The sequence below is a fragment of the Ictidomys tridecemlineatus genome, chromosome 1, assembly GCF_052094955.1.
Source record: "Ictidomys tridecemlineatus isolate mIctTri1 chromosome 1, mIctTri1.hap1, whole genome shotgun sequence".
Classification (NCBI taxonomy): Eukaryota; Metazoa; Chordata; class Mammalia; order Rodentia; family Sciuridae; genus Ictidomys; species Ictidomys tridecemlineatus.
This window is the reverse complement of record NC_135477.1, coordinates 151,197,047-151,257,994: the sequence shown is the minus strand read 5'-3', so window position 1 is coordinate 151,257,994 and position 60,948 is coordinate 151,197,047. Positions and strand designations below refer to the sequence as shown.

Genomic DNA, 60,948 nt, shown 5'->3' with positions numbered 1-60,948 from the left:
AGGGCTGGATCTTGTTCCCAGGTCCTCTGAGCTGGGGGTCTTCCAGGTCCTTCCCCCTTGCTCCTCCAGTCTGAACTCTTGTCCCAGGATCACTGTGAGCCCTGGAACTGTCCTTCCTCCTTCCCGGCCCCCAGCTGTGGTCAGTGCCTCCCGAGGAGTCAGCCCCATCCCGGGAGGTGTGGTCTCTGGCAGGGTTAATGATTGCTCAGAAGAGTCAGAGATGGTGCCAAAGTCTGCAGGGCGTGCTGCTGCCAGGCCTAGACAGTGCCTATCTGCGCTTGCTGGTGATCATCTCCGCCTCTGTGGCCCCTTCCGGGGCGCAGGTAGGGAACACACGACTCAGTTGCAGCAGTGGGCTCTGGGATTTTCTGGCTGGGGGTAAGGTAGGGTCCTTGGAGATGAGGCAAGCTTGGGGGTCTTTAAAGATCCTGCCTGCAGCTGGGTGGGAATGCCTGGCAGATGGAGCTTGCTGTGGTGCTGGGCTGGACACACCTGGAGTTGAGTCCCAACCAGCTGCGAGGTCTCCATTTCTTCTGGAATATGGGGACAATGCCTACTTCCTGCTCTTCCAAGTCCTTGGGTAATTTGGCCTACCGAAGAGTCTTTGGATGGAAGGGAGGCAGGGTCTCCCAGGGAAATTAATTAACCCACCTGGGCTCCTTTCATAGGAGACTGGAAAGGATGAGGACAAGGTAAGTGAGCCTTGGGAGCCCTAGAGGTTTAGGAGAAAAAGCTAGGCTCTGACCCTGACTGCTTGGTTTAGATCTAAGCTCTGGGCTGCATAACTCTTGTGGGCCTCAGTTTTCCTCATCTGTAGGGTGGGGATGCTAGTACAGCCAAGAAGCTGGACACCCTGAGGCAGGCAGGGTTGGGTGCTTGTATACTCTCTCCAGACTCAGTGACCAAGTCCAGTGCTACTTCAGCCAGGATGAGGAGGTGTCAGGTGGGGACTAATGGCCCCCAAACCTGGCTCATTCCAGGCCCTACTACATCACCTTTCCGTGGTCTATATGGTAGAGACTCAGTTGCCACCCGGGGCCTGGACTCATTCCTAAGGCAGGGACTGGCTTACTGGGTTAGCACAAGCCCAAGGTAGGGTCTCAGTGAGCATGAGAGTCTTTTGATCAAAACAGGCCAGGCAGGCTGGGGATGTGGCTCAGTGGTACAGCACTTGCCTGGCAAGAGTTAGGGTTTGAGTATGATCCCCAGCATCACAAAAATAAAACAAAACAGGCCATGATCTTATCCTAGTCCCACTTCTCAGTATGGGAAACAGAGGCCCAGGGAGGGGGGGGTCGGAATTGGCCTGGGGCTGCATGAGTAGGTGAAATGTTGGAATCCATCTGACTCCATATCTGTCTCTCAGATGCAGCACACTGTGGGAGAGGCACTATAGGGGTGGTGAGTCCCGTATCCTCACCCTGGTACACCCTAGCTGAGTTGGTGTCTGCCCTCTGGGTGCAGATATAGCCCCCATGGAATGACTGAGTGGAGCCCAAACCAGACCTTGGCCAGGGTCTTCTGAGTTTAAAGCTACTCTGGGTCTAATTCTCTGCCCCTTGCTTTTGGGCATCCTTCTCTGAACATCTCTAAGCCTCAGTTTTCTCAGAATGATGTGATCTGAATGATATTCCTGTGGGAAAGCAACAAGAGAAAGCAGAAATGAAAGTGTGGTAAGTGGCGGGTGGAGTGGCTGGGCCCTTGGATAAGGTGGGCAGGCCTCCTTTCTCATCCTCCTGGAGGCTCTGAATCCCAGTGGATCTGAATTCTAGAAAGTCTAGAACATCCCTGGACTGTTCTGAGCTGTCTGAAGCCTCCTCCAAATGAGCTTGATGAGCTGGTGTTTCCAGGGCCCAGCAGGGCCGAGAGGACACCCAGGGACTATCTGCATTCTCCGAGGTGTGGTCCAGAATCTCATTTGCCTCTGATCTTTCCTCAAACACTTTTTTTTCCCCTGGTACCAGAGATTGAACTCAAGGGCACTTGACCACTGAGCCACCTCTCCAGCCCTATTTTGTATATATTTTTAAATATATATTTTTGTAGTTGTAAATGAACAGAATGCCTTTATTTTATTTGTTTATTTTATTTTATTTTTTAAAATTTTTTTTGAGAGAGAGAGTTTTAATATTTATTTTTTTAGTTTTTTCGGCGGACACAGCATCTTTGTGTGTATGTGGTGCTGAGGATCTAACCCAGGCCGCACGCATGCCAGGTGAGCACGCTACTGCTTGAGCCACATCCCCAGCCCTTATTTGTTTATTTTTATGTGATGCTGAAGATCAAACCCAGTGCCTCAAACCTAGGAAAGTGCTCTGCCACTGAGCTACAGCCCCAGCCCCATATTTTGTATTTTTTTTAATTTTTTAGTTGTTAATGGACCATCTATTTTTATTTACTTATATGCAGTGCTGAGATTCGAACCCAGTGCCTCACATATGCTAGGCAAGTTCTCTAAAACTAAGCCACAACCCCAGCCTCATATTTTATATTTTATTTAGAGACAAGTTCTCACTGAGTTGCTTAGTGCCTTGCTTTTGCTGAAGCTGGCTTTGAACTTTCAGTCCTCCTGCCTCAGCCTCCAGAGTCACTGAGATTACAGATGTTCATCATCATGCCCAGCCCCAAACACTTTTTAAAAGTAGGAATAGATCCCAGCAGCGCTGGAGGCTGAGATAGGAGGATCACAAGTTCAAAGCTAGCCTCAGCAAAAGCGAGGTGCTAAGCAACTCAGTGAGACCCTGTCTCTAAATAAAATACAAAACAGGGCTGGGGATGTGGCTCAGTGGTCAAGTGCCCCTGAGTTCCCAGTACCATTCCCCGCCCGGCCTCCCACCCTCCCCCTGCCCCCCTCTGCCCTGCAAGAAAAAAAAAAAAAAGAGTGGGAAAGAATAAGAGTGGGACCAGAGCTTGGGGGCAAGGAAGCAGACTTTTCAGAAAGTAGAGTCTCCAACTCTTAGTGAAACAAAGCAAAAGAAAGGAGGCCCCATCCAGTTGTGCATGGCGATGGCTGGGGCTAGAATCAGACTGTGCCTTGCTTCAGAACCAAGCTTGGCCTGAGGCTGCGCCTGCTGAGAGAAGGGGGGTACCCGGAGAAAGCTGCCCATGGGCAAGTCCACCCACTTTCTTTTCATTGGTACCTTGCTGGAGTACCAGAAATTTAGGGGCCCACAGGGGGAAACACCAATTGCTGGAACATGGCTCCACCCCTGACCTAGGCCTTAAAGGATGGGAGAATTTGCACACGTGCCAAAGACATGGGAAGGACTTTTGGGCAGAGGGGAGGACAGATGCGAATGCAGGAAGGAGAGAAAATGCAGGGTGTGGACCAAGAACAGGGGCTTTCCGTGTCCTTGGACCACAGCAGGGGAGAGAATGGCTTGTATGGACACTGAGACCCGGGCCCTGTGAGGACTTTGCCTGCCAGGGGGAAGGGCAGGAAGGGTGTCCTGCGGCCAGGGGAAGCCGTGGGGGAGTCTGAGTTTGGAAGCGAGGGAGCCCAGCCGGATGGGAAGGCTCTCAGAGAGGGCAGCCTGCCCTGGTGCCTTCCCCGGCTCCCACAGGACATTTTTTTCCTTAAGTAACCAAATGCAGGGAGTGATGTTGAACTTTGGCCTCTTTACGATCAAATGAGTATGTTTATGAAAAGTTGCTGTGACGTGTGACAAAGAGGAAGCAAGACGGAATGAAACCCAGGGCCTACCCAGCTGAACCGGAGGGAGGAGAGACAAGAGGACAGAAGTCAGGAGGGCGCCATCCCAGCTCCCCCTCTGGCTGGCGGACTCTGTTGGGCAGGAGCCTTTGCTTCCCTGAGACTCTGGGTCCCCATGGGAAATGGAGGTTGGGGGGTGCTGAGGAGCCTTCTCTTCCTTCCAGGGGGTGTTGAGGACCAGATGCAGGGAGGCTTTGTATGTGCTTATGCAGATGAAGGGTCCCATCCTTGTTGAGTAAGGACAGTAGACTTGTTGACCCCCCCCACACCGTGGGAGTGGGACGGGAATGGGACAAATTGAACCAGCAACGAGTACAGAGGAAGGGTGCTGTGAGGGGAGGCCTCAGGGATGGTGGGGAATGAGGGTCCTGGTTCAGGCTGATCTCCCTCAACCTCATCTACCTGAGGGGGGATCTTGGCAGGTCAGGAAGGAAACACCAGAAGGCCGGAAAAGACAGCACAGATTACCTGGCTTTGGATCTGACCCCCATTACTGACTGGTCCCTGTCTCTCCCCCACCTCGTATGCTCAGTGATAAAAGGTACAAAGTGCCATTCACAGCACATGGCCCTTCTTGTCAGCTCCATTTTTTTCTTGAGGACTGGGTAGAGGGATCTGGAGGACAGTAATCTCCCATCTTGGGAGAGGGACTGAGATGGACTTTGTAATGGAGATAAATATACCTTTTACTCCTGCTGGCTCTGCACCTAATGACTGTTTTTGCAACTGTTGACTCACTTCTGAAGGAGGAGAGAGGAGAGAACAGAAGAGATGAGAGATTAAGTGGACGATTATAGCCCCTCAGGGATGCCAGGTCCTGACATGTCCACCCAGCATGAAAGCCCCTGAGTTTTCCTCACAGAGTGGACATCAGCGATGTACCCCATCACTCATGCTCAGCTGCATCTCCACCCACCACCATCATCTCCATCCCACAACTATTGCCTCCAAGAACTCTATCTGTACCTCCATTTCCAGTCCACCACCATCTCCACCCGGAAATCACCAGCTCCACCTGGATCTCCCTCTTAACCATCATACACATTATCAGGGCACCATTGTCACTTCCATCCCCACTGCCATCCCTTCCGCCTCGTGAACACTGCCTTATCCCTGTCAGCCCCTCCAGGATCAGCTCCAACAGCATCCCAGACCCTGCCCTTGGCCCTAACTCCATCACACCCACACTCTGACAGCATGGTGTATGCACAGCATTCTCACCATCTCACTGAGGGCTGAGCATGGCTCAGCACTGCCAAGGATTGTGAGGACCGTGGATGATTATTAATTCCTCCTGAGCGGGTTCGTCTGCATTTCCCAATACAACTGAGCATGCGTTATGATCAAATGAGTATGTTGATGAAAAGTGGCCGTGACATTGACAAAGAGCTTTCCTTTGGATCATCCCTACAACCCTGCTCACCCTCATAGGGTTTCCATTCCTGTTCTACAGAGGAGGAAACAGGCTTGGAGAAGAGCACGTGTATCACCCAGAGGGATCTTTATTTCTCTGAACTTTAACTAGTTAAAGTGGGTATAATAGTACCTACCTTAAAAGGTTTTTGTGGCTCTTAAATAGTGCCCATCTCAGTGTCTGGCACACAGTAGGTGTTCATTGTGTGGCAGCTATTGCTGCTCATCACCAGAGTGTTTAATGGCTGCCAAACATTCCACCCAGTACTTGGTCTCCTCTTCTTTACCCACTCCCTGTGCGCCATGTTTAGGTTACTTCCAACTGGCCAGGGTTGGAATCTTCACTTGTGATGGACAACATTCTGAAAAAAGAGCTTCCTTGTTTTAGGTTAGTTGGATGACTGGTTCCAAAAGGATAAACATTTGGAGGTTTGGGGTCCACATTAAACTGTGCTTTTTTTTTTCTTTCCTGTTGGGTCCAAGGGAAAGGCCAGGGCTGTACCCTTCCCTGTGGGTCAAGCACAGAACAGGGTCTTGGGCTTGAGAAACTGGGAGTGAATCCCACTCACTTCCAATTCATTCATTCAGCACATCACTTAGTGCCTCAGTTTTCTCATCTGTAACAGGTTGCTATTAAAAAAATTCTGTGAATTCTAAACATTCTGCTTCCAAACTACAGCTTTACTTTTGCCTCTTCAACTCTACTGCCACAGTTCAGTTTGCCAACACACAAGAGCTAGAAAGGTCTTTTAGAAGAGCAAAATGCCTGCTACTCAAAATCCCTGCTTAAGACTCTAAAGTCTTATTCAATTTTTCTTAGAATAAAAAGCCATCTTTATTGTGCTTGTGGGCCCTTGCATGATCTGGCCCCTGCTTTGCCAGTCAACTTTCCACTACTATAACACATACCTGAGATAATCAACATAAAAAGAGAAAAGGTTTATTTTGGCCCATAATTTGGAGATTTCAGCCCATGATCAGTTGGCCCTGTTGGTTTTGGGCCTGTGGCAGGGCAGCAGCACATTGTGGAAGGAGCACTTGAGGGATGGAGCAAAACTGTTCCCTCATGGCTGGGAAGTGGTGGGGGGAAAGGAGGAGAAGATACCGAAGTTCCATAACCTCTTTTGAAGGCCCATAATCTCCTTCAGAGGCACCTTGTCAATGACCTAGGACCTCTTGCTCCTTAGACATTAAAGATTCCACCACCTCTCAACAGTGCCACAGGCTAGGACCAAGCCTTTAACTCCTGGGCCTTTGTGGACACTCTAGATCCCAACTGTACTCCCCTCCCTCCCCCTTCACCCTTCTCCCCTTCTCCTTGTGTTCCAGCCACACAGACCCTCTTTCAATTCCTGGAACACACTGGGTTCTTACCTGACCCAAGGTCATCTCTTACAGTGTCTATGATATCTGGAATACCCCTCACCCACATAACAATGCTCATCTGATCAAAGCCATGTGGGTGTTTAACTTAAACCACTCTCTGCTTTAGTCTTTTTAGCTGTTTCTTCCATTTGTCAGGATGTTTCTAAATATGTTTATATGGTCATTTCTGATTTTTTTTTCACTTTAGACATTTTCTGTTACTTTCCTAAAGTGAAAGTTGAGGATTTTACTCTCTCCCCACTCTTCACCCCATCCCCCTCCCTCTCTCTCCTCATCATTATTATTTTCTTTAAGGTACTGAGAATTGAACCCAAGGGCCTCATGTGTGCAAGCACTTCACCACTGAGCGACAGGTCCAGCTGGAGGATTTTATTCTTTTGTACCTCAGTGCACTCCCCTAATGCTCACAATAAGTTTACAGCCCACTGACTATGGAAACATTCTCATCCAAGCCCCTCAGTGTGTTATGTTCCTGTGCCCTTTCCAGAAAAGATTTCCCACCCACCTCCTTTGCTGTTTCTGCTTAGTTTCCTGTATAGGATCACTCTTCACTCTAGCTGGAGGTGTAAATCTCCTCTAAAATGTTGAAATCATCAGCTCTGTTTCCATTTTCTTAGAGACAGTCCTCTGGAGACCCATTGCTCTCTCAGCTCCCTTTCCCCACTTTCTGTGTTGGCACCCTCTATTTCCTGGATTCCTTCTTTTTCTTTTCCTAACTTACTCCCTTGATAAATATAATGGATTAAGTTCCTGACTTGCTTCCTGATGGAAAAAAAATGTATAAGAGGTAAACTTTTGGACTTTGTGTGTCTAAGAATGTTTTTATTTTGTTTGCACATGAAATTGATAGTTTTGGTAGGTATAAAATTCTAGGTTGAAAAGTAATTTGTCTTCAGCATTTTGCAGGCATAGCATTCTGGTTATTTACTTCTACATAACAAAATACCACCAAACTTAAGTTACTTAAATAATGATTTGTTAGTATATTTTATGATTCTCTAGGTCATGAATTTGGACAGGGCATATAAGGAATTGCTTAATTCTGCTCCATAGTGTCTGGGACTTTACAAAGGATTTTGTGAAAGGCTGAGGGCCAGAGCAGTGGGTGTTGCTGAGTATCCTGCTCTCTTTAGGTCTCTCAATGTGGTTAGCTTGAGCTTCCTTATAACATGGCTTCCTGATAGTACAGTAGTTGGACTTCTCATAAGGCACCTTGGAGTTCCAAGAGCAAATGTCTCATGAGGCCTAGGTGTAAGTTGAAAGCCTTCTTCTGAAGTTCCAGAATGTACTTCTGTCACACTCTGTTGGTAAAGCAAGTCATGAAGGCCAGCTCAGATTTAAGAGCATGGGATTAGATTTCACCTCTTTTTTTTTTTTCTTTTTTAATGTGGTGCTGGGGGCGGGGGGGGGGGGGAATCAAACCCAGTGCCTCACAAGTATAAGGCAAGCACTGTACCATTGAGCCACAACTGCTTATTGTTCTCTTTTACTTCCTAGGATTGTTCTTGAAAAGTTCCATGGTCTTCTGATTCTATAACTTGTATTTTCTTTTCAAATTTCATGGTCTTTTGATCCCTAGTATTCCAAAAATCCTTTGTTATAGCCCCCCCACATTTTGTTGGGAAGCCTTTCAATCTGGAAATTTGTTATTCATTTATGAGAAACTATTTTTATACTTCTCTGATAGATTCCACTTTCAAGAACTTCAGTTAATCTGACATAGGACCCACTGGGTCCTCTAATTTTTTATGTTTTTTTCACATATTTTACATTTTCAACTTTATATTTTTATCTGTCTATTAAAATTTATTCCTGTTATTATTTCTTAAATTTATGCCAGGCATGGTGGCACACACTTGTAATTCTAGCTTCTGGTAATATGAAGGCAGGAGGATGGATGCAGAAGGATCACAAGTTTGAGGCTAGCCTGGGCAACTTGTGAGACCCTCTCACAAAGTTAAAATTAAAGAGCTTGGGATGTATTTTAGTGGTGGGGTGCTTGCTTAGCATATGTGAGGTCTTGAGCTCTATCCCCAGTACTATAATTTTTTCTTTTTCTTTTTTTGTAACACTATTTCTCCATGAGGGATGAATTTAGCCCCCAGAGTCTACCATTTTTGACTATCTTAACTTGGGAGTTACTAATGGCATTTAGTAGGTAGAAGCCAGAGTTCTTACATCTTACAATGCATAGGGCAGCCTCCACAACAAAGAATTAACTGACCTAAAATGTCAATAGTGCTAAGGTTGAGAAATCTTGATTTATAAGAACTCTTTTTGTTTTTTGTATTTTAAAATATCTATATTATCTTCTCTATTCATGTTAATGAATCTAGTATTTTCTCTTATGGCTCTGAGAATTCTAATTATGATTTTCTTCAGTTTCTTCCATTGCCTTGTTCCTTCTGAAGTGCTTTTGAGTTGGTTTGGATTTCTCAGTGTCTATCCATTGGTGTGCAGGTTCATGGATGAGAGAAAAAATCCTCATTGTTTTTTGTTTTTTTTTTCTTTCTTTCTTTTTCTTGCTTTGTTTTTTCTTTTTCTTTTCTTTTTTTTTTTTTTTTTGTGTGTGTGTGTGTGTGTGTGTGTGTGTGCTGATGCTGGAGCCCAGGGCCTCATGCATACAGATAAGTGCTCTATCATTGACCATGGAGCCATATCCCCAGTCCCTGTGTTTGCCCAATTTCTCTAGTGTAAATACTTCCACTGTGGCTGATCTTGAGCTATCTACATGATGATATCAACCAGCATGCAGAATTCCTGAAAATTTGGCAAATGTGAGGAGCATCTGCAGCATGCTATTTTCTCCACCTTACCTTCAATTTCCTGTCTGTGTGTTCATAAAAAATGAGGTTCTAGACCTGGGCATGTAGCTAGTGGTAGGGCACTTGTTTAGCATGTGAGTCCCTGAGTTTAATTTCCAGCTATGGGGGAAGCAGAGACAGAGATGGATGCTCTAAAAACTGATTGGTAGCCCCGAGTTGTGGGTGGGACTTACCTCCTGGAGGCTTCTCCTTAAATGATCCAATGGAGGACACCCCCATACACACATTCCAGAAGCTGTGGGTTTTTTTTTTGTTGTTGTTGTTTGTTTGTTTTTGTTTGTTTGTTTTGTTTTGTTTTTGTTTTAGACAGATTCATTTTCTTAATTTTTTTATTTCTGGTTGTTGATGTTGTATCATCTGACAGCCAATTCTCTTGGAATTAAGTGGGGAAGGGGGTTAAGAAGGGCACCATTTAGTGTGCAGTCTTTCACTTAATCCATTTTGTTATGGTATCCCCATCTCCTCTATGCTAGTGTTCCCATGTCCAGAACTCTCTGATTCAACTTCCCCTGGAAATAACCTCCCCATTCTCTGGTGCAGAGGGTGGAGTGGGGCAGCCACCTCATTGCATGTGGGGAAATGGCATCTGGATGTCTGATTGCTTCTCTTAGAAACTTCCAACCAGTTTGCCTTCTCTCAGGCCACCTCACATCTCTGCTTTCAGAAGGTTCTAGAACCTTCAATCTTTCAGCCTACCTGGGGCTTGGGGTCTGCTTCCTGTGTGTATATCCTACTCAATTATCATTAGCTTGGTAAGTTGTTAATCTCTCATTAGTTCTTTCCAGCTTCCTCACCATCATTTAGTGGGGTTTCAAGAGGGAGGAGGTGAAGCTCAACATAGAATCATCCATCCATAATAGGAGGCTTCCTTCCCCACTCACGAGTTTCTCTTCTTATTCTTCAGATCTCTGTTGAAACTTTGCCTCCTCAGAGACCCCATCCTATCTATTCCTGTTATCAACTGCTGCATGAAAAACTACCCCCAGACTTACTGCCAAATAATTTCTGCCTTCATTTATTATCTTTAGAAATCTACAATTTGGGCAAGGCTCAGCATGGATGGTTCATCAGGAGGTAGAGGATTCATTTCAGGGTGATTTTCCTCACATGAATGGCAAGTAGGTTTTGACTATCAAATCAAAGCTTGACTGGGCCAGGGCCTTGGTTCCTTTCCACATGAACCCCTTCAGGGGCCTGCTTGGGATTCCTTGCAGCATGGCTGCTGAGTTCCAAGGGTGAGTATTCCAAGAGACAGAAAGGGGAAGCTGCCAGTATCTGTGGCCTGGGCCCAGAAAGCCTCTCTGGTGCCATGTTCTATCAGTCAGTCACAGAGTTTTGCCAGATATGTTCATTGTACCCACAGGATGTTAAGTTCACAGAGGTCACTGAGTAACAACACAGAGGAGCTGATGGTATTGAAAGGAAATTGGAATACTCAAAGTCCCAAGTAGAGGGGACATGCTGTACTGTACAGGACTATACAGGGAAAGCCCAGAGTAGGTCAGGAGGCAGAAGGAGGGAGGAGGAAGCATGAGTCAGAGTCTTTATGGTGTATTCATGGGAAGGAAGGTAGGAAGGAACAGTTAAGCAGCTGAACAGGATTAGGATTGGCTGGATTCTCAATGGGCTCTGGGTTACAGTAGGTTACAGACCCTGAGTTGTCCAGTACTTGGCCCTGGGGTGGGGAAATATTGATTGGGTGTGTGGGACCTAGATAAAGGGAGTGGTTGAGAATGTGGCCTTTGGGTTGGTTGGTTTATATATGAATGGCATCTCTGAAGGCAAGTGGTTAACCATCTCTAGGAATTAGCTAGCCCTGGAGGGATGGCCTTTCCCCAGACAGCAAGGCCCCAAAGATGTCAAACCTTTATAAAACACAGAACATTTTTTTTTAAAGCATGATTAATACACCAGATTCAGGGGAGTGGACATAGTGCCCATCCTTTGCATGGAGAGATGGAAAAACAGTTGTAACCTTTTTTTGTCTTCTATACCACCAAAATAGTTTCTCTTTATAGTCTTGTAATAACGTCTCTTCCTTCATAGCACTAATGCAGCTGACTATTATTTGTTGCTTTATTTACTTGTTTAGAGTCTGCTTGTCCCTTAAGTCATGTGCTCAGTGAGGGCAGCACCCAGACTGTTTTGCTCACAGTTGTATCTCCAGCTCTGGGAACAAGGGCTGGAGCACAGTGGATCATGGAGACCCATAGATATTTATTAAGGGAATGAATTGTCAATCAGGGTACTCAGCACATAGCAGGCACTTGGGAAATATCAGCAGATATTTAAAATTACCAGTTCTCGTAATTCCCAAATGTTTCCAATCAGACATGATAAATGTGAATTAAAAGTAAGAAGAAGCCTTTTTTCTGGGCTTTGTGGCAGATGGGGCAACCTAGGATGTAGAAGGTCCAATAGAACCAAGGTCTGTCTGAGTGTCTAGGGGACACTGAGAGGGAGTCTGTGAAATGACCAAAGCTGGCCACGGCAGAATTTGGGGAAAAGAGAGACCAGGAATGAGACCCCAACAAGGAGCAGGATGAGAGGTGGACCTTTCTTTTCCCATAATGGTAGTTGTTAACATGTAATATATATATATATTCTCTGTGAGCTAGGCATTGCTAGAGCCTCACCATAAATCCCAGAATAATTACAGAGCAGCAGCATACAAAAAGTCTCTCTCTCTTTTTTTTGATAATGGGAATTGGAATTGAATCCAGGTCACTTAAGCACTGAGCCACATTTTCAGACCCTTTTAAAAAAAAAACATTTTCATTAGTTATTGATGGACATTTATTTACTTGTTTGTTTATATGTGGTGCTAAGACTCGAACCCAGTGCCTCACACATGCTAGGGAAGTGCTCTACCACTGAGCCTCAACCTCAGCACCCCCCAGACCTTTTTGATATTTATTTAGAGACAGGGTCTTGCTGAATTGCTTAGGGCCTTGTTTAGTTGCTGAGGCTGGCTTTGAATTCAAGATCCTCCTGCCTCAGGCTCCTGAGCTGCTGGGATTCTAGGTGTGCACCATCACACTTGGCTCAAAAAATTTTTTTTTACAGAAAACAAAACATTTAAGGATCCTGTCCTGCTCCCTCCTTCTTTAGTGTAATAAGCCAATTTTTTCCTTTGGCATGAAGGAGACTTGGAGTTTTAGATCTTTGAATAACAGGAAAACAATGTTCTCCTTTTCCTGGTTGAAAGACGGCTTGTAAATTCAGATGACCAAGAAGATTGAGTTATCCAAGGGTGCTTGTGTAGCTGTCAATCAATAAGAGGAGTGCATATACACCCTTTACCAAAATGATGTGACTTGGGAACCCTTCTACTGCAAAGAATCTTACAGGGTTGGCTTCCATGGAACACACTTTGAGAAAAGCTGACAAGGCAGCTATTAAATGTGTCAGCAAGTGGGACAAAGGACCCTGCCTACCCATAATGTCGCCGATGGTCTTGAACAATCAAGGCCCCTGAGTTTGAAGGATGCTATTAATGTGAACAAACAGGCAGGGTAGCATAGTGGTTAAGGTGTGCATTGTACCATCCAAAAGGCCTGTCTGTGTTCAGCGCTTGGTCTTATCATTGACCCTCTGTGTGCCTTCAGGCTAACCCTTCTTCCCTCAGCCTTAAGTTCTTAACTGCCAAAGAATAATGTAAATTTCCACCTCAGACGCTTGGAGCAAGGTCTGGGATAGAGTGGGTGCTGACCTCTAGGGTCAAGTTCAGGTTCAGCCATCCTGCCCTGGCTGCCTGGCTCTCCCTGTGCTCACCCCCAACCTGGAGCATCTGGAAAGTAGACGGAGGGTGAGAGGGCCCCGAAGGAAAAGCACTGAGTGAAGGTGGTGGGTGGGCTCAGGGTCAGAGCCAGGCAGATGGGCTTTGCTGGAGGGAGGGAGGGAGGGAGGGAGGCCTGGGTTGAGATGCCATTCCCTGACACCTTTCCTCCTAGGTCCCTCGTGATGGCCCGGCCTTGGCTGCCCTGCTTCCTGCTTTCTGCCCTGATGGTGTCTGGTGGGTGCCTCCTTTCTCCAACAAGAACAGCAATAAGCGGGGGCCTTCAGCAGGACCTGTCACAGTAGAGGGGCTGTCCCTCATTAGCGAACCCTCAGGTCCCGTTGCCCAGCGCTGTGCGAGGCTGGCTGCCTGGGGAGCCTGGGGAGGAAGCCAGTCCTCTCTGGATGAGTTGGGCTGGAGGTTGGCCATAGGACAGGGTGGGGGGTCAGGATCTTCAGGGGTGTCCAGGTGACTCAGTGCTCTGTGTCCCTCCAGTGGCAGCCAACTTGCCCCCAAAGTTTGGAGACAACATGACGCTTGTGCAACTGCCTGAGGACTTGCCATTGGGTGAGTAACGGTCCCAAGCCTTTAGCCACCAAAGTCCTAGGGGTGCAGGAGACCTGAAGGGAGTTTGTTTGATTTTAGAAGTTTGTTTTCTCTGCAGCTTTTGAGTGGAGAACAGTGTCCCCTTGGGTGTGATCTGCTCCTCCAGGGACCCTCACATGATGCCGGATAAACAGAACTCGTTTCCATTTCCCATCTCTTTCAATCTTTCTGATCACTCCAAGGAGACGACTTCAGGCTCAGGGACTTACCTAGACATGTGGTGCTGTGCTTTTATTGTCTTTCTTTGTAGAGTTACACTCTCTCTATGGCAAGAAGCGGGGAGGTTCCATTTATGGCAGTGATCTAAAGTTTGCTTTCAAACTACATGTATTTATATGAAATAGCAAGTTAGTGAAAAGGTTAATAAAGGTGGCCTGGTGGTGGCTGCAGTCCCAGCTACTCAGGAGGCTGAGGTGAGAGGATCATTTGAGCCCAGGAGTTTGAGAACAGCTTGGGGAACATAGTGAGACCCCATCTTAAAAAAACAAAAGAAGAAGTAGAAGAATCATAACTAATGATCCATGGATATGGAGAAGGTCATGGCAGTGAAACAGGAAGGAATAAGGGTTGAGAAACATCATTTTGTAAGAAGCCAGGGGAACTGGATACCAGATTCCCAGAAGGCAGGATGTGGACCAGGGAGGCAGACACAATAGTTGAGGGCATTCATTGGGACCCGGATGTATTATCAAGGTGGGGGCTTATTGTCTTCTCCTTGGCCAGCCAGAGCTGTTGAGGAGGCCACTCCTTCGTCCTGTCTCCCCCTTCTGCCTCAATGCTCTGCCTTCCCTGGGGGTGGCCTCCCCCCATGTGGGAGAGATGGCTCATGCAATACCCCATTCCAGCCAGTGGGAGGAGCAGGGGCCAAGAGGGCTTGTCCCTGGCTCCTGGGGAATGGGTATTAGAGGGGGGAGGGGGGAAAATTAACAGTCTTTGTCACAGTGTCAGAATTGAGATCTAAAAATATCAGAAGTTACCAGATGATGCAAGAGACTACATCAAAGATAGTGAAAACCACAGTCAGCCCTGGGATTCCGAAACCTGTGTCTAAGTACAGGACAAAAGGATGGGGATGGGCTTTGCAGCCACAAAGGCCTTATCCATTTGCATATGATTGCTGGGACAGTTAGTATCTTATGGGTCATACCGGCAAAGGTTTAAGGCCCAGGACGAGGGAGGCGATAGTTACATCACATTCTGGGGTGGCACACCCTTCCTTGGAGGACCGGGCGGAGACCATCTAAGATATCTCTGAAAGTTCTTTGTAGAACAGAGAAATACATATTAATGATATCTACATATATTTTCATAAACTGGTACAAGAGAAAAATAAACACACACACATGCACGTTTCCAAACAAATGTCACAAATATGTGTAATGCCCGTGCTCTCAAGATCCCCATAGTTCTGGGCAGCCCTCTAATGTCCAATAAGTCAACATGAGTCTTTGCCCTGGTATCCCAGGCTCTGCCTGTGTGTGCTTTTGAGGCTTGTGGCTTTCCTCTTGCTCCTGTCTCCCGCCCTCTGGCCAGTCCCCAGTCCCCTGCAGCCAGCTCTTGCCTGCTCCGGAGGCTGTTGCTCCTTCCCACTTTGCTTTCTCCAGGCGTGGACCCAGGCTGCATCTCCCACTGCATGTCACAGTCTTTACTGAAGGTTTGGGAGTCAGGGAGGAAAGGACAGCACTTGGCAGGACACCAAGGCCATCATTGCTGCTGTTGTCCCCTGGCCACTCTAGCCACAAGTGCTCCAGGCTGAGGCTTCCCTGCCCAGCCCTGGGGTCCTGCACATTTCTCCCAGCTAGTCATCTTGTCCCAGGAAGGGGAATCTAGTCACTTCTTTGTTCAGACGAAGCCCCTCCCTCCTCTCAGCCAGGACTTTCTCAAATGAGGGAGCAATGTCCCCTTTCCTGACAGGCATGTGGCAACAGGAGAGCACTGTTCATTTCAAATTTTTTAAAATGTGTTATTTAGACATTTCATGTTAAAGTATAACATAGGTTCAGAAGTCAGCTCTCTGTTCTGAATCTGCGGATTCAAAAACTATAGAATGAAAACAGGGGAGGATGTGTCTGCTCTGAAGGTGGACAGACTCTTTTTTTCCATGCCATTAAAAATAATACAGCACAACAACTATTTACATAGCACTTAACATTATACTAGCCATTCTGTCGCCCAGAGATAATTTGAAGTATACAGGAGGACATGCATAAATTGTAGGCAAATATCATGCCAGTTTACATGAGGACATGAGTGTCCACAGACTTTGGTATCCTTGGGGGTCTGGAGCCAATCTCCACGGATACCAAATTCGTTTGATCTCATATTCCCCCTGCAGCCGGTGAGATGAGTGGGTACAGAGAGCCAGCCCTAGTGCAGGAGGGATTGGCACACACCCCTCACCTCCTGTATGGCCACATCTTTTTGCATTGCAGAACTTGTCTTACAAATGAGATAATCATTTAACATTTTTTTTCCTACCCCCTGCCCCAAAGCAGTCATTTCATTGACAATATTTTTTCACAACTGAAAACTTCTTTATTATTATAATCGTTAGCATGTATTGTTTGTACAAATTAGTGGATTTCACTGTGGCATTTCCGTACATGCCCAGATGATCTCTCTCCTCCCTTCTTCTACCTTCTCCCCACATCCTCTTTCCCCACTCAGTGCCTAATAGAGTTCCTCTTCATCTACTCTACCCTTAGGTCTTTTTTTTTTTTTTTTTTTTTTTTTTTTAAGTTTCACATGAGAGAAAATGTGTGATGTGAGAAACTTGTCTTTTTTTTTTTTTTGATACTGGGGTGCTTAACCACTGAGCCATATCTCAGCCCTCTTTTTAAGGTAGTTTATTTAGAGACAGGGTCTCACTGAGTTACTTAAGGCCCCGTTAAATTGCTGAGGCTGGCTTTGAACTCACAATCTTCCTGTCTCAGCCTTCTGAGCCACTGGAATTACAGATGTGTGCCACCACACTTGTCTTTCTGAGTCTGGCTTATTTCACTTAACACAGTGCCCTCCAGTTCCATCCATTTCCTTGCAAATGACAAATTTTTTTCTTCTTTAAGGCTGAATAATATTCCACTGTGTATATTTATCATATTTTCTTTATCCATTCATCTGTGGATGGGCAGCTAGGATGATTCTGCATCTTAGCTATTATGTACATTGGGGTGCAGGTGTCTGACTTCATTTCCTCCAGCTGTACACCCAGCAGTGGGATAGCTGGGTGGTTTGGTAGTTCTACTTTCACTGTTTTGAGGGACCTCTTTATTGTTTTTCATGGGGGCTATACTAATTTACATTCCCAACAATGGGTGCAAGGGTTCTTTTTCTCTTTGGGAGAGGGGAGTCCTGGGGATTGAACCCAGGGCCCCACATACATTAGGGAGGTGCTCTACCATGGTTATATCACCAACCCCTTTTATTTAATTTTGAGACAGGGTCTTGCTAAGTTGCTCAGGCTGGCTTCAAACTTGTGATCCTCCTGCTTTGGCCTCTGGAGTCACTGGGATCATAGGCCGCACCACCACGCTCGGCCTAGGGGTCCTTTCCTGAGAACATTTTTTTAGCAAAACACTGTCTTGAAGGTCCTTCCGGGGAGGGAGCCCTGGTGGGGAAAGACTGATGGACCTTCCAAGCTGGACATGTGGAGACTGTTTCACCAGAGAACAGCAGACTCCAGGGCATGTGACCTCGGCCATCCCTGAGGGGCTGGTGGCTCTGTGAGATGCTCGGATGGGCGCCGGACCACGTGGGCATGAAGCTATCATGAGCAGTTTTGCTTTCATGGGACCCTTCAGAACAATATATTCAAATTATACATACATAGAGACGTTTGTTTATTTTTTGGTGGTACTGGAGACCAATCCCAGGAGCTTGAGCATGCTAAGCACGTGAGCTACCACTGAGGTACATCTCCAGCTCCTTTTCTATTTTTTTATTTTGAGGCAGGGTCTCACTAAATTGCCCAGATTGGCCTTGAACTTGTGATCCTCCTGCCTCAGCCTCCCAAGTGGCTGGGATTACAGGAGTGCGCTACGGTGTCTGGTTATAAATTTTTAATTGACACATAAAATCGGGCATGTTTATGGAGCACAGCGCAGCCCTTCAATGAATGCATATACTGTGTGAAGATCAGATTAGTGTAATTAGCATATCTGTCACCTGCATTTGTCATTTCTTTGTGTTGGGAACTTTCAAAAAATCCTCTCTATTAGCTATTTTGAGATGTTATTAATTATTGTCAACCATAGTTCCTAAAGGGCATTTGAAGTTATTTCTTCTGTCCAATTGTACCCCTGTACCCATTAACCATCTCTCTCCATCTGTCCCCACCTCCAAATTATATTTTATGGTTGCATTGGCATAAGGAAAAATATGCAAACTATATTAAAAATAATATTTTATTTCTGATTTTTTTTCTTTTTGGTACCAGGGATTGAGCCCAGAGGTGCTTAACCACTGAGCCACATCCCCAACCCTTTTTTATATTTTATTTAGAGACAGGGTCTCGCTGAATTACTCAGGGCCCCTCTAAGTTACTGAGGCTGGCTTTGAACTCTCGATCCTCCTGCCTCAGCCTCCTGAGCTGCTGGGATTACAGGGGTGCCCCCTTGTGCCCTCCTGAGCTGCTGGGATTACAGGGGTACCCATTTGTGCCTGGCTCCTTCTGACTTTAAAAGGCATTAAGTATCACTGTGTGGCCCTGAAAGTACCATGGTTCCCAGGCTCCAAGCCTCCTGTGCCAATGGATGGGGCTTCCGAGGACCCGCAGATGGCAGCTCTAGGGGGACACACGCTGATAAAATGGGAAAAGCCCTTGCTAATGAGCAGCTGTCCAGTGACAGGAGGGGAGGACTGAGGGGAGATGAGTTCCAGGCACCGAGGGTGGCCCAGCAGAGGCTGAACGTAGTCGACAGTCCACTGGGTGAGGCTGGGGGGACCAGGGGTCGGTCTGAAGAATCTGCAAAAAGTCCCTTTCAGGCTGAAGGGTCTCCGACCTCGGGGTTTTCCTGCTCCCCTCTTCCCAGCCCCTGCTCTGCCTGGGGAGACAGTGAGAGCGGAGGGTTCTTGGGAGGCCAGCAGCAGATGCAGCTTTGGTTAATTGGAGCAGAAACAGTGTCCTGAAAAGCTCCGGGGAAACTCTCTAGATAAAGGGAGAGCTTCGGAGAGGCCAGGCCCAGGCACCTCCGTGTCATCAGCAGCCCCCACCCTAGCATGCACCCAGCTGCTGTACCTGGGACATGGTGACCTCCACAGGCTCGGCCATGGGAGAGGAAGTCACCTGGGTAATGCCCACCCTGCTTCTTCCCATCCCGTGCACTTAGAGGAAACTGCCCCAGAAGAAATCAAGAAGCAGTTCTTAGAGGCCTTTGAATGGGGGCTCAGTAACAACCACGTCTGATGTCCATGACCACAGGGCTGGATCCTGGGGACTGGGGACATCCCAGAACTAAGGTGGAGCCTGTGTGCAGAGCAGTCAGAACCCCCAGCCCAGCCTCATGGGCGGCTCAGCCAGACTAGTACTGAAAGAGGTGGGCACAGAGCCTGGGCAGCCCCGTTCCATCTCTAGGTGCCGTGGCCTTCTGGATGGTAGCAGAAGACACGGATGATGCCCGTCTGATTTATGGGATCAGTGGCCCCAATGCCTACTTCTTCAATGTCACCAGAGACACGGGGGAAGTGAGGCTGGCCTACCCTCTGGACTTTGAGGTAACAGGGCAGCAGCATGGGAAGGGTCCGGGAGGGGGAGGGAGGGGGGAGGCCTCTCCCAGGTGGTGTCCAGGTGGCGGGCACTGGCCTGCGTACCCACACCGAGCTCACCTGGGGTCCCTTCTCCCTGCCCACCACAGACTCTCCCGGCCTTCAGCGTCACCATCTCTGTGAGCGACGGTCTCAACACAGTGAGTTGGAAGGTGGAGGGGGTAGAGAGTGACCCAGGGAGGGAAGAGCAGGGTTCCAGGGGCCCACTCTATTTTTTTCTTTTTGTGGTGCTGGGGATTGAACCCAGGGCCTTGTGCACGCGAGGAAAGCTCTCTACCAACTGAGCTCTGTCCCCAGCCCCCAGGTGCCCACTCTAGACTGTGTTGTCCACCTCAAGCAAGTAGAGCACCCTAGTTAATACCAAATTTAATGTTTATTCTTATCATGACCAGAGTTGATATGTGTTAACTCAATTACATCATCAAATTTTGTTTATATGAAAGTATAACATTAATTAATGTAATATTGATTAAAAATCAAGTGTCAAACACCTCTCGTAGCTGGGCACAGTGGCACATGCCTGTAATCCCAGCAGCTTGGGAGGCTGAGGCAGGAGGATCGTGAGTTCAAAGCCAGCCTCAGCAACGGCGAGGCGCTAAGCAACTCTGTGAGACCCTGCCTCTAAACAAAATATGAAAAAGGGGCAGGGGATGTGCCTCAGTGGTTAAGTGCCCCTAGGTTCAATCCCTGGTACCAAAACCAAAACAAAATACCTCCCTACCCGCGCAGGTGGGAGATCTCAGCTCCTTTGTCTGAATGTGTTGGCATCTACATTCACATCTCTAAAATATGCTACTGTCTCTTGTATGGAAGTGGAGAGTTGGTCTCACATTTTATTAGTCCATTTTCCATGACTATAACAAAGTGCCTGAGGCTTGGCATAAAGAGGTTTGTTTAGTTCACAGTTCTGGAGGTTCAAGAGCATGGTGCTGGCATCGACCAGGCTCTGGTGAGGACCTCATGGCAGATGGCTCCAGAGTGATGGGCATACATGCAAGAGGGAGAGATCATATCACCAGACAGGAAGCTGCGGAGCCTAAGGAATGGCCCGACCTGCTCTTCTATAACAATCCCCTTGTGAGAACTAACCAGGAGCCACAGGGAAATTATCGTAATCCCTTCTGAGGGAGGCAACCCCGGGGACCTCCCACTCTGAAAGATTCCACGATCTCCACATTGACCCACTGTGGACGAAGCCTCCAACGCAGGAATCCTTGGGAGAAAACCCACATCCAAACCATAGCACCCACCCCTTAAAAAGATCACTTGAATTCTCATTAATAAATTCTCTATCTAAACATTTTAAAATTTGCAGAGAAAGCTAAATTCTCCTTAAAGAGCCCCCTGAGGCCACCCCCACTGAAATGTCTTCCCGAGCGCATGCGTACATCCCTGTATCCTTGGAAGAAAGGCTGCCTCTGTTGGTGCGTTTTCTTTCCTTTAAATATTTATTTTTTTAGCTTTAGGTGGACACAATATCTTTTTTTAAATTATCATTTTTATATGGTGCTGAGGATCAAGCCCAGGGCCTCATGCATGCCAGGCGAGCGCGCTACCACTTAAGCCATATCCCCAGCCCCTGTTGGTGCATTGCCTGAAACCCACATGATGGGACCCTGCTGTATGTACTGTCTTGAAGCTGCCTCGTCTACTCGGTAGTTGAGCTTGAAGCTCTTTTTGCATTTGTGAACATAAATCCTTTCTTTCATTTCCTTGTTTGAAAGTTCTTAAGGAAGGAGGTTTATTTGGGCTCACAGTTCTGGTCCAGTGTTGAAGGGCTCCACCAGGCAATGGACTTCTTGTGGGCAGAGTACCAGGGCTGTGCAGGGCAGCACGCGGAGAGAAACGGGGCGCTCCCCTGTTTCTTGTAATGTCTGACTTCTGTGTGGGAATGTGTCATGGGGCTTTAGTTAGTCCCCTTTGATGGGCACTCAGGTTGTTCACAGCTTTAAACTGTGGCAAACAAAGCTTAGTTGCATGTTCCTGTTATAGGACAGGCACATTTTAAATTTAAAGAATACCTAAAGATATCTGCAATTTCACTTTCAAATGGTTCAGAAAATCCAGGGAGAGTTAGAGAAACTAAACGATGGGTTGATCCAGAAGAAAGGTATCAGGGTTCTGTGTACTATCTTTGCAACTTTTCCTGGCATTTTATTTATATATTTTTTGGTATCAGAGATTGAACCCACAGGGTGAATGACCATGGAGCCACATCCCTAGCCTGTTTTTTTTTTTTAATATTTATTTTTTAGTTTTAGGTGGACACAATATCTTTATTTTATTTTTATGTGATGCTGAGGATTGAACCCAGTGCCTCAGGCATGCCAGGCGAGTGCGATACCACTTGAGCCACATCCTCAGCCCCCAGGCTGTTTTTATATTTTATTTAGAGACAGGGTCTCACTGAGTTGCTTAGGGCCTCGCTAAGTTGCTGAGGCTGGCTTTGAACTTGCCACCCTCCTGCCTCAGCCTCTTGAGTCCCTGTGATTACAGGCATGCACCACTGTGCCTGGCTTTTTCTGGCATTTTAAACCATATTTTCTGGGCTCACCTGGGCTTTCTTACCTGCAGGTGCAAAAAGAAATGGCCGTGATTGTGGAAGACAGAAATGACAATGCCCCTGTTTTCCAGAACACTGGATTCTCCACCAGTATCAACGAGGTAACATCTCTCTTAATGGGGCAGAGCATGGGGAAGGGTATATCCCAAAGCACTTCTCAGAGTGGGAAACACCAGAGGCAGCCCCTGGGTAACCAGGATCAGGAGAAGTCTCTCCCAGAAGGGACAGCTACCCTAACCAAATCCAGGGAGAGGCAACCCACAAACAATACTTAGAGCAACATTTTTCAAGCAACTAGATTGGATTGGAATTCGTTCAGTTATAGCAGAAGGGAAGGGAGTTGATTTTTTTTATGTATCCAAAAAATTAGAGATACCACTGACTTCAGCCTTGGCTAGATCCAGGTACTCAAACTGTGTCCTCAGCTGAGGCTGGCTTTGAACTTGCCACCCTCCTGTCTGTCTCCACCTCTTGGCTCTTCCCTTGCTCTCTTCATCATGAGGCACAGGAAGCAGTTCCAAAATTAAAGTGGCAAGAAAAATGTCCCCTAGCAGCTCCAGATTAGCATCCTAGCAGCTTTGCAGCTTCAACAGGAGAGCTCTCTCTTCCTCAGGGATTCCAGGCTAAACCCATGACTGACTTTCACAGGCTCACTTGGGGTCATTGATAACCTTGAACTAATGTAAACTCACGGATGCTCTGATTGGCTAAATCTGCCACATGGGCCTTCCCTCAATAAAAGGGCACAGTCCAGTTGAACTTCTGAGTGGGGAAGAGGTGCCTCGATGGCTGTTGGGTATCAAACACACCATCACTTGGGAATGTTCATGACCACTTGGGTGCAAAGACCTGTGGGGGGAGAAGGCGGGCTAGGCCTGACACGGGCTGGCAAGGTCTGGACAGTCAGGGACAGGCTCTGATGGAGCGCTATGTTGCTGCTAGGCGCTGTTTTAGGGGCCAAAGTTACTGGGTGAATGACACCTCCCTGGTTGTCACCTGCAGAGGCTCCTGATCTAGTGAAGGGCACAGATGATAATCTACAAAAGTGGGGCTGAGTTATATGAAGACCACAAAACAGGGCAAGTGAAAGAAAGTGACTGGGAAGGGAGCTGCTTTGGGTGGAGTGGTCAGGGAAGGCCAGAAGGAGCCTGTCGGAGGGTGCTCTGGGGAGAGCATGTTCCACGCAGGGGAACAGCAGTGCAAAGGCCCTGCGGTGGGAATGAGCTGGATTAGAGTGGCTGGAGAGTCGAGGGTGAGAGAGGGGTGAGATCACAGAGTGGGGCAGCAGCCTGACCTCAGAGGGCCCCAGAAGCTGTCTGGACCATGTGCTGGGTATAATGGGGGAACACCTGGAGGGTTTTAAGCACAAGAGTGATATAGTCTGATTCATGCTTTTAAGATGTCTTTGGCTGCTGTGTGGAAGTAGCAGTCCAGAGCAAAGGCCTCCCAAAAGAACCTTCCAGAGGTTGAGGCAGGAGGATCCCAAGTTCAAGGCCAGCCTCAGAGACCCTGTCTCAGAATAAAAAAATACAAGGGCTGGAAATGTAGCTCCGTGCTGAAGCACTCCTGGGTTCGATCCCAGCACCAAGATACAAAAAGTAAAAAAAGAGGGGACCTTCCAGCTCTGCTGGGTGTCGTTTGAAATTCAGGGCTGTACGCTGTAGAGAGCCCATGGGATGTCTGAGCAGGGAAGTGCTATAGTCAGACTGGGTTCTAGAACGTTCCCTCACCTGGGTCCGGACAGGCTGCACAAGTCAGAAGCCAGTTCAGGTGGTGGCAATGCTATTAGGGAAAGGAGGAGAGTGAGGTTCTGCCCACACCATCCCTGGATACCTCCAAAGGCCCAGCCCACTTGGGAAGGACGCGGTCACACTTTCCCAGGGGACAGTTGAGGCAACTGAAGCTCAAGAGTGGTAGAGAGGATTTGAGCCCACGGGTGACAAGTCCCTCCCTGCAGACCCTGCCTGTTGGCTCCGTGGTGTTCTCGGTGCTGGCGGTGGACAAGGACACTGGGCCAGCAGGCGTGGTGAAGTACTTCATAGAGAAGGTGAGTGTGGCAGTCCTAGGGGTGGCCCCGGGCAGCGCGTGTGCCCTGACTGCTTCTGTGGCCACCAGGGGGCAGCATATCCACAGCTAATCCACAGAGTCACAGCTCGGCTCTGGCCCGGCCCTGGTCCCCTGTCTTCCTCTCACCCCCCCCCCCCCCACCACCCAGCTGCCGGGGGAGCCCCACCTTGTCCATTTGCCAAAGGAAGCCCCCTGCTTCCTGGTACCTCCCTCCCACCCTCCCGCACAGGGCACTGTCGGGTCCCTGGTAGAGCTGACGTCCTTCTACCAGGTAGCCAGCACACTCCTGGCTTCCCAGGGGAAATAAGGGCTCAGAGACATTTGGGGTCTGGACCCAGGTCACACGGATGACCCGGATGTGCGATAAAACTCGAAGGCAAATTTGCTAGGGATCACACCACTCCTTGGCGACAACTACGCCCTTGGACATCTGCTGTCTCATGGGACCCTCCTTTCAACCCATGGAGGCAGTGTCTGGTCCCACTCCACTTTCCAGAGGCAGGAACTGGGAGTAGGCATCGTGTGACTTGGTGAAGTTTGCCACTTGTAAATGGTAGAGCCCTCAGAGCTGGCTCCTGGGGGTTCCGCTGTCCTGAGGGTCAACCCGAATGTCCCCCGTCCCAGGTCATCCCTACCACTGTGGACAGTGAACATCTCTTCGAAATCCTGGACAACGGCTCGATCATCCTCAACGGCAGCCTCAGCTACAACAACAAGAGCGCCTTCTACCAGCTGCAGCTGAAAGCCTGCGTGAGTGGCCGGCAGGTGGGGGCCAGGGACAGGGCGACCCCCCAGCCCTGGCTCACAGAAAGCCTGTCTCCCCACAGGACCTGGGCGGCCTAATCCACAACGACTTTATCAACCAGTGCTCCCCTCCCGTCTTCCTGTCCATCACGGTGGTGGACCAGCCTGACCTGGACCCTCAGTTTGTCAGGGAGTTTTACTCGGCTTCGGTGGCCGAGGATGCAGCCGTGGTAAGTGTCAGGGACTGGAGGGGGGACTGGAGGGCCCCGGAGGAGACAGCAGGCAGAGGAAAGGGCCAAGGGCACTGACCAGGCCTCCTTCCAGGGGACCTCGGTGCTGCAGGTGGAGGCTGTGGACGGAGACAAAGGCATCAATGACCGTGTGACCTATAGCATCTCCAGTGAGAACCGGGGTGTCCTGCTGGGCTGGCCTGGGCTGGGGCAAGGCATGAGGTGAGGGCTCTGCCAGGGTCACTGGAAACAGCTGCTCCGTCTGCCTCCTGGTCAGACTCCACAAGGCCCGGCTGGTTCACCATCGAGGCAGACAATGGGGTCATCACGGTGGAAGGCAGCCTGGACCGCGAGCAGCTGCTGGACGAGGATGAGCAAGTGCAGCTGCAGGTCACGGTGGGTGAGCCGCCGTCCTGCCTCCCCGCCTCTGCCCTTTGTCACACCCTCTCTGAACCCTGTTCTCCGCCCTCTGTCATTGCTTCTGCTCTGTACCTCAGGCCACCGAGAGTAACCTCAGCATCTACGGGCAAGAGGCCAAGGTGAGCCTGTGGGTCACTATAAGAGTGATGGACGTCAATGACCACAAACCTGAGTTTTACAACTGCAGCCTCCCGCACTGCGCCTTCACACCCCAAGAAGCCCAGGCCAACTTCACCGGCTACGTGGATGAGCACGCCTCTGCCCGCATCCCCATCAGTGGGCTGACCATGGTGGCCTACGACCCAGACAAGGCAGGTGCACGGGCGGCAGGCAAGAGCAGGGGGTGATGGTGGGTGACGGCTGGGGAGGTAGGTGGTGAAGGAGTGGCAGAGAACATGGCAGGAAGGTGGGTGGTAGGCCCCAGGGGAAAGACAGCACCGATGGTGAACATGGGTGACGGTGGAGAGGGTCAGGTGACTGTGGAGCGTGAGGGTCGCGGGCGATGCCTGGAGATGCCTGGAGATGTTGGTGAGTTTACGACTCGCTGGCGAGTTGTGCCCGGGGTGACTCCAGGTGGTGTTGAACAGAAAGGCAGAGTTGAGTGGGGGTTGGGGTTGGGTGTGGGAACTGCTGAGTGCGGTGGAACTTCTGGTATTACTGGGAGTTGGGAGATGCTGGGCACTGTTGCAGCCACAGTGATCTGAGTGAGTGTGACATTGGAGGGGACTCTTACATGAAGATCCATATTGAGAGGTGGTCACTTGAGTGGTGCTGACCGGTACATAACCATGGGTGGCGTTGGGTGGTCCTGGGTGATATGGAGTTGGTGCAAAAGGTTGAGGGTGCTGGGTGCGGGGTGCTGGGTGTGTTGAGCTGGTGCGTGGTGTGGACTGAAGGGTGGCATTGGTAATGGAGTGCTGCTGGGTTGGTGGGGTGATGGGGTTGTTAGCGAGACGGAGAGGAACGCTTCATGGGAGGGAGGGCAGTGTGGCCAGGCTCGGTCTCCATCCCAGGTCTGGCACCCGCTGTGTCTAGGGAAGTCCTCATCTGATAAGCTCCCATTTGCAGATGCTAGTGACCAGCCTGGCCTCCTGGGCCTCACTGTTTCAGGACCCCTTGTACACGGGACCTCCCTGGGCAGGGCTTCAGGAGACAGGAACCCGGAGCTAGAGATGGGGGGGAAGACGCAGGTGGGGAGGTGGGAAGGGGCGAGGGATCCCTACTACACCACCCACCTCTACAGGGCGAAAACGGCACCTTCCTGCTGTCCCTGGAGGGCCCTGACGCAGGAGCCTTCAGTGTCTCTCCTGAGTTGGCCGCAGGCTCCGTCAACGTGCAGGTCCTGGTGAAAGAATCGGAGATGGTGGACTACGAGAGAAAGACAGAGATGACGGTGCAGGTGAGGGGCGCCCTGGGTCGTGGGGGTCAGGGCCACAGGGCAGTCAGGCCCCAGCATCGTCGCTGCCTTTTCTTCTGTCCTCAGGTTGTGGCCACTGACTCGGTCAGTAAGAACTCCTCTGTCGCCATGGTGACCATCCAGCTCCGAGACATCAATGACCACAGACCCACGTTCCCCCAGAACTTGTATGTGCTCAGTGTGCCAGAGAACAGCGCCACGGGCTCTGTGGTCACCAGCAGCATCCAGGTGACTGATGGCTGGGCCAGGATGGGAGGGAGAGAAAAGGGCGGGCCTGGGGACCGTGCCCCTACTCCGAATCTCTGCATCATGTCAGGAAGCACGAGGGCCCTGTTTCCATAAATTGCATGCTAGGCAGAAAGTACCATTGGATCCAAACAATGTCTCACCGTCTCTCTGCCTCATAGGCCACTGACCCAGACACCGGTGAAGGGGGCCGCATCACCTACAGCCTGCTCCCAGGAAATGGGTAAGGTCTTAGGGAGGGCGGTGGGCAGGGGGGCAAGTGGGGCTCAGGTCTACCTCTGTGCTTCACCATGGGACTAGGGTAGCCTGAGAAAATGTAGGGATCCCAGTTACATTTTAATTTCAGAAAAACAAGCAATAATTTAAAAAAATGTGTATTAGTCTGTTTTCTATTATTATTACACAATACTTGAGACTGGATTCTTTATAAAGACAAGAGGTCTCATTAGCTGACAGTTCTGGAGGTTTAAGAGCATGGTACCAGCATCTGTCGGGGACCTCACTGTGGTGAAAATGTGTATCGGAGGGAGAGATCAGAGGTGAGACAGGGAATGAGAGGGAGCGGAGGGGCCGGGAACACACCTCCCACCAGGCCTCATGTTTTAAAGGCCCCGAGGCCTGTTCACATGGCTACGCTGTGAACCGAAAGACTTGGGGACACACTCAGGTCACACCCAAACCTTAATAAGAATGGATGTTGGAAAGATCGACAGTAGGTATTAAGATATGTGCCACTGCTTATCTGAAACTCAAATTTCAGAGGGCATCTTGACATTTTATTGGCTACCTCTGGCCCCTACCCCGAACAGGGACGACGTCTTTGCGGTGGATCCAGACTCAGGGACAGTGACTGTGAAAAACGGCACGCTGCTGGACCGGGAGAGGCAGGCCGTGTACTACCTCACCCTGCAGGCCACAGACGGCGGCAGCCTGTCCACCTCCACCACGCTGCAGGTCAACTTGCTGGACGTCAATGACAATGCCCCGGTGGCCAGCGGCTCCTACAACATCTTCGTCCAGGAGGAGACGGGCAACGTCTCCGTGACCATCCAGGTATGAACTGGCCTGGACCTGGTGGGTGGGACGGGGGAGGGACCGAGCCTGGCTCGGTGGTCCTGCTGGCCTGGATAGAGTCTGACCTCTGCTATGTGGCCCTAGAAAGTTGCTCAGCCTCTCTGAGCCTCTGTTGTTGTTTTTATTTTTATTTATTTTTTTTAGTTGTAGATGGACCCAATATCTTTATTTTTTATTTATTTGTTTTTATGTGGTGCTGAGGATCGAACCCAGGGCTTCATGCGTGCAAGGCAAACGTTCTACCACTGAGCCCCAGCCCCAGCCCTGAGCGTCTGTTTTCATAAAGTGAAGATGATCATAATATTTATTCTCAGGCCCACTAGGGGATAATGAGATAATGGACGTGAAGTGCTCAGCATAAGGCAAAGAGGTCCTCAAAAATAGGCTGCTCTTTCATGTGCACGGTGCTGACTTGAGAGGGATTACCTAAAAAGTAAGATGACAATGTAGAGGAAGCCGGGCGCGGTGGTGCACCCCGAAACCCCAGCAGCTCCGGAGACTGAGGCAGGAGGATCGCAAGTTCAAAGCCAGCCTCGGCAATTTAGGGAGGCCCTAAGCAACTTAGTGACACCCTGTCTCCCTATAAAACATGAAGAGGGCCAGGAGGTGGCTCAGTGGTTGAGCGCCCCTGGGCTCAATCCCCGGGATCTCCCCATGAAAGTAGAGGAAATAAAGGGGGTAAAAAAAAAAAAGGATGGCATTGTTAAAGGGCCCGGAGAGAGTAGGACTCAGAGCCCAAAGAGCAGAGCCCGAAGTGGAGATGGAATGGTCGCTGACGGTGGGGGCAAAGTCAGTCCTGAGCTTCCTAAAGCCCAAACAGAACAAAACGAGGACGCGCAGGTTAAAGGAGGACTGGGGACGTGGCTCAGTTGGTAGAGGGCCTGCCTCACGTGCACAGGGCCCTGGGCTCGGTCCCCAGCACCCCAAAAGCAACAGCAACAACAACCAAGCACAACACTCGAGGCTCCAGAGAAGCACCGAGGAGAACGTTTTCCGTGTCCTGAGGATTTCAGAGGCTTCTCCTGTGCTTTCTGAGAGCAGGTCTGGTGAGAAGTGGGAAAGCAGGTCCCTAGGATGACAATCACTTGGCCACGGAGCCCTCCCGTCTCGCTGGAGACCGGGCGGCTTCCTGAACACCTGCCAAGCATTGCCCTAGTGGTTCCCATTTCACAGAAGAAAACTGAGGCTCAGAAAGGTCAAGTGGGTTTCTAGGGTTGCACAGCCAGCAAATGGCAGCCCTAGGACTTCCGCCCAGACCTCTGGGAGCTGGAGCCCCCTTTTCAGTGCTCCTCAATAACCCCCTCCTGGCTTCTGAGCTCCATGGGGCAGAAGCATAGAAGTGTGAGTCCTGACAAGTGCCTGGCAGATTAACTGGTCTGAGTTCAAGAAACGGACAGGGGCAGAAGCACTTCAAATCTGCCCAGTGTGAGTCCTGGCAGATGAACAGGGTCAGGCTTTGGGAAGAGCCATCTCTGGCTGCTTACGAAGGAAACTTCTAATGAACAAGATCTCAGCGGAACTGAAATGAAAGGGCTGGAGGTGGGAACTGGGCAGGGAGGAGGGGAAACATGGGCTCCAAGTTAGAATAACCTGGCATTTACCGAGCACCCACTCTGCCTAGCTCCTTTGCTGGACCTCAGGTCCTCAGAGATGAAGTCACCATAATTCCAACCCATGGGTAGCTCTCAGCTTCAAGGAGGGCACAGGGTCATCTCTGCCATATTAGAGGTAACAAAACGATGGACCCAGAAGAAGCCTCAACTGGGCCTAGAGTCAGTCAGGGCAGAGGTAGAGGGCATTCAGGATGAGGAAACAGCATGTGCCAAGGACCTGTGGCATGGAAGAACTTGTATCCTATGAGCCTGTTTAGTCAGCATACAAACCAAACGCGTTTGGGACCCTGGCAGGTCAGGAACACACCTGTACACACACTCACGCACATTGGGTGAAGAATTAGCTCTTTGGGAATATAGCTCTCGGGCTGGGGTTGTGGCTCAGGGGTAGAGCGCTCGCCTAGCTCATATGAGGCCCTGGGTTCGATCCTTAGCACCACATAAAAATAAATAAATAAAATGAAGGTATTGTGTCCAACTACAACTAAAAAAATAAATATTAAAAAAAAAGAAAAGAAAATATAGCACTGTAGTAGTCATCGTGGGAAAATCACAATCTTTTATTTTCTGATATTTGAATGTCTGTCGTGCACTTCCCCGTGGCCTTTACCCAGTAGCATCTCGGATTCATAGGGAACTGTCTTGATCACTGCTCTACCCCCAACGCCACGGGCTTGTAATAGATGCACAGTGAACGTTGCCAAGGGAATGCACAATGACGTTAGCACCCAGACCTCAGAGCTCCCTCAGACTGTGGCTCTGAGCCTCAGAGGGAGACTGAGGTCGGGGGTCTGTCCAGCGTCCCCGTCGCTCCAGGCCCAGTTGCTGGAGGGGGAGGCCAGGCTGCAGGGGAGGGGCGGGGTGCTCAGGGGCACCCCATGGCTGACGTCCGACTCCTGCTGTCTGCACAGGCCTATGACAATGACGAGCCAGACACCAACAACAGCCGTCTGCTCTTCAGCTTGCTGCCTGGCCCCTACAGCCACAACTTCTCCATAGACTCCAACACCGGGCTCCTCAGAAACCGGGGGCCCCTGGACCGAGAGGCCATCGACCCCACCCTGGAGGGCCGCATTGTGCTCACGGTGCGGGTGTCCGACTGCGGTGTGCCCAGCTTGAGCACGGACGTCAACGTCACCATCAATGTGGAGGTGAGGCCCCCGCTCAGTGAGCCGGGTTGGGGACCCCCAGCAGGTTGCCACTGGGCTGCCTGGGAGAGCGCCCCAGCCCACAGGCTGGGAGTGTGGCCCTGGGCCACCCAACTCCCCTGGCCAGTGATTCCTCATCTGTGAAATGGGATGAAAACAGCACGGAGATGAGTTGAGTCCATCAATGCAAAATGTCCCTAAGAGGCCCCGCCCAGGGAAGGAATTCAGTGGACGCTAGTTTTTATCATCATTCCAAAGTCCTACCGGACCCTTCCTATCTTCCCTTCCCCAGGATCCAAAGGCAAAGAGAAAGAGTGGCCCATCAGCATCGAGAGTGTCTACTGCACTTTGGGCTCTGCAAAGTTATTACCATTTTATTGATTAAGACAGTTAGACACAGAGAGGTTCAATAGCTTGCCTAGGGTTGCAGAATGGGATGTGAACATGATTGATCTGGTTCCAAGCCTGTCACCTGCCCACATAGCACCCTCCTCTGGGAAAGGGTTGTGACAAATGTGCACCTCTACAATGGCAATGATGTGGATGGTCCCCCGAGGGTTGTGCAGTGCATAGTCCTGAGTGCCACCAGGCTGAGAATCATCACTCTCCTACAAAGGTCAGAGAGTATGATTCTAGGGATATTGGGGAAACAGAAGATTTAGACTCGGCTCTCCTGGGGTTATGGAAGGCCACAAAGAAGGGAAAATGAAGAACTGCTCTTCCTAAGACAGTGGGTCCTTCACCCCTAGGAGCTAGTCCTGCTAGGAAGTGGATACCGCTACCCCATTTTGCAGAGGACACTGAGGCCTGGGAAGGTCAAAGACACACAAGAGGCAGAGAAGGAGTGGGACTGGACTCAGGGCTTAGCTTTTGGCTGCTCCTGGGAGTTGGGCTGACCATGAGAATGGAGCCGTCAAAGCCTCCTCTGGGAAATCACCTGGTGGAGCGTGGCCTTAGTCCTGGCCACTCGGCCACTCGGGAGGCTGAAGTTGCAGGACCACTTCAGCCTGGGCAACACAACTGGACCCAATTAAAAATTAAAGAATGAAAGAAAATATCGAGTTGAAGATGAAAGTGCTTTGCTTTCCAAGTGTCCCCTCTGTGGTTATAGAAAACTGAATGTCAAAGCAAAGGCCCATGATGTCACCCACCTGTGAACAGCCCTGGGGAAGGGCCCGAGTGTCCAGGGAGGCCCTAAGTGCGGGACACTGTGGGGGACGTCATGAAGGCTGAGACGGTTTCATGCTGAGACCACACTGTCAGGGCCCAGCGGTGCCTGGCTGGAGAGGGCAAGTGACAAGTGGACAGCTAGTGTCCAAGGGCAGGACCAGGCCCTCGCAGGGGCCCAGACCCAGCTCCACCTGAGCACAGAGCTAGTGTCCCCGGGTCAGATGAGTGCAGGAAACCCAGGAGGAGGGAGGGGACAAGGGCGAGCGTGGGCTGCAGAGCTCTCCCAGAAATGAGAAGTCACACTGAGCCAGACAGGGACACAGATGGGGACCTGGAACTGCCTTCTGGTTCCAGGTCCCCATCTGGAACATGGGGACCACAGCTCAGGACAGGGTCAAAACTGTCCTGAGCTGTGGTCACAGAAACAAAAGGGAAATGGAGCTTCCTGGCCACGTGTGAATAATTACAGAGGGCCTTGCACATGCCTCGGAGGCCCCGGGGAGGTGACAGGGACACCGTCAAGTTTCACTCTCCTCGAAGAAGCCCGCTTCCTGTTTACCCATCAGGAATTGGGCCGAGCTGTGCAAGGAGGGGCCATCCTCTGTCTGTGGCTTCTCAGGTGGGACATGTGGCGGGTGAACCCCGGGGTCCACCAGGGTCCCCGGAACTCACATCGCCCTCTACCTGCAGGACATCAATGATAACGTGCCCGTCTTCAGCCAGTCCAGCTACCAATTCTTTGTGAAGGAGAGGGAGTCGGGTAAGTCCTCTCTAGGGCAGGCTGGGCACCAGGGATGTCCCCAGAGTTGGGCAGTGCGTTGGCTGGAAAGATGAAATGGATGTAAAGGGCTTGTCACATCTAGGGCTAAGCACACCGCATACAGTAGGCATCTCATTAACTCTGCTGATTTGTGAGGCAGCATAAAGGAAAGAGCACAATGTCGTTGGGTGTACGTGGATATCCCACTCCTGACACCAAATAGCATAGTCACCGTCACAACGGCCACGCCGTCCGGGAGAGCTTGCCGGGGAGAGCCGGAGACCTGGGGGCAGAGGAGGCCTCCAGTGGCCAGTTCAGGGTCCCTGTGACCTCTTTCCCTGCCCACAGGAGTGCTGGTGGGGGTCGTGGAGGCCTGGGACGCCGACCAGACGGAGGTCAACAATCGCATCAGCTTCGGCCTGTCGGGGAGCGGTGCCAGCAACTTCATGATCCGGGGCTCCGTGCTGGGGCCCGGGAGGGCGGAGGGCCAGATCTGGCTGCCCTCAGATGGGAGCGTGGACTATGAGACACAGGCCCTCTTCCTGCTGACAGTGACTGCTGAAAACCTGGACCCCCAGGACCACGAGGCCACGGCGGGCGTCAACGTGACTGTGGTGGACGTGAACGACGAGCCGCCCACCCTGGATGAAGGGTCCCTCCGGGGCGTCTCTGTGGCTGAGAATGGGTCCCAGCATGGCCAGGTGGCTGAGATCGTGGCCCGGGACGTGGACACGGAGGCCCAGCTGGAGATTCAGCTGGTGAATGTCATCTGTACCAAGGCTGGGGTGGACGTGGGCGGCCTGTGCCACGGCTGGTTCTCTGTGGAGGCCAACGGCTCCGTGTACATCAATCAGAGCGAGGCCATCGACTACGAGGCCTGCGACCTGGTCACGCTGGTCGTGCGGGCCTATGACCGCACCACAGATCCCCGCTTCCAGGCCTACAGCAACGATGGTAAGGTGGTCTGGCCCGCAGGGCTGCCGCTCAGGACCACGGGGTGGGCCTCTGGGCTGGAACCCCCACGACCTGGCTCCAAGTCCCGCCTCCTGCCCTACCTAGCGGTGTCCCAGGCAAAGTCCTTTCCAGGGTTTGTTTTCCATCTGTCCAGTAGAGTTGGACAGCAGGTCAGCCGTGAATGTGAAATGACAGCATGCGTAAAAAGCATGTAGTGCAGGACCTGGCATACAGCAGGTGCCTCGTTAGTGTTTTTATTTTCAAATTATTTTTTTTTATGTGTGTGTGGGTGGTACTGGGGACTGACCTCGGGCTCTCATACACACCAGGCAAGTGCTCTACCGCTGAGCCGCGTCCCCTGTGACCTTTGCTGTTATTTTTTAGTCTGTACAATGGAAAGTTCAGCATATTTCAAGGCAGATGTAGATTCCTATCCACCTTCGATATTACTGCTGCCAAACAGCAGAAATAATCATATTATAACAACTAGCATGTGTTGACTCTTTACCAGGGCCCAAAACTATACCAGGCCCCTTGTAAGCAGATCCTCATTTGATTCCTGCCTAACCCATGAAGCAGATGTCTACTCAATTTGATAGATGGGGAAACTGAGGCATGGAATGGGTGTTTAAATAAGCAACTACATGAGTTAGAAAGCAATATATAAATATATATAAAATCATACATATACTAATAATATACATTTCTAGTGTGTACTACTACTTTCTAAATAGTGTAGATTTATATACATGTATATGTATCTCTATATATAGATAAGGATATCTATATCTATCTATGGATATCTATATAGATGTCCATATCTATATCTATACAGAGAGATACATACATACATATGTATATATAATCTCACTTGCCCAGCAGTGAGAGGCTCTGGGTTCCATCTCCAGTGCATCTCTCTCTCTCTCTATGATGGAACCCAGGGCCTCACTTCTGCTGCATAAGTGCCACCATGCTCCAGCCTCAGCTCATATGTATCTATCTCTCTTTCTGTTTTTTGGATGAGCTGCTTTTCCTCTCTGAGGTCCAGGAATGACACTCCCCGTCACTCAGGCCAGAGAAGGCTGCATGGGCATCCCAGCTCAGGAGCAGGGGAAGGGACTGAATGGGGGTGATGCGTGGGAGGGAGGCTGAAGGGAACTTACTGAGGCCCCGGGACCTTTGGGGCAGGTCTTTGCCCAGAGCCTGCAGCCGGGTGACCTTGTCTCCCCAGGAAGCCTCCTTATTACCATCGAGGACGTGAATGACAATGCACCCTATTTCCTACCTGATAATCAAACTTTTGGTAAGCAGCCCCCCTGCTCTTCACCAACACCCCCTCCCGCCCCCTGGGCCCCCTGGAATGACCTTCAGGCAGTCCCCGTAGGCCCTCCTTAGGCCTCAAAGAGACCTTAGAAAGGGAAAAAGAACTCCAACCCTACTCACCCTACAGTGGTCCCTGAGGGGACCTCCTCTTTGGGCCTCAGTTTCCCCATCTGTACAGCGGGAGGTGGAGGAGCTGCCCATCCCTGGCCCCGCTGTAGCCACAGTGGGGCCTCCCGCGGGCAGAGGTGCTGAGGGCAGATCGGGCAAAGCATCGGGCCAGATGGGCCCCCGTCTGTACCCACTGACCCACTTCTGTTCTCATTGCAGTGATCATCCCAGAACTTGTGATACCGAACCAGCAGGTGGCTTCTGTCCGGGTAAGTCCTTGGCCCCAGGGGACATGGGACGCAGCCCTTCAGGCTTGTCAGCTGCTCCCAAAACGTTTGAACACTGGAAAGGAAATGTCTGGGTTTGAACAGATGAAAAAGCCAATCCCAGAATGGAAACCAACACCTGCCTCATTGATAGGATCACATTTCGCTAATTGTTCAATTTAGTACTCATAAAAATTTCATGACTATCAATATCACGTTTCAGGCTAGACTTTTCTTTTTATTTCTGACTGTACCAGAATTCTTGAGTAGGAAAGAAAAATCATAGCCAATTATAAATTAAACGAGTTCCTTCTAGAGAAATTATGTCCCGAGCAAAATGATAAAAATGCTTTTAATTTGTTCTGTGTTGGCTGTGGATATGTTTATCAGAGGTGGCTAGGCCACGGGGACTGAGGCCACGGGGAGTAAGGCCACGGGGAGTAAGTCCACGGGGAGTAAGTCCACGGGGAGTGAGGCCACAGGGAGTGAGGCTCATGGGGGAGTGAGGCCCACAGGGCCTGGGCACGGACAGTTGCCATGCTCCTCTGGGCCTCAGTTTCCCTCCTTGGAAAGATTGCTGGTGGTTCCTGGCAGGTGGAATCTGGGTGCCACCCCCTATGCTGTGGAAGGGACATGGTTTAGGGGGTGCCAGGCCTGGCCTTCCCCACTTGGAACCAAGGGGCCCTTAGGACAGTCTCTCTATTGGAGCCTCAGTTTTCATAAAATGGGGACCAGAGTTTTCCTCTCTAGGTTCTTTAAAGCCTTAAAACAGTTTCCCAGCCTTCAGCCTCTTAAAGCCCGATGCTGTGAGAAGAGTCAGGCTTTGAACTGGGTTTTTTTTTCTTAAATCAACTCCTGTTTGAAACTTGACCACCAGCTGTTCATCCTGAACAGAAAAGCCAGTGAACACACAGCCCTCGTGTGTCAGTTATATTTTTCTCCAAAAGGCACTAGAATGAATAAAAACGTCTGTGCCCCACTCCTCGAGCACTCATGGTTCACCAAGGAAATCTGTATTTGTAGTAGTAAGACTGAAATGAGAGAACAGAGAGAAGGAAGGGTACGGTCAATGCTTAGGGAAGCTGAATATTTCTGTGCCCACGAATATGTGTGTGTAGTGTGTGTGTGTGTGTGTGTGTGTGTGTGTGTGTGTGTGTGTGTTGTGTGTGTGTGTGTGTGTGTGTGTGTGTGTGTGTATAAATTGCTGGGGGAGAACGGCAGAACTTCTTTCTTTTCTTTTATACTGGGGCACTTAACTCCTGAGACACTCTCCAGCCCTTGTTATTTTGTATTTAGAAACACGGGGCCTTGCCCAGGTGCTGAGGCTGGCTTTGAATCTGCAATCCTCCTGCCTCAGCCTCCCACGTTGCTAGGATTACAAGTGTGCACCACTGTGCCTGGCTGAAAGGCAGAACTTCTACATGGGAGGGATTCTGGGGAGTGATATGTTAAATTAGGGTGCAGGAGCGGAAACTTATTCCAACTTGGATTTGCAGAGCTAGCTCACTCTCTTCAGAAAAGTGTTTGCTAATTTGGAGTAGCCTCCGAAAGGCTGATGGAGCTTCCCTAGACAGACCTCCTGGGCTTCTGAGCCCTGCTGGGGATGGAGGGGTGCCTGACCTGGCCCTCAGATGTCACCCACTTTTGTTCCTAGGCCAGAGACAATGACTCAGGAAACAATGGGGCCATTGAGTTCTCCATCCTCCAAGTGAATTTCATCTCTAAGGATGGGGCCACCATCCCTTTCCAGGGCTTCTTCCGGATTGTCACCTCTGTGGAGGCCACTGTGTTTACTGGCAGCATTGAGTAACTGCAGGCAGCCCCTGGAGGCACAGGGGTGGGGGGAGCGAGGGAGGCTTCCGGTGAGGGAGTCCCCACCCTAGGAGGTGTACAGAGGGCCCCAGCTTAAATTCCAAGATTGAGCTGTGTCCTCCCACCTTCCACAGGCTGGTGACCAACCTTGATTCCACTCTCCAAGGCACTTACCAAGTGACGGTCCAGGCCCAGGATAAGCCTTCTGTGGGTCCTGCACAGGAAGCCCAAGTCACCCTGAATGTGAGTGCCCGCCCCCACCTCAGCCCGGTGCCTTCTGCCAGTCCTCTGAGTGCCTCCTCACCCTCCCCGACCCTTGTCCCCTAGCTCTTCACTGTGGACCAGAGTTACCGGGTGAGGCTGCAGTTCTCCACACCAAAGGAGGAGGTGGGCGCCAACGTGGAGGAGATTAAAGCGTAGGTCTTGGGAGCACAGGAGGGGCTGCGGCTAAGAAGAGGGCCTAAGAGGCTGGTCCCTGGCAAGACTTGGATGCAATGTCTTTCAATTCTGTCCTGACCCACATTTGACTTGTCCCTGTCTTTGATCCTGTCCCTGTCCCTGCACCACCTTTCTGCATTATCCCAGAAGTGCATGCCCAGCCCAAAGCAGAAAGAGGCCTAAATAAGCTATAGGTGGAGACAGCTGTGAAGGCTGCGCACTGCACGGGAGCACCCTGGGCACCAAGCACTAGAGGAAGGGCTTCCCTTTCTGATTGGCACAGAGGTGCTATCAGCTTCACCAACAAGCCACTGTGCCTCCTTCTCATTCACGTAATTCCTCAGTCCGCTGGAAGAGCTCTAGCCACAGGCCTTGGCTAAGGCCCCTCTCCTAGGCACTTGTGACACCTGCCTTCCTTGTAGGGCTCTTGCCCAGGCGACCAGGACTACGGTCTACGTTGTGAACATTCAGGACGTGGAGTCTACTGCTCGGTGAGTGCTGGCAGGCCCATCACGGTTGGGCTGAGGAAAGAAATAGCCAGAGAGGCTTGCAGAAGGTTCTGGACTGCCAGTTCTTCTCCTCGGTCCCATTCCAGGGCTCGAGCCCAGTCCTATCTTGATGCCTACTTTGTCTTCTCCAATGGGTCTGCCCTCACACTGAGTGAGCTGAGCCTGTGAGTGGGGCTGTCCTTGGGGGTGGGCAGAGGGCGAGCAGGGGGCCCCCGGGGGGTGCACGTGGCTCTTGGGTCTGAGAGGGCTCTCTGGCCAGGATGATCCGGAAGGACCAGGACGCACTGACACAGCTGCTGCGGCTGGGGCTGGTGGTGCTGGTGAGTGGGGCAGGGCAGAGGGCGCACAGGGAGCAGGAGGGGGTGGACCCCACAGCCTCCGTCATCCCTCTTCTTCTCCAGGGCTCCCAGGAGAACCAGGAGGAAGACCAGGGCAAAGTGCTCATCAGTGTCATCATAGGACTGGGAGTGGCTTTGCTGTTGGTCCTGGCGATCATGATCATGGCTCTTGTGTGTATGCGGAAGAGGTGCTGCTCCGATGCCCTTCCACATCCCCAACTCTCCCCCTGCCCCACCTCCCAAGATGGTCAAGGGTGGGAATGGAAAGAGCTTGGGTCTGGGCGTCAGGTATGCCTGTGTTCAAGCCCCAGTGACCTGTGGGGAGATCTGGGGTGAGTCACTTCTGCCAGAGCCTCAGGCTTCTCCTCTGCAGAAGGAGCATGATGCTAGAGTTCTTGATGCACCCAAGGTTGTGAAGTGTGTCTCACACAAGGTGCCCGGCACCTCCGATGCGGTTAATAAGAGCCACGGCCTTGCCCCTTCTAGTAGACACAACCGAGGCCGCATTCAGGCCCTGCCATGGGCAGGCCGTGTGCCCTTCAGCTTCTAGCTATTCTTTCTGCCCCCTGTAAGATGGAGCCAAGGCTCTCTCCAGCCAGGATCATCGTGAGGCCACATCTCAGGGTCTCTGGGGGCACTCAGTGGGTGCGTGGCAAAGCCTGACTCCCCTCCTGGTTCCCTCCAGCTACCACCGGAAACTTCGGGCCATGAAGGCTGCCAAGGAGGCCCGGAAGACAGCAGCAGAGGTGCTGCCCTCAGGGTCTGCCATCCCCGGGACCAACATGTACAACACTGAGCGGTGAGCAGGGGTACAGGGGTGAGCAAGGGATCCCATGAGGTGGCCAAGGCCACGGCCACTTGACCTGACCTTCTCTCCAGGGCCAACCCCATGCTGAACCTGCCCACCAAAGACCTGGGCCTCGAGTACCTCACTTCCTCCAGTGACTTGGACTATGTGAGGTGAGCAGCACCTCTCACGGCCAGAATGGTTATTGGTGACGGTGCCGATCATGGTGATGGGGCTGGTGATGGTGGTAATGGTGACTGTTGTGATGGTGGTGGTGGCTGGTGGTGGAGATGATGGTGATCGCCATAACAGTGGTGGTGGTGTAATAGAGGTGGGGATAGTGGTGGTGGTGGCAGTAGTGGTGGTGGGGACAGCAGTGGAGACAGTGGTGGCGGAGGCGACAGATAGGAAGGACTGGGTTTGCCAACAATCCTGAGCTCCATCCCCGTTCCCCCTAGCCTCAATTCCCTGGATGACAACTCTGTGGACCTGGACGGGAACAATCAGAAAATCAAGGCAAGATCTGGGATGAGCTGGTACCTGGGGCTTCTGACTTGGGAGTCTTCTTTGAAGGGGTGGTTTCAGGAAAGGGGTGGGCAGAACCTGCTGCTGGCCTGGGCAGTCTAACTCCTCTGCACCAGGCCTTGGGAAGCCCCATGGCTTTGGAATGAGATCCAATCCCTGTCGTCATGTGACCCTGGATAGATGACTTCCTGGCTCCGGTTCTCACTTTCCTCATCTGTAAACGGGGAGCAAAACATCAACTGTCGTGAGGATTAAATAAGAGCAGCCATAAAAAAATACCTGGTCCTAAAACAAGTGCTCGGAAGTCTAGTTCCATCCTGTTCTAGCCTTCACATGAAAGCTGATGGGGTGAGGAAGGATGTGGAGATGAATAAACATGGTCTAACCAAGGAGAGGGAGGCCCAATACGCGGCAGCGTCATCACTTGTTAAGTGGATTAGTTGGTTAAGCGTTTACAGCCTGGGTTTGCGGGGAGCTTTAAAATTAGGGGTGCCAGGTCTCAAGGAGAGATCCTGATTTTGGTGGCCCAGGGTGGAGCCTGGGCATGGGTGTGTGTCAAAGCTTCCCCAGGGGATTCTAATGTACAGGCAGGATTGTGAACCCTGGGAGCCAGTCAGTAGGCTGGGGAGGAGGATCCAGAAACGAAAAGAACTACTTCGTCTCTTCCCCCGGAATAGAAATTCTCCTATTTGAGTTGTAATGGTGTGAGGTTGTGGATGTGGGTAGAGGTGTCCACTCACCATCTGCCCACGGCCAGGCCCCCTGAGATCCTGAGCTCAGCCTGGTTTCTGTCTGTAAGAGCGCCAGCCTGCCCTCACTCCTCAGTCCCCGTGTTCCCTTGAGGACTCCTTGCTTGGAAACACTTGGTTAACCAAAGTGTCTTTTGGACTTTAAAATGCCAGAATGCTGCACAGGGATCCAGGCATGTCACTCACAGTGCTGAGAATCTGGCATACAGGCAATCAGATAGGTCCCTGAGGTGGGGGCATTGATTGGCCATCCAGGCAACCTCTGGGCATAGCTCATCTCTGAAGACAGTTTGAGGCAAAAACTCCAGTGAACATATCGGAGGGGACGAGAAACAAGGGAATGATCTTGCCTATTGGTGTTAGGCACCCATCTCTCCCCCAGAGGAGGCCAAGGCTGACCCCTGGAGGAGAGTGGAGTCAGGGGACCAGGAGGCGGGGCTGGGCCTATGGGAGAGTCTAGAGCAGGGAGGGGACAAGTTCACAGAGACTTTGAAGCAAAAGAGCTACAGGGAAGGCAGGAGCTTGCTAAGTTTCTGAGAAGCTGCCCAAGGCCTCATTCCCTGCCCTGAGGAATGGATGGTCTTGGGGGTCTCTGGCAGACCCAGGAGGCCACAGAGGCTTCTTAGGAGCCATTGTTCCTTCGCTTCCTTGGCTGGGTGGGGATTCAGGCGGGGGTCTTTTCCATCAATCTTGTGACTGATGCACGACTTTCCCAAGAACTCCAAAAATGGGCAGATAGACAGGGTGTGTGACCTGAGAAGTCGTGTATCCTGTCTTTCCAGGTTACCAATACGGAAACTGCCATTCAGAGGGGGCTGCTGACTCTCTCAAGGTCAGACAGCTTGCAGGGTAGGAGCACACTAGAACTCAGGTCTCTGATCTAAGGGGATAGGTGACATTATCCTGGGTGGCACTGCTCCTCTGCTCAGGGTCTGTGGAACATCGGCAGAATGCTTAGCCCCTCTGGGGCCCCACAGATGTTCCACTGTTCACTAGAGACTGGAGCAGTTCCTAATTTGGGAAAAGCCCTTGGAGGGTCCTGGGTAGGGTAGAGATGGCAGCAGAGGATTGAGCCTGGGGACCTGGTCCTCCCACAGTAGGGTGTATGTGTGAAGAGGCACATGTGACTGGCTGGATGCACAAGTGTGCACTGTGTCACATAGGGAGGGGAAAGAGGAAGGGCAGGAGTGGAGTGTGTGTGCTATGATGAACTACAGGTGGGACCTGGGTATGATATGTCCCGGAGGGTGGCAGGAGATGCTTGATTCATCCAAGGACATGCTTTAGATCTAGAAAGACCAATGATCCAAAGCTTTCTCTGTCACTTCCTGCCCAGGAGGGTCTGCTGAGCTTCAGTTCCCACATCATAATATGGGGGATATAAACCCTCCCTCAAGGGGTTTTCGTGGGCATTTCAGGTAGTGGGTGAACTTTGCTCAACATGGTGTCTGTTGTGGGGTGCAGGTGGCAGGAACCGAGATGGATTGACTCCTCGGCACAGGATGCATTTTTCAGGATTGAACATTTTTTAGGACTGGACATTTTTCAGGACTGCGCAGAACCCCAGAATGCTGCTCTGTTGGTGGGGCAAAGGGCAGAAAAGAACTCACCCTGGCCCACCACCCGTTCCAGCCCACTTGCATGTACCACCCCTGGTCGCGGCCAACTCTGAAACATACCTAGGAGATTGAGGCCCCAAGATGAGTTGGGGGTTTCCAGCCTCATTCTGTCCCAAACACACAAATGAAATCCCCCTTTTGTTTTTAGCTCTCTCAGAAATAAAGGGATCTCCACTAAACACAGAGGTTATGCCAATAAAAAGGTATTTTACAAAGATTAGATGACATTAGATATCTTAACTACATCTTGTGGGGGCATCCTCAGCTGAGAAGCCATGTGGTCATGGGCATGAAGGCCCATGTTCCTCCCGAGGGTCTGTGATCACTCTGTCATCTCACCTTCCCTTCCTCTTCCCTCAGAAGGAGCCTCAGCACAATCCACCGGAGAAGGATCCAGAGCCCCTGAGTGTGGTGCTGTCAGGAAGGCAGGTGGACACAAGTGGAGAGCAACAGGGAATGTCCTTCACCAACCCCGGCCTGGACACCACAGACCTGTGATGGAGGCCCTACTCCCCTGGCCCTCTTGGGAACAGGCCCCATGACAGCCTAACAACATCTCCCCCACCCTGGATATAATAATATATGTTGTTGCTTTGCCTCTTATTTCAGTCAATCACAGCAGACAAGGGTTGGGGAGAGATTTTATTACCAACGTATACTGTGACAGTTTGTAGCCAAAAACTGAGGCTGGAGGGGTGGGGATGAGGGCACTGAGTGGTCACAAGGGACTTGTGGGGGCTCACAGCACAGGGGGGACAAGGGACTGAAGAGGGTGGCCTTTAAAGGTGAACTGTGGTTATAGAATGAACTCTTCACCCTGTCCCCAATACCCAAGAACAGCTACCACCTAGGCAGCTGTGGCCCAAGACCTTTCATGAGCCTGACTGTGACCTTCTGTCCTGTTTGAGACCCTCTCACTTTTCTGCAACTCTCCCTCTCATCTGAATCCCCAGTGCCCTTCCTGGCCTTTGGCCTCTCTGGGAATTGTGAACCAGTGACCTGGTGGGAAAGGAGCTAAAGGTTGGGGGATGGGGGAGACTGGAGATGGGGAGGGACCACCAACAGCATGCAAGAGATGCCCCAGCCTTGGGGGTCAGCACATGCCCACTCGTTCAGAAACCTCCAGGGTCTCACATTCAGAGCCCAGCACGCTTAGGGGTGGGGGTCTCACACACCGATCCTTGCACACAGGGAGGGCCACTTACAAGATTTGCATGCAGTCTTTCCCAGTTCTGGGAATCTGGTCCCACTGGAGACCTCAACATACCTAATCTGGCCATCTCAGGAGCTTGCCTTAGCTCTCAGGGGGCCGGAGGTATGGGTGCTGAGCAGGTCCCCTTGCTAGCCCAGTGTGATCGGGAGGGAACGCAGCTGAGGGCACGATGGGAGGCAGGGATGGGTTTGTGGTCTCAAGGCCACGAGGGAACTAAGTAAAGGGGTTTCATTTGTGTGTTTGGGACAGAATGGGGCTGGGAAGAAGGGGATGAGAAGCCCCTAGAGGCTGCCCACCCCTCAGAGGGCTGTCGCACGCCGAGAGGACACCTTCTAGGGGTCTGGGGTCAAGAAAGTAGCCTGAGAAGGTTGAAAACCCGGGCGTACAAAACAGGGGCAGCTCACTCGGCCGTGGGTCCTGCCCGCGAGCAGCACCGCGGCCGGCGCACACTCTGTAGCAGCGCGCGGAAGAGGCCAGGCGGGCGTTTGGCGGCGCCATCAGCGGCTGCGGTGCGCACCGAGCCTGCTCGGCCCGGGCCTGCGCGCGCGGCGGGCGGCGGCGCGGGCGCCCCTTGGCGGCCGTGCTCCTCGATTTGTCGCTCCAAATGCTTCTGGATGGCCATGCCCAGCACCTCCACCTCCATAGCGGCGCCATACACCTCCCACGTCATTCCCTTCTCGTCCCAGCTCACGTCGCGCACTGGTTCCGCCGCCTCTTGGGGAGCCATGGCGGCCGCGAGTGCCGAGCCGGGCCGTACCCGCACTTCGGGGAAGGCAGGGGGCGCGGCAGGGGGCGCGGCAGGGGGCGCGGCGGTCTGAGGTGTCATGGGCCCAGTGGCCACGGAGCGCGTCTCGGCGGCGCCCATCGACACCTGCAGGCCTGCGTCCCGGCGTGAGGGAGGCCTAGGCGTGGGGCTGGGCGCTCGAGGCGCTGCCTGGAAGCTGAAAGCCGGGCCGCCCGCGCCGTCCTGCGGAGACATGGGACTCACGGCCACCGAGACGCAGGCCTGCGCCCCTGCCTGTGTGCCTGCGTCCTCGCGCGGCGGCGGTGGCGGGGCGCTTGCGTCCCACGACGGCGCTTTGGTGAAGTTGTCGCGAGTCCGTGGTCCCGGCTGGGGCGCTGCGGCCTCTGCATGGGGGCTTTTTTCGGCCTCAGTGGCCACCAGGTCTTTCTGGCAGAGGCTGGGGGTCTTAGCGTTGGGGGCGGCCTCTGGCTCCACACTGCTCTCCAAGCTCCCAGGACGACCTTGGGGAGATGGGGCTGAACTGCAGGGTTTGCCATCTGATTGCCTGGAAGAGGAGGACTCGGTCTTCTTCGGAATGGAAAACCCCTTTCCAGAGGATGGGGACTCAGCTTTTCTTGGAGATGCAGAGTCGGCCTGAAACACAGGCTCCACGTTCCCAGGCACAATGGGATCTGCTTTTCCTGAGGATCCCAGATCTACTTTCTCAGAGGTCTGTGGCTGCTCCTTTTGCAAAAACAACCCTTCTGCTTTTTCTGACGATGTGGCACACTCTTGCCCAGGGAGCTTTGCTTCTGCCTTGCCCCCAGACTTGGGCTCAACTTTCCCCAAGGCCTTGGTTTCCTTCTTTGTGGAGTTCACAGGATTCCCCTTCTCCAGGGACGGAGGATCCACCTTTCCCTCTGGGATGGCTTCTGCTTTACCACAGTCCATGGGATCTGCTTTCCCAGGGGACACCATACCTGTTTTGCTATAAGTCATGGGGGACTTTCCTAAAGACATGGAGTCCACTTCTCTAGAGGGGGCAGTTTCTGTCTTTCCCCTGCTCACAGGGTCCACATTGCCTAAAACCAGGGGATCAGCTTTCCTTGAGACTGTAGGACCTGCCTTCTCCAAGGACCATGAATCTCCTTTTTCCTCAGTCACGGCCTCAGCTTTTACTGCACATGGAGGAACCCCTGTTTCCAAGGACCTGGGGTCCCCTGGACCTGAGGACGCAGGGTCTGTCTTGCCTGAAGATGCAGGATTCACTTTTTCAGAAGATGGTATTTTTGTGTTTCTCTCGGTTGTGGGATCCACCCCTCTGGAAGACACCAGGTCCTCTTTTCCTAAAGACACAGTTACTGTCTTTCCCATAGACACATGTTCTGCCTGCCCAGAAGACAAGGGCTCTGGCTTTCCTGAGGACATGGGATCCACCTTTTCCAAGGAAACTGGATCCATCTTGCCTAGAGACACAGGAACAGTACTTTCCACAGATGTGGGATCTATCTTTCCTGAAAACATGGGATCCACTGGGCCAGCAGACACTGTTTTTGTCATTCTCACAGACACAGGATGCCCCTCCCCTGAGGAGGCAGGGTCTGTCTTTGCCAGGAACTGAGGGTCCTCTTTTGCCAAGGACACCATTTCTGCATTTTCCACAGATGCAGGATCTGCCATCCCTGAGCATGTAGGATTCAGCCTTCCCAAGGACCCAGGAGTCCCTATTCCAGAGAATATAGGCTCAGTCTTGCCTGATACCCCTGGAGTCAGCTTTCCCAAGAGCCCAGGATCTGATTTTTCTGTGGGTGTGGGATCCGTGCTTCTCAAGGATACAGGATTCACCTTGCCTGAGGGCCCAGGATCTATCTTTTCTGTGGATGCAGAGCCCACCTTTTCTGAGAACACAAGGTGCTCTTTTCTATGACACTCAGGCTCCTCCTTTTTGGGGAACATGGGATCCACTTTGCCTGAGGAAACAGGATCCACCTTTCTCAAAGACCCAGGATCCTCCTTTGGGGACACTGTGTCAACCTTGCTGGAGCACACAGGATCTACTTTTCCCAAGGATTCAAGATCTTCCTTTCTTGGAGTCGTGTAATCCATCCTTCCAGGAGGCACAGGATCCCCCTTTCCAGAGGCTGCAGATTCTGCCTTTCCTGTCATCACAGGCTCTGCCTTTCTTGTGGAACCAGCATCTTTCTTTCCTATGGATCCCAAATCTTCCTGCTTTGAAGAATTGAAATCTCTCTTCTCCAGGAACACAGGATTTCTGTTCTCTGAGGACGTGGGATCAGTTTTCAGTGAGGACACAATCTCTGGCTTCCTAGACAAAGTGGTTTCTGGTGTCCCTGAGATCAAGGCTCCATGTAACCCCAATGTCTCCTTGGTGGCTTCCTCTTGGGAAGGGAGGCAGGTGGCAGAGGGGCAGGCTAAGTTCCCAGTGGGGTCCTCAGAGCAGGAGGCCCCTTCCCCAGCTCCACTGGGGCTGCTGTGTCTGGAGTCCATGCCTGGGGTTTGGTCAGGGGTGTGCCTGAGGCATGCAGGACTGGCCTTTTGCTGGGAGGGGCAGCAGTCCCTCATGGCCGGGCCCCCAGCACCCAGGCTCCCATCCTGTGGGCAGCAGAAGGGACTGTGGGGGCTGGAGTCTGTCGGAAGCAGCTGGAACCAGGCTGGGTCTTCAGCACTGCCCATCTGCCCTCATAGCCATGCTTGAATGCAGGCTGCTGTCTGGTTCTGAAACAGAGAGAGAGCAGACTCAGACTTAGGGGACAGGGGGACGGCATCCATCCAAGCCCCTCCTGCTCACCTTCTTCCTAGCAGCCTAGCTCTTCACGGGGTTCTTTGTCCCTGTCTGGCCCCCTCCTCTTCACAGGGCCTGGGCTAAAAGCATAGGCCCAACCATGTCACTCTCCTGCTTCATCACACCCAGTGGTCCTCTGGATAGGACTTCTTAAAATGGCATTCAAGGACCTTCACAACTTGGCCACAGCCTGACCTTTCAGTTTCTCCTAATGTCTTCCCACCATGGTCATGCCCACCTCATGCAACCCAGAGGCTATACATTTGTTCTGTAGGCCACAGCTACAAACTCTGAGGCCATAGAGGTCATTTGAGTGAGGGAAGCAAGTTGGATATAAAACAAGAGGGAGTGGTGGGGACTGTGGCCAAGAGATCATGCCCTGTCTGAAGGGAAAGCCACTACTCCCTGAACCAAGTGCTGTCCTGGAGAAATGAAACCGTAGCACTAGTTCTTCCAGTGTCTTAAGAGAAGTGGGAAAAACCAGACTTTTATGTAAAATATGCTAATTAATTCAGGATTTAAATAAAAACCCAAAACACTATGTGGGCCAAAGAAAACATGTCTGTAGGCCACCAGTTTATGTCTATGTAGGCCCTGTGGAGCTGTGAATGGTTTATAGTCAAGGAAGGGACACAGTCAGATGTGTAAAGATTCCTCTGGAATGGAGTGGAGGCTGCACTGAAGGAGAGGGACTGGACAGAATCTGTGAGGAGGTCCATCCACCACTCATTCCGTCTTTCATTTGAGTAACCCTTAGTTCATTTGTGCCGTCCCTTCTCAGCAATAGACCCTGAGCAGCTGCAATCGTTTTTTTGTTGTTTGTTTTTTTTTCTTGGTACTAGGGATTGAACCCAGAGCTGTTTACCACTGAGGCACCTCCCCAGCCCTATAGCGGGTGGTGGCCAGGGTGACCCACAGGACATTTGTTAGCATGGTGCTGGGCAATGGCACTGGGTAGGAGATCTAGGGAAAGAGGGAACTCCGTCTGGATGGGCTGTTTGTGATAGGTGGGGGACATTCAAGAAGAGGGTCTGGCAGGCAACTGGAGCTACGACTGACTTTGTCCCATTATACACTAGCAGCTACAGTGAGCAGGGCTCATGATTCCCCCCAAAACCTGCTCTAAAACTATCTCCCTAGTGCTCAGGCCAGAATCTTTGACGTTCATACCCCATGTCCTATTTTACTTATTTATTTTTGTACTGGGGATTGAACTCAGGGGTACTCAACAACTGAGCCACATCCCCAACCCTTTTTATCCTTTATTTTGAGACAGGGTCTTGCTAAGTTGCTTATTTAGGGTCTTGTTAAGTTGCTGAGACTGGTTTTGAACTAGTGATCCTCCTGCCTCAGCCACCCAAGTGGCCGGGATTATGGGCATGCGACATGGCACCTGGCCCCCATGTCCTGTTCATCCAGTTTGATCTACTTTCAAGATACATACAGAATCCCAACACTGCCCTGGGCTAAACCCTCACCATCTCTCATCCGGACGACCCTGGCTTTCCTCCTTCTCCCATCCAGTTTATTCTCAACACAGTTGCCAGAGAAGTCAGTAAAACCCAAGGCAGATCATATCCTTCTGTTCAGAACTAAGCAGTATCTACTCGTGCCAAATAGAAGTAAACTCTCCATAGCTCTTAAGACCCGACATTTTCTGGCTCCATTAACTCTTTTGGCCATTTCTCCTACCATTCTCCTTTTTTTGTAGTGCTGTTTCAAGCCCACTGGCTCCCTCACTGCCCCCTGAACACTCTGAACACCCTCCTCCCCAGCCTCAGGGCCCTTGCACTGAAGATCCTTTGTCTAATGGTCCACTCCCTGAGGCCTTTCCTGGCCCATACTGTATAACACAGCCTCCTCCCCAACCCTGGCTGGCGTTCTCCATCTACCTAGTGCCACTGAGTTTTTCTCCATGGTACGTGTCATATATTATTTATTGTTTATGGTGTGTTCCTCTTATTAGAATGCCAGCCCCAGGAGGGTGGAGACTTTGCTGTGCTCAATGATAGATCCCAGAGTCAAGAGCAATGAGTGGCAAGCTCCTAATAAAAGTTACATGAATGACTGAATGATTTTGCTGAGATTTAGATCTAACCGTGCTATTTCTGGCTCAAAATGCTTCCTTTTTTTTTTTTTTTTTTGGTATGGGGAATTGAACTCAGGGGTGTTTAACCACTGAGCCACATCCCCAGCCCTTTTTATATTTTATTTTTAGACAGGGTCTTGATAAATTGCTGAGGCTGGCTTTGAACTCAGATCCTCCTGCCTCAGCCTCCCAGGCCACTGAGATGACAGGTGTGCGCCACCACATCCTGCTTCTTCTGGTTCTTGTTGGGAAGTGAAGTTGGTTATCATCTTTTTTGAAGGACATTTGTCAACTTCTGTCAAAGTTTACAATGTACATAGCATTTGAGCCATCAACCCACCTGTAGGGGTGGTCCTGAAGATAGGGGGACCATAGATAGACAAATGTGCACTGGGGGCCTGAGAATATGGCTGGCAGTGGAGGAAAACGAGGAAGCAGTTCTATGATATGTGGGACAAACTCAGGGAACACCATGCAGCTACCAGAATATACGTGGGGTGTTGAGGAAAGATGTCACGATAATGTAGAAGAATAAAGACCTAGGGGACAGCATAGTTTCTAGACTCTCAGGTGTTTAGCCAAGGAAACGGGCAGACACGATTCTGGAAGGAATTCCATAAAGCTTTTTAGTGGTGATGGCCTCTTGGAAATGAGAACGGGATGCAACCCCCTGCTGGGGTCCCCTCTTGCCTCTCCAAGAGTTCTGTTTTTGTTCTTCAGGTGCAAACAAATCCTATTCCTTTTACTATTGGGGAAAAAAAAAAAAGACGGTGAATCTGAGTGTAAGAGATGACCTTTGTTGTGTTGTACACCCCTTTGAGATTGAATCTGGATCACATGTGCTCACAGTACAGGCACACATTGCTAAACAACAGGGATGTGTTCTGAGAAACGCATTGTTGATGATTTGGTCATTGTATGAATATTACAGAGTATACTCCATGCGGCCCCTTGATGCAATTAAGAGACACAGTACACTCTAGGTGTATGAAGCCACTGCTGGTGAAGCATGGTCCACTGTTTCACAGCCAACTTTTGTTTTTTATAAGCAGAAGGAGCATACTCTAATGATAAAAAATATAGTACAGTAAATACATAAACCAATACCATAGTTGTTTATTATCATAATCAAATATGCACTGTACATGATTATATGTGCTATGATTTTATTCAACTGTCAGCGCAGGTTTATTTACACCAACATCACCACAAATGTGTGCTAAGATGTGATGTCGGACACAATGTCACTAGGCAAAAGGAATTTTCCAGCTTCATCATAATCTTATGGGACCACTGCTGTGTATGTGGTCTATTGTTGACCAGAATGCCGTTATGTGGTGAATGACTGTACCATTTTTAAAAACAAGGGAAAAAAGAAAACTTTAATGCTTCCCTGTTGTCTTTAGGGTCAAGCCTATCTTTAAAGTGTGGTTCTAATCCCCTAGTACCCTCTTACCTGCTAGGATTTATCTTTCATTACCTACTCCCACCCCCCAAAACACACATACACACGCACACTCACACCACACAGACACGCACCACACACACACTCACACTACACACATATTCACACCACACAGACACACACCACACACACTCACACCACACAAACACACATTCACACCACACAGACACACACAAGGTGGCCTCTTTGGGTTCACCCACGGCATCACGTCCTGAGCCAGCTCAGCCTCTATACACCTCGGTTGGGAGACTCTTTTGCTCCCTCCTTTCCTTGTTATTTCTTATTAAACCTTCAGGTCTCAGTTTAAATCCTTCACCCTCTAGTGGGCCTTCTCCCCACCCCCCACCCCCAGTTGGATTTCCTGACCTCTTGCTCTTCCTCTGACCAGGCAGGTCCCTCTGCATGTATTCATTTACACCTCTGGGCCCCTGACTTGACCTCAGGTTCTTGATGGGGATTCAGTCAGTACTGGTTACCACTGGGTGCCCCAGGCTTTGAGCTTGAGACTTGGCGGGGTGGGAGACATGAACTTAAGATGGGGATCCAGGAGAAAGAACAGTTTTTCAGAGGGCACTGGGCTTTAAAGAGTTGAATTGGGGCACCTATGGGACTTATGGGGGGGTCATGGAGGAGTCAGATGGGAGTCAGGTCTGAACCACCGGAGAGGTCTGGCCGGACTCCTTTGAATGTGTTTTTCATCAGCATAAAAATGAGTTAGAATATCATCGATCCACAGGGATTGATCAGATTTGAGCTGAATAGATGGGGTCCGTCTGTATGGCTTACCTTTTGATAGTGATATGGGTGGAAATAAAAATTTAAGAAAAACAATAGAACAAGGGAGATGATGACAGATTCCCAACGTCCTTAGAGTGAGGAAGACGAGGGTGTGGTGGGGACTGTGGCCAATGGAAGGCATCGGTCCCTTCTGAAGGGGCCACTGAACTCAGTTCTGCCAGCTGTGGTCAGATCCATCCCTGAGCTCGACATTTACTGGGCACACCTGCAACGTCCTAGGCCCCGTTCTTAGTGCTGGAACATAATGTGGGCGAGGGATGTACAGTCCCTGGTTCCAATGCAGGTATACCAGGAAGGGGCAGCAAACAAGGAGCAAGCAAGTGATATCATTTCAAATACTAGATGCTGTGGAGACAAAGGAGTGGGCAGCCGGTTTGGACACGTGGTCAATAAAGGCCTCTCTGAGGTTAACATCTGAGCCATTGGGGAAGAAGCCAGAGTGGCGGGTGTAGAGCTGGAAGCAGGGGAAGCGGCAGCAGCCAGCCTTGCAGGGCTTGGGGGAGAAGTAGGGGTTCTCCTAAGGGTACTGGGAACCCCCTGGAGCATTTTAGGCAGGGAAATGAAAGTGGCTTCTAGGTGGCCAGGTCTCCTAATTTATTGAGCACAGTCATAATCTGGATTTTCTACATTTTTAACATTGTCTCGTTTTTTTAACTATCACACAGGCCAAAACACTTCTGTAGGTCAACTCTGACCCCAAAGTCACTAGCTTGTGACAGCCACTCTATCTGATCCTGGCAGCTGTGGAGAAGGAGGTTATAAGCCAGAGTGACTGGATGGGCAAGAGAAAGGGCCCAGGTTCTGGAGAGGGCCAAGATCGGCTTGCCATACCCGCCTCACCATACCCGCCTCGGCTTCCTCCTTTGGGAAGCAGGAGTTCAGAAGCTACCTGCCAGTGTATGGGAAACTCAGGCTACAGCTCCAAGTAGTCAGGAAAGCCTATAAGGGGGTGTTCTGGGTCACTGCCTCATTTCAGCCCAATATCTCGGCCCTGGGGTCTGCACACACTAGCCCAGCCAACAAGTTCCTCCTGGGTGAGACCTGGGCAAAAAGTCTGGACATCACACCACTTACCAGCTGTGTGGCCTCAAGCAAGACCCTCTTCCTCCCTGGGGATCCTGAAGAAGCCATCCCTTGCTCTCCCAGGGATGTTACGAGAATTAAAGAAGATGAGGGGTGTGTGGGACTCTGCTCCCTTCAGGGCTGGGCTGTGTACATAAAAGGCCTGTTTTTATCTACTCAGCGTGTCAGAGCCCAGCTGTGCTCCCAGGAGGGGACGAGGGGGCTGCAGCAGAGATGCAAATCAGCAAAATCTGGTCTTCCCACATGCTTGTTTGACCCACGGGGCTTGGAAAAAAAAAAGTTAAAAAGCTAATTTTAAAGAAAGGAGCAAGGTAATCAACATTTAAAAATTAGAAGATTCCATGTGAGAATTAGATTTCCAGAATCTCCTGGAAAATTAAATTTTGACAATCTGAGTATGCTTCCTGCATAGCAACAGGGGAGGCACTCTCCAATTAGCTGCAATCCTCACCTCTCCCTAGGGTGTCCTGGACACTGAGGCTGATTGTTGCTACTGATCACTAAATTCATGCTGTTATTTTTTTATAGCTCACCCTTCATGTAGGTTACCCTCCTGACCTATGGCCATCAAAGTTTTGACCCCTGCACTGGATGCCGTAAAGGCAGGAAGTGACCTCGCACAAGTCAGGCAGACCTTGCATACCTGTCAGATAGGTGCTATTGTCCTGTTTTTCAGAGAAGTAAGCTGAGGTTCTGAGAAGTAGGCATGGCCCAGCTGGTATGATGTACCTTTGGCAAGCCTTCCTGGAAAAGGCTGGATTCCCAGTTCCCTGCTCAAAGTTTTGTCTCTAAAATAGGATGGGGGGTGTGGCTTCCAGGGTAGAAACAGAGAGCCTGGCCAGGGTGAGAGACCCAGCTTAGCCATTAACTTGCTCTATGACTTTGAGTGAGTTTTTGTACTCTCGGGGCCTCTATTTCCCAGTCTGAATGGGGCTAAAGATCAATGCAAGAAGCTCTGCTGCTCCCAGTTCTTCTGGGCCCCTCCTGGCTCTGAAGGAATCTTCAGTATTCTCCAGTCAATAATTCAAGAGGCACCCTACGCCTGGGGATCCACCTCCTCCCCACTCCCTCCCTCTAGAACCCAACACCACCACTTTCCTACTTTATGCTCAGCCTTGGGTCCAGAACTCTCAGGCCCAGTTCATCATCTGGACCCCACGCCAATTGCATGGGGGGACATTATCACCCCATTCCACAGATGAGGACACTGAAGTCAGAAGGAGAAGTGACTCGACTGAGGGCACACATTGGGGGGAAGGAGGCTGTCGTTCAAAGCCAGTTCTGTCTGAGGCCAAAGCCTGGGTTCTTCCCAATCAGACAGGATCGGGGACACTAATGCTTGGCTCTTAAAACCCTTTTGTGTTCCTTGGGACCAGGCCAAGGCTCCTCTGGATCCCGTGGATCTCACAGCAACTATACAATGGAGCATGCAGTAGAGGAAGCAAGAATGTCCCTGCATACATACACCCACCTGCGGGAACATGCACACCCGATGAACAGATGATCTGCACACTTGGGCATAAACAGGTGAGTGTGACCCAATTGAGGTAGAAGGCTGAAATGACTGTGTAGGAGTATAGGCTGGCTCACCTGGTGTGCAAAGGAGTGAGCAGACTGCCTGTGGAGATTTGTACAAGCTTAGGCCAATCTGGAGCTAGGACTTGGCTCCTGAGGTATGCTGAAGAAAAGCTTGGTGTGCGTACATATAACCCATATGTGCAGAATGGCCTGTGTGTTTGCACATCATGGGGGCCTGTTGGACCCTGTGGGTATGCACATATGGCCACATGGCCTCATGGTCTCACTCACGGGAGACTGGTCTGGGTTTGTGCACAGGCACTTGTGTTCCACTCAAAGGCATAGCAGCCCCATTGAATGCCCAGAGACTTGGCTAGCCTGCTCCTTTCTCTCTAGGATTTCTTTGCAGTCTGGAGCCATCCCTACACCCCCAATCAGGACCAGAGCTGCCAGGTACCTGCAAACATATCCTCCCATAGTAACAAGACCGACAAAAGCTTGTGTACCTGTGAGTATGGTCTGCAGCCCCTTGTCCACTAGTCCCTTTAGAACAGCAAAGCCTCCTGCCTGGGGCTCTTGGGGAGAAGGAGTCTACCAAAGGGATTTTCCCCCCTAGAAACTGCCTCCATGCATCCATCCATCCATAGGAGAGCAAGAATGGGCATTTAGGGGCATGCTAGTTTGGGTGGGGTAAGCAACAAGCTAAGACACAGCAAGCCTGTGTGTGGAATGATAGGGAGTGTGCTCACAAGGGTGACCGTCTATTCCAGGTTCTGGGGGTACAGGAGGGACACCATGAGCAGGTGTGAACAGGCACAATCAGACCACAGTAGGGAGACTGGGAGTGTGTTGTGATCAGGGCATTATCGAGTTGAGTATGCTGTGATCTGTGATGGCTAATGTGAGTGCTTAACTGTGCCTGAGTGTATACTCAAAGCTCCCACTCGGTGAATTGGGTGGGTACACAGGTGGCTGTGTGTATGAGTCTGATGGAATGACCAAGGGCCACAGCGGGTGTGTGTGTGGACCTGTGGCCCGGCCCAGGGATGAGATGATCTCCAACGCAGTGTGTGACCGTGTCCCAGAGTGTGTGCCACACTGGGTGTGCAACGGCGAGTGTGCTCAGTGGTGCCAGTGGAGCCACTCAAGCACCGCGGAGCTCACTCTGGGGAGGAGATGAATCAACGCGGGCGGACCCCCTCCCCCTGGTGGCGGGAAGCGCCCCCTCCCGCACTGCCGTGCGGAACAAAGCAGCCAGCAGCGTCCAGGCCGGACGCGGGGCTCCAGTCCTACACGCACCGCGGCCAGGCCCGCAGGGCCCCTCGGGGGTTCGGGCCGAGGATGTCGGACCCGCCCCCGCCCCGCCCCAGCGAGGAGCCTGGAAACAGACACCTGCCGCCCCCAGCCGCGCGAACACACAACCCGTCCCTCGCCTTGCGCGGTGCCAGAGCCCCCAGCGGAGGGGCTTTGAGGACCCTGGACAGCGGCTGCAGAGCTGCCGCCAGCGAACCAGAGGGGTCAAAGCCGCGCTCTTGGAGGGAACCGCAAGTGCGGGCGGGGCGCTTACCTCGCGGGGCCGATGCTCCGGCTCTTCGGCGCGCCACGTTCTGGCTCCAGCCGCTGCCGCCGCCCAAACGGCCTCGGCTGCCTCGGGCCGGGCTAGCGGGTGGACCCGCGGACTCCTTGCTGCCGTCCCCCGAGCCGGTCCGCTCTCCCGCCCCGCGCCCCGCCCCGGGCATGCGCGCTGGCCGACTCGCGGCCTCGGAACCCGGGAGGGGGCGGTGCCGGCGGGGAAACGGGAGCTGGGTGGAGGGAGGGGCGCCCCTCGCCTGCCGCCCCTCACCGTCGGCCGGGTCTTCCAGAGTGCCCCGCCCTTCTCCTCCGGGTTCCCATTTCACAGACCCGGAGACTGAGGGGCGGAGAGGCTGCCCATTTGCTGCGCGCCAGCAGAAGGCGGGGCGTGTTGCTTCTCAAATCTCAATAAACGCATCCCCGCGAACGCTCTGTAGTTTCACCGAGGAGGGAATTGCTGCTCCGAGAGCGGCAGCCACTGGTCCGAGGGCCTGCGGCGCCTGCATGGGGACCCAGGTCGTCGGGATCTCCAAGCTCCCTCGGAGAGGAAATTTCCCGCCTCCCCCTCGGCCGCACATCCGGCCTCTCTGCCCCCGCCCCCGCCCCGCCCCCGGCCCTTTGTCTCGCCGCTGCCCACGCTCCTATGGGTGGAGGGGACGCCAGCGGTGGTGGTGCTGGAGACGAGCCTTTCATTCTCCCTCTGCCATCCTCCCCAAACAGGGTGTCCGCCCACTCTCCGGTCTGTGTAAATTGGGTTTTCCTCCTCCTGGATACTCCTGAGCAAGTCATTTCACCCCCTTTGAGCCTCAGTCTCCTCATCTGGAAAATGGGGCTAACATTAATCACCTCAGGAGTTTTGGAAGGCCGAAGGCGCCCGAAGTAGGAGTTCAGGGACTTCAAGTTGAATCTGAATTGCCAAAGACATGAAGATTCGCTGCTCTCCTCCTCTACGTTTCCTGGCAGAGAAGTGCTCCCCTGCTCTTTCAATTTCCCCGAAGAGAAAATAACTGTAATTGTCCTGGAGGTGACAAAACCCTCTCTTGCCTGTACTATGAAACCATCTACTAAAAATAGTAACAATTAATGTAAATGAAACTCTTAGGCACAAACACAAAAACTGTACTAAGATTTTGTTTACAGGTTTCATCTAATTTCCATTTCCAATCATTCAGGAGAAAGATTAATGTATTATATCCCCATTTTCAGATAAGAAAACCGATACAGATAAGTGCCTTGTTTGTGGTCACACAATTAATAGTGGAACTGGCATTACAAATGTATGCAATTTAACTCCAGCAACTTCACGTTTCACTGTTTTAGCCTTCTCCCTTATCCGGTGAACCATAAGTAACTGTGACCTTAAAAGAATTTTTTATTTTTAAAATCCGATGGCAAATGAAGAAAATCCATTAAACTGGCATCTACAGCCTGGATCCCAGGAAAGGGAGAAAGCGAAGTGCCAAACCAATTTTCAGCACCACGGACAGCACACACACAGCTGGGATGCTTCCTTGTATTCCTAGTCCTAAAAATTATTCACTCACTGGTACAAGGGCACCCTTCTGCATCCGTCATTTCATTCCCTCCAGTCCTTCAAGGCAAATATTATCGACTCCATGGTGAAGATAAACACATCTTGTGGAGGTTCACAAGACATGAAAGGTGGCAGGAACTAAACTGATCTAAAAAGTTCCTCCTCCGGCAGAACAAGAGTGGACAGGAGCAGATCCCACACACAGATGAAGAAGCCATGGCAGGTGAGGTTCGCTGATATGTGAATCGTGGTGACATTTCTTGGTATGGAGAAGAGGGGCCGACTAATATACTTGGTCATGGGTTGGAGGTTGGCATGGAGGGAGAGAGGGTTCTGCTGCCCCTCTGAAGTTTTGCCTTAGAAATCCGGGTGGATGGAAGATCTGTATCTGATGAGTCCAGGGGAAAGGAGGGGCTCATGTTCAAGCCACAGTGAGACATAAGAGCCCAGAGCTGGACTCTGAAGTGGCCACTGCTGAAAACGGACTAGGAAGCCCACCCCCTGAGACTGTTAATGGAGGCCAGGAGAGACATGTCAGCCTGTGGAGGGAAAGTATCCACCAAATAGGGAGACGTGCAGGGCCTGGGTCAGCCGGAGGAAGGAGCACGGAGGGAACCGCTGAGAAGAGGAGACTGCAAAGGATGAGAAGCACAAAGTCTGAGAAGCCAGTGGAAACCCAAGAGAGTGTGATGTTTCAGAAGACAAGGGGAGAGAATGTTCCAGAAGGAGGGCAGAGTCAATCACATGGGAAGACAAAATGTGGCCTGCAAGGTGCCCTCTGAATTTGAAAAGAAGGTTAACTGGAAATTCCATCAGAGCCCAGTCAGTGGAGGGGTGGAGAGGAGGGGGTGGAAGGCCAAGTTGGTGTAGGGGAGTTTGATGATCAATGGGAGTAGGGAGGTGGAGTTAAGGCTGGGGACATAGCTTAGTGGTAGAGTCTCTGCCTAGCATGAACCCCAGGTATGATACCAGGCACTGGGCAGGAGGCAGGGAGGAGGAAGTGGAGAGAACAATTAGATGCCTTTCTCAAGAAATTTGGGCTCTGAGGGAGAAAAGAGGGATGCTGATCTCTATGGCGATACAAGGTTAAAATGGAGGAGACTTAAAGGCATTGAAATCCTGGTGAGAAAGGCCTGGGGCAGGGGGGAAAGGGAGGAGGCCAGCAAGGCAGAGCATGAGGGCTGGGCCAGATACTTAGGATGGAGGGACAGGTGGGATCCAGATCCCTGGGGTGGCTTGCAGAAACTGACATGAACACTGAAGGCATGTGGTTTATTTGTGTGGTGCAAGGACACCGGTAGGGGAGTGTAAAGGTGACCCAGGAAAGGAAGGCAGCCAATGAGAGGTGGTTATTAAGCCAGCCACCACAGTGGGTGAGTGAAACTTAATTCTGCAGGGAAGTCTTGGAAAATGAGGCAAATGTTCATTTCAGAATTCCTCTGGCCAAGGAAAGAGATCTGGGGAATGCATATCCCCACATCTGGCAGATGTTGCTTAAGTCCCATCCCCAGAGTTTGTTGCATGGGGCTGTGCGTTAATTCCTGGGCAGTTCTGGTCCACAGTGCATGGAGGTGAAATGTGTTCAGCAGCAGCCTGAGAGTGTCTTGGACAAAGATGATCGTATTGACTGTGGGGAGTCCTGGTGGGGGCAGAAATGGTCAGGGCATTCAAGGGGATGTGCAGAGCTCTGTCCATGACTGCTGCATAGGCATAGCATCTGTGTCCTTTTCCATGCTCTCTGACCCCAAAGGGACTTGTTGATAAAACCATTTTTAATGGAAATCTTCAGACAACAAAATAAATCATTTATTAAGACAGGAATGGAGCTCAAATAGGCAGGGAGGCAGTCTGGGTTCAGTCTTGGCTTTGTCAGTTACTAAATGTGTGGCCTTGACTGAGGTCTCTGTGAACTTCACTTTACCACGTATAACACTAGCGATCTCAGAGAAAATACACCACGTGCCTGACATAAGGTGGCCACTGTAGAGGATGCTTCTGTTCGGGTGACCCCAGCTCATACACCCTTTTCTGACCACAGCACCTCCATTTTCCTGGGGAACTCCCCACTCTAATTTGTGTAATGGGGTGGGGTGGACTCCATTGCCAGCTCTGGAGGTGGGTAGTGACCCAGGCCTGGTCAACTGATGTCCAAGGATTTATTCTGAGGGTGGGGGTAGAGCAGGGGACCAAACTCAGAGCAAATTACTCTCTTTCCTGGAACTTTGGGGATAGCTGAATTGTTGATGTGTCCACATGCTGGAGGGGCATCTTTGTTCTCATGGGGACAGATTCTGCCTAGGCCTGGGGCTTGGGACCCCCCTTTGACAACCCACATGGCCACCCGCACCCATGTGAGTGTGTGTGCCTGCGTATAGCTCAGGTTGATCTGCTGCTGGGGAGCCGTACACGCGCGTGCGCACAAGAAGATAAACAAGGGCCTGCAGCTCCTTGGCTGGCGCCCAGGCCGGGGGTGGAATAAACAATCCTGGTGACTTTCTGAAAAGCAAGCGTGTGTGGCAACAGGCACCATGGAGACAAGCAGACTGTACCAGAGCAGACAGCCGACAGCCCCCAATGCCACCCCTGTGCATGCCTCTCTGTGCACGCGCACGCACACACACACACACACGCTGTCCTTTCCTCTTTCATGTCTCTATCATGTTCATATCCATTCCATCAAACACAATTCTTCTTTCACACCAGGACTACCCACTCCTGCGGTCTAGCCAGCCACCCCCATTCCAGCTTTGTTTGATGCTAAAGGCTTTGGAGAAGATCTGAGATTCCCCATACCACAGCAGCCATGATTCCTGACCCCTTACCTGTACACTGGTCCTTGTCTAGGGTGGAAAGGTGTGTGCTCTGTGTATATGTGTGTGTGTATAAGTAGGGTTTATCATAATGGGCAGTGACAGATAATCCTAACTTTCTGTAAAGTTCTTGCATAACGTTCTTGTGCTTCAGGGATACACGCACAACACACATTGACTCCTTCAAGAAACACCCAGACCCCACACTACCTGAGGGTTGTCCAGATACTCAGATGCATAACTCTACATGCTTGCGATGATGATGGTGACGGTAGTATGCCTTACTGACTCCCTAAGTATAGTCATCATCTCATTTAACTTAATCCTTAAGGAAAATCACATGGACAATACAATTATTATTCCCATTGAATAAGTAATAAGAATAAGAATCAGTAAATTGCCAGGGTCACACAGCTAGAAGGGGACCAATCTGGGAATTACTGCAGCCACACCCAGATGTACATGCAACACCGCATGCCTGGGTGCAAACGTGCAAGCACACACACACTGCCTCCTGTCAACTCAGATAACTGATGCCCATGGAACTGTCTTCCCATCCCTGGCCTTCTCACTCCCAGGCTCTCACTTGGCTGCCCTCTGATTCATGAGACTCCCTGACTTGGGACTTTATGAGCACAGCCTGATGCCCACACAGACCCCTTCCCTCCCCTGCTGCAACCCCCTCACCCTCCCCAAAGCTGCAGGCCTTGGCCCAGCTGGGGGCGGCCCCAGGATTTGGATGGGTGACTCAGGCTGAATCATGGCCCAGCTGCTCCTTGGCAGACCCCTCCCCCATTCTGCCCAGAAAGCCTATTTAGAAGGCAAAGGTGGGCCTTGGAGTGGGGGCAGGGAGCGGGGGATGGGGCACTTGAGAAGGAGGACAAAGCACAAGACAGCCTTTCAGGAAGCCCTCACCCTGACCCTCATTCTGCCAGGAAAAGGTGTCCTTTGTTTGAACTGAGACCAGGGCTCCCTC

General features: G+C 51.3%; 2 protein-coding genes across 3 annotated transcripts; one reads left to right on the top strand and one right to left on the bottom strand.

Annotated features, from left to right (window-relative positions):
• The first annotated feature begins 213 nt into the window (after positions 1 to 213).
• Positions 214 to 42,966, top strand: Cdhr2 (cadherin related family member 2). 2 transcript variants are annotated; one of them, XM_040272673.2, is made up of 32 exons: positions 214 to 323; positions 13,290 to 13,351; positions 13,610 to 13,681; positions 19,293 to 19,432; positions 19,573 to 19,623; positions 22,058 to 22,147; positions 24,004 to 24,093; positions 24,738 to 24,863; positions 24,941 to 25,087; positions 25,182 to 25,257; positions 25,365 to 25,483; positions 25,585 to 25,818; positions 26,751 to 26,906; positions 26,991 to 27,152; positions 27,332 to 27,393; positions 27,980 to 28,223; positions 30,769 to 31,008; positions 32,866 to 32,935; positions 33,284 to 33,889; positions 35,121 to 35,192; positions 35,540 to 35,589; positions 37,241 to 37,392; positions 37,533 to 37,641; positions 37,726 to 37,814; positions 38,259 to 38,327; positions 38,432 to 38,509; positions 38,605 to 38,665; positions 38,747 to 38,871; positions 39,369 to 39,482; positions 39,563 to 39,643; positions 39,929 to 39,986; positions 42,724 to 42,966. In XM_040272673.2, the coding sequence occupies exons 2-32, from the start codon at positions 13,300 to 13,302 to the stop codon at positions 42,859 to 42,861; spliced, it is 3,933 nt and encodes a 1,310-aa protein (XP_040128607.2). In that variant the 5' UTR covers positions 214 to 323; positions 13,290 to 13,299; the 3' UTR covers positions 42,862 to 42,966. The 2 variants fall into 2 exon arrangements, with proteins under 2 accessions (XP_040128607.2, XP_040128606.2); XM_040272672.2 differs by lacking the exon at positions 214 to 323 and adding an exon at positions 364 to 692.
• A 26-nt stretch (positions 42,967 to 42,992) lies between these two features.
• Gprin1 (G protein regulated inducer of neurite outgrowth 1) lies at positions 42,993 to 56,196 on the bottom strand. Its single transcript, XM_021731552.3, has 2 exons — positions 55,624 to 56,196; positions 42,993 to 47,036 (listed from the first exon to the last, which is right to left on the bottom strand). Exon 2 carries the CDS (start codon positions 46,992 to 46,994, stop codon positions 43,977 to 43,979), a length of 3,018 nt encoding a protein of 1,005 aa, XP_021587227.2. The 5' UTR covers positions 46,995 to 47,036; positions 55,624 to 56,196; the 3' UTR covers positions 42,993 to 43,976.
• Between the last annotated feature and the right edge of the window lie 4,752 nt (positions 56,197 to 60,948).

Excerpts from the sequence above, each read along its gene's own strand:
- Gprin1 (XM_021731552.3), bottom strand. The coding sequence starts at position 46,994 with ATGGGCAGTGCTGAAGACCCAGCCTGGTTCCAGCTGCTTCCGACAGAC.
- Cdhr2 (XM_040272672.2), top strand. Across the intron at positions 25,484-25,584 it reads AAGTGCAGCTGCAGGTCACG|GCCACCGAGAGTAACCTCAG; the intron begins GTGGGTGAGCCG and ends TCTGTACCTCAG. Across the intron at positions 32,936-33,283 it reads TGTGAAGGAGAGGGAGTCGG|GAGTGCTGGTGGGGGTCGTG; the intron begins GTAAGTCCTCTC and ends CCCTGCCCACAG.